Source organism: Danio rerio, chromosome 16 (assembly GCF_049306965.1).
Source record: "Danio rerio strain Tuebingen ecotype United States chromosome 16, GRCz12tu, whole genome shotgun sequence".
Taxonomy (NCBI): Eukaryota; Metazoa; Chordata; class Actinopteri; order Cypriniformes; family Danionidae; genus Danio; species Danio rerio.
This window is the reverse complement of record NC_133191.1, coordinates 6895709-6967797: the sequence shown is the minus strand read 5'-3', so window position 1 is coordinate 6967797 and position 72089 is coordinate 6895709. Positions and strand designations below refer to the sequence as shown.

General features: G+C 38.2%; 1 protein-coding gene across 4 annotated transcripts; it reads right to left on the bottom strand.

Moving 5' to 3' along the window:
* Positions 1-28214: 28214 nt before the first annotated feature.
* Positions 28215-43387, bottom strand: sall3a (spalt-like transcription factor 3a). Of its 4 annotated transcripts, XM_073925775.1 has the most exons (6): positions 42369-43387; positions 32428-34778; positions 31653-32307; positions 31200-31534; positions 30543-30686; positions 28215-29706 (listed from the first exon to the last, which is right to left on the bottom strand). In XM_073925775.1, the coding sequence occupies exons 1-6, from the start codon at positions 42448-42450 to the stop codon at positions 29275-29277; spliced, it is 3999 nt and encodes a 1332-aa protein (XP_073781876.1). In that variant the 5' UTR covers positions 42451-43387; the 3' UTR covers positions 28215-29274. The 4 variants fall into 4 exon arrangements, with proteins under 4 accessions (XP_073781876.1, XP_068074900.2, XP_073781877.1 ...); XM_068218799.2 differs by having other exon boundaries at positions 31653-34778; XM_073925776.1 differs by lacking the exon at positions 30543-30686.
* Positions 43388-72089: the final 28702 nt, after the last annotated feature.

Below are 72089 nucleotides of genomic sequence, written 5' to 3'. Positions count from 1 at the left end.
TCCATGTAAATGTAGTCAGAATGTCTTTAAAGTAAGTGAAAGATCCGGAAGGGCATCCTGCTGATTTGATTCAGAAGGGCACTTTTTGTCAGACGCTCACCGGTTTGACTTTCATTCATTCGCTGTCATTAGTTTAAAAAAGCACCCGGTCCATATTATTTGTATGTATTTTACTGGAACGCATTATCTCTATAGTTGCCTAATAGTTAGCTGTGGAGCTAACGTTAATCATATTATCCCCTCTAGTAAACGCATAAAAATCGTCATAATAATTTACTCGACTGCATGCCTCAATGTCTCGCGCCCCCTTTTTAGGCGCGCCCCACAGTTTGAAAACCCCTAATTTAAACAACTTAATTCTTACCTATAAAAGACTCAAAAGTACATTATGTTGTCCAACAGCCGCAATATTTGTCAAACTGTAGTGAGTTTTTTCATCTGCTGTCACTCTGTGGGCGGAGTAATACACAAGGGTAAAGTGGCTCTATGAGTGTTAGGGGAATATCGCTCAGCTATCAGACAATCAAATTCGAGAACCAGACAGAACTGTTGTACTGTATGACTTCAGATATTACAGCAAAGTTATACCCTGATAGATAGATAAATAGATAGATAGATAGATAGATAGATAGATAGATAGATAGATAGATAGATAGATAGATAGATAGATAGATAGATAGATAGATAGCAAACACAAAATAAAACAGGAGATGATTAACTTGAGTGAATAAGCAGGCTTCTCCTGATCTTATGATTAGCTCTCCTGATTAAATTGCTGGCTAATCTGCAGGATTACTGTAGAAAACAGTAGCTTTGCATAATGGATCAAATGAAACATCAGAGCGGCGTATTAAAACAGCATTATACATTGAATCTCTCAGCATTAAAACCACACAGCCGGTTACACAGTCAAAGCAAACCCCTCATCATCACACAGGCTGAGCATGGCACAAATAATTAATGGCGCTCCTTGTGAGAGGAGGTGTCCAGTATCGTTTCACCTGCTCAACATGCAACGGCTGAATTATACTACAGGAATAAAGCGTCTCTATCTTACATTTCTTCAAACGCGCACACACATAAAGCCTGAAACTGAGGCGCGTCAAAAGTGTCTGAACACCAAGACACCAGACAAGCTGATTGGGAATGGATTTCTGCTGATTTTCAGTTGCAGGTTAAAATCACGTCTACAGCAGCGATCTGTGCTACTGTCAATATTCCCATGAGCGTTTGGCTGAGGGTGTGGGTTAAAATTGATTCTAAGTGTTACATTATTTAGGCAGGTCTTTACAGTTTAAGAGAGTTTCTTTGGTTACATTAGAAATGCTTTGATAGCAAAACAAGGGAATATTATACCCCACCGGCCCCTGCGGACTGACCAATATCTCTCAGCCGTTAGACAGAGAGGGACCGGTAAACTGCGTGAAAACACAAAAAGTCTGATTCGGAGACAGCCAGAGTGGACACATGATATCGGTGTATGCATGCACACACTTGGTCATATTTCAGAAACACTTTAAAATAGTTGTCAAAGCAATAACCTACAAGATTCTAGACACATTTCAGCAAGACACATTTTAATAGTCGATAGATTTATGAAACATGCACATATTTTGTTTTTGCTGCTTGGTAAATGTCAACATTTACTTCATTTGATATACAGCACATGTCAATGACTCAAAATCATTATTTGTCACTAATATGGACATTCAAATATTTTCCTAATTTAAAGGGATAGTTCACAAAAACATTTCTTGTTAGTTACAGTGCATCTGGAAAGTATTGATAGCGCTTTACTTTTTCCACATTTGTTTATGTCACAGTCTTATTCCAAAATGGATTAAATTCATTTATTTTCTTAAAATTCTACACACAAAACCCCATAATGACAATGTGAAGTTGTTGCAAATTTATTACAAATAAAAAAACCCGGAAAATCACATTTACATGAGTTATCCACAGCCTTTGTTCAATACTTTGTTGATGCACCTTTGGCAGCGATTACAGCCTCAAGTCTTTTTGAAAAATCCTGCCTTTGGGAATTTTTGCCCATTCTTCTTTGCAGTTCCTCTCAAGCACTATCACATCCATTGTCAAATCACTCCAGAGATGTTCAATAGGATTTAGGTCTGGGCACTGGCTGGGCCACTCATGGACATTCACAGAGTTTTTGTAAAGCCACTCCATTGATATTTTTGCGGTGTGCTTGGGGTCATTGTCCGGCTGAAAGATGAACCTTCACCCCAGTCTGAGGTCTGGAGCACTCTGAAGCAGGTTTTCATTCAGGATGTCTCTGTACATTGCTGCATTCATCTTTCCCTCTATCCTGACTAGTCTTCCAGTTCCTGAAAAACATCCCCACAGCATGCTGCACAAATAGTTGTCCTTTCTCCACAAAACACTGGAGCTCAGACAGAGTGACCATCAGGTAATTGTTCACCTCCCTGACTAAGGCCCTTCTGCCCTAATCACTCAGCTTCGATGGTCGGCCAGCTCTAGGAAGAGTCCTGGTGGTTCCAAACATCTTCCACTTTCGAATTATGGAGGCCACTGTGCTCATCTTTCAGAGAAGCAGAAATGTTTCTGTAAACTTCCCCAGCCTTGTGCCTAGAGACAATGCTGTCTCTGAGGTCTACAGACAATTCCCTTGGTTGCTTGGTTTGTGCTTTGACATGCACTGTCAACCCTGGGGCCTTATATAGACAGGTGTATGCCTTTTCAAATCATGTCCAATCAACTGAATTGACCACAGGTGAACTCCAATTAGGCTGCTGAAACATCTCGAGAATGATCAGTGGAAACAGAATGTACCTGAGCTCAATTTAGAGCTTCACGGAAAAGGCTGTGAATACTCATGTACATGTGATCAAAAAAAAAAAAGTGCAGAATCTTTTTTCACATTGTCATTATGGGGTATTGTGAGTAGAATTTTGAGAAAATAAATTAATTTAATCCATTTTGGAATAAAGCTGTAACATAAAAAATGTGGAAGAAGTGAAGCGCTATCAATACTTTCTGGATGCACTGTAATTTACTCACCCTTAAATTATCCGAGATGAAGGTGACTTCTTTTTGTCAGCAGAACATTAAAAAAGATTTTTTGCTGAATTCAGGGTCTTTGATGATCCATATAATGGAAGTGAATGGTGATAGGTTTTTAGAATAAAAATAAACACAAGCAAGCAAGTCCAAATCATTCCCTGTGTCTCCTGATGAAGTCTTTTTAAGCAAAAAACACTTGGTCCTTACAAAAAATTGAACATTATTTACAATATAATTAGCTTTAATAGACAGCCTGGGGCGATGCAGTGGCGCAGTAGGTAGTGCTGTCGCATCACAGCAAGAAGGTCGCTGGTTCGAGCTTCGGCTCAGTTGGCGTTTCTGTGTGCAGTTTGCATGTTCTCCCTGCGTTCGCGTGGGTTTCCTCCGGGTGCTCCGGTTTCCCCCACAGTCCAAAGACATGCGGTACAGGTGAATTGGGTAGGCTAAATTGTCTGTAGTGTATGAGTGTGTGTGTGAATGTGTGTGTGAATGTTTTCCAGAGATGGGTTGCGGCTGGAAGGGCATCTGCTGCGTAAAAACTTGCTGGATAAGTTGGCGGTTCATTCCGCTGTGGCGACCCCGGATTAATAAAGGGACTAAGCCGACAAGAAAATGAATGAATGAATGAATAGACAGCCTGGTCAAACAAGACTTATTTGTTTGTTTATTTTTATCCTAAAAAATAACTACCACCATTTACTGCCATTATAGGAATCACCAAGGACCACAGATTGCACTAAATACCTTCTTTAATTTTCTACTGCAGAAACAATCTCAATTTTTTCATTCATTCATTTTCCTTTGGCTTCGTCCCTTAATTATCAGGGGTCGTCACAGCCGAATGAACCGCCAACTATTCCAGCTTGACTTTGACAAAAAAAAACTGTCTAATGTCCTGTTGTGTTTGTGTCAGTAGCTAGAAGGTACCTTCTTATCATGTACCATGCATCTCAATCAGCAAGTAGTCAGGGCACTACAACATCAGGGTGTCAGCCTTTTCTAGGGAGCCTCAAGTTATTCCGGCCCCCTGAAAATTGCCACAATGTGAAAATCAGGGCACATCGACGCTCTCCATGTGCCCTTAATAGAAGTTGTCAAGTGCAAAACATGCATCACGTGAACCAAATCATCAAACATAACGTCAAACAAGAGACAAACAAGAGGAATCTGTTATTTATTACTATATATTCAAGCTGAGCTAATATAGGGGTGGTCCAGAACGTAATTTTAAGGCTTGGCTGTGTTTATAAGGCGCTAAGTCATAATCATGCCAAATCTCATGATTGGTTAACGCTGCACAAATGTCCGCTAAAGTTCAGATTTTCCAACTCGAGTGATTTACACGATACACATTTTAAACGTGTCAATCGTGCAAAATGCTTAACTCTTGCCGCAGGATGTCTATTTGTGTCTTTGCATTGACTTAACATGTATATCACTCACGCTTGACGGTTCATCTGAGTCTGGTGTAAACGCTGCATTAGACTCTTGATGTCAGCATGAGCGCTGTTTTCTTCTCTCTGATTGGCCAAAATGGCTGGGATCACATCAAACACGGACAACATGAATGAGGCAAATTCTGCACATTCTTGGCAAATGAATGACATATTCCTCATTGCATCTGCATTATGCAATTTACTCGTGAAATATACTCTCAGTTTGGTGTGAACTCATAAAAGTGTCATTATCGCCACCTGTTGGTTTGGCATGCCCATAACATAGCAGTACATTTTTGTCATTTCATCTTGATGTGGATTTTTTTACATAAAAATACCAGTGTACACTTGGACATGGCCTAAACGAAGGAGTTTTGTTTTGATTTTTGTTTATGTTTGTGCTGTAGTCATCCATGAGGGGCAGTCAATTATCTTTTTGAAATATTAAAGTGTGATATTAAAGTTGAAACTCCATTTTCAAGAGTTCACACTTAGCTGATGATTGGTGATAAGCTAGTTTGGCATGCTGTCCCGGGGGAAGCCCCGAGCTCATGAGAGCCTCGAGCCCGGGGCTCCCTCCCGTAGCAGGGTGAGAGGGGAGTTTGAGCTCGGGTAGATCTCGAGAACCCCGACCCCCCCCCCCTCCTGCTGCATGAGGGTTGCTAAGGTGATGCGTTGCTGACAGAATTGAATCGAATTTGGAGCTAATTTGGTTTAGTCAATTTACTTAAGTGTCATGTTTTTGGGAGTGTGGGAGGAAACCGGAGGACCCGGGGAAAACCCACGCAAGCACGGGGAGAACATGAACTCCACACGAAAATGCTGACCGTTTGGGTAGATGCCTGAACCGGAGGCATTTTACTGTGAGGCTGCAGTGCTAGCCACTGGGCCGCCGTGTTGCCCTGTAGACAAAGGAATAGGTGAAGGGGTGGAAGGGGGTATTCTTCAAGACGAAGATGACTAAAGGTAAGGTGTTTGGTTATTTATACTTGGTTAGGAGTAGTCTGATTGGTGGTTCGTACATTAGCTTGACTCGGGGCCAGCCGTGTCAATCATAAGCAGGTGATCCTCTCGAAATTAGTTTATGAATAAACTTCACTTAGGGTGAGAAAAGACCTTTCAAATATTTGTTGTTCTCCATAGGTTTAAATTACCACACTTTTTACTATCTGCTTTGAATGATCATCTGTGAACTTTTTATTTAGATAAATATGGTACAAAGGGGACTGGTCTAGTCATAAGCTGTCATGCTTATAAAGGCGCAATATTTTCCCGTTTTTTATGTTTAAATACACATTTTTTTCAAAGGGTATTAAAGAAGCTTTATGGTTGTTTCCATCTTAGTGTGTAATTTGTTGTGAATGCTTTATAATAGCATCAATACACTCATCATTGTGCTACTGTATTTTGCAAGGACATGGCCAGAGAAACCCAAAACCCGTGCCTTGCATCCCGAGACCAAGGTTGTCACTAAATGATGTGTTGAAATTTTAATTCTCTGATCACATTAAGTGCTTTGAGAAGACAAAATCTGAACAGAGGATCTTGGCAGTGTCATCTTTTTTTCTCAATGGAGATAGACAGCGGACCTGTAAGCTCTTTGCTGTTCTGGTGTCTTGTGTCACTCTGCACATTTAGATGATGTAGACTGATGAATCATTTCCTCAGATTATTTTGTGCACCACCAAACCTGTTTTTCGAGACACTCTCAGCATCCTCAGTAAGAGGATATCATGAAATAAAGATGATTTACTCAGATTATTACTCAAGATTATTATCAAATATTTTATCTTATATCTTATCTTATCTTACATCTTATATTTTAAATCTTTTAAATTACAATTGTGTTGTGTAAAACCCTTTTTTGGTGCATAACTTACACAGATTTCCAAAGTTAGGACCCAGAATCAACTTTCTTTCTTTCTTTCTTTCTTTCTTTCTTTTTATACAGTTGAAGTCAGAATTATTAGCCTCCCTGAATTATAAGACCCCCTGTTTATTTTATCCCCCTGAATTTTTGTTTAACTGAGATTTTTTCAACACATTTCTAAACATAATAGTTTTAATAACTCATTTCTAATAACTGATTTATTTTATCTTTGTCATGATGACAGTAAATAATATTTGACTAGATATTTTTCAAGACACTTCTATACAGTTTAAAGTGACATTTAAAGGCTAAACTAGGTTGATAAGGTGAATTAGGCAAGTTATTGTCTATAGATGGTTTGTTCTGCAGACTAACGAAAAAATGTATATGGCTTAAAGGGGCTAAAAATTTTGATCTTTAAATGGAGTTTAAAAAATTAAAAACTGCTTTTATTCTAGCCGAAATAAAACAAATAAGACTTTCTCCAGAAGAAAAAATATTATCAGACATACTGTGAAAATATCCTTGCTCTGTTAAACATCATTTAAAAAATATTTAAAAAAGAAAAAAAATTAAAAGGGGGGCTAATAATTCTGACTTCAACTGTATATCTAATTGCTATTTAATCTACTTTTTCGTCTCAACTCAGTCTTTATCTCTGTGTCTTCTATAGCACCAGCATCCAATGAGCTTGCTGATCAACATTTGACCAGTGTCTGCTGTAATAACTTGCTGTGTATTTTACCTCCACCTTGTCGTCACCCAACCTCTTTTAGCTTGTGTATATTTTCCCTAGTGTTGTGGGTTGAATTGTTCATGTGGCCTGACGGTTCTGAATTTTAATTAAACCAATGGTTTAAACCGCAAATTAGAAAAAGCTGGGACGGTATGAAAAACAAATATAAAAGCAGTGATTTACAAATTTACTTTAGCTTGTATTTGACAATATGGACATATTGTCTGTTTAGTAACAAAGACTGACATGCTTGTGTTTAAGAGATTGTATACTTGGCCGGTACAAGACTCAGGAGGTTTTAGGAATCAGAATGAATGAATCTAAGAGAATATGCAATCATAATTTAAAGTAATGTTAAAAAGAAATAAAATAAACTTTATGATCGGAGTCAGATAAAACGAGGATAAACATATTAACATATTAAACCTCATTTTAAAATTGGAGTCAGTTAAATTGAATCAACTTTGAGCACCGGAAAGACCGAACATGCAGTGAACCTTCATCCACCAGTAATGTGCATCTTGTAATATAAATATCGGTTTTCAATGGAGGTGTAAAGTAACAGTGTGTCTGCCTCGTAAAACAGGAAGACTGGGCCCGACTTTGGAGGTTAAATTTGAAAGGGATCTATTGTCTGTGATTAATTTTGAAATTTCTTGAAATTTCAGTTTAGAGGGAACATAAAGGACTACAATGTGACAGAAACTCACTTAAGTATTGAGTAGCTAAAATCTTCTGAGATTTAAAGGTTATTAGCAAGTTTTGAGAAGGTGGATCTTCCAGACAGTGAGGAGTAAAGCAGATAGGTGCAGTTCCTATCCAGAGGTATCCAAAAACTCTTCTTTTAGCTGTAGAAAAAAATATTTAAGGAAAGTAACATTTTAATAATTCAAGTCATACACAATATTGTTAAAAGTTATGGGACAGCTCTTCAAATTTAATTCAGGCGTTCCAATCACTTCTAAGGTAACAGGTAAATAAAACCAAAGACCTAAGCAAGCAAAATGTTCTACAAACATTTTTTGCTCTCAAGAGCTCAGTGAATTCAGTCAGAATCACTTTTATAAAATACATCAATAGTATCTGGATGCAGCCTTTATGATGCAAGCTGAGACTGCATCACTCAGCGGTGCAATGTCAGACACAATGCACTCAAATGGAGCTAGTGATGAGGGGTGGGGTTAGGTGAGCCCATTAAAAAGCATTGGATGCAGCCCAGATTGCACTGCACCAGGTCTGCATCCAGATCCCTCTCAATTACATACATACATATACTAGACATATATTGTATAATGTATACACTCATTCCACACAGACTGATATATTTCAAATGTTTATTTCTTTTAATTTGGATGATTCTGATGACTAAGGATTTTTAAGGGTTGCTTGTATTGCCAAATGTATGTCTCACTGAAAAGTTAAAGGAGATCCCAATAAGGACGCAGCTAAAGAAGTCTGCCTCGTCACCACAGTCAACTGCTTACTGATCATTTACTGTTGTTGGAAGCAACAAAGTAAATTAATATTCTTTCTTTAGACTATTTCAAATCTCATTTTTAGAGATATTAATGGCAGCAGGGGGAACAAAGCATCTACCAATACTTGTGCTGGACTATCTGTGCTAAGGTTGTAATCAGGAGATGGAGGAACAAACACTTCTTCATGAGGCAAAATGAGTTGAGCTGCATAGCAGATGCTGTTTAAGGATCAGTAAATCCATATAGGAGATGAGCTGTAGATGTAGAGCCAGAACAAGTCAATGTATGCAAACTGCCTCAAGCGCGGCAATAATTTTCTCTAAAGACCAGTGTGCCCATGGGAGATCTTTTGATTACAAACAGGAGCTTCAACGCAAGGAGGAGGTTGAAATAGATTCATTAGAAATCTCAAAATCTACGAATGGTCTCAGGGACATCGTGGATGAAAACTGGTTCGAGAAGCAGAACTTCAGCTACTTCACTTACGGACAGCGACAGAAAATGTTCAGATGGACTTTGGGGATGCAACAATACAGTTAGCTTACGGTTTAATACATACCTCGGTTTTTAACACGGTTTTCGGTTCAGTTCTGATGGCTTGACAGTGTTTTTTTGATTATTTATTAAATAACTGTGGTTATTTATTAGTAAATTATTATTAGACAATAGGAACAGAAAGAGGTTAAGGAGAATAAAATAAAAACAGTTTATTGCAATACTCCTTTATTTTACTTCAAAGCCAATTCAAGAGTTCACACTTAGCTTATGATTGATTATAAGCTTGTTTGGCATGCTGTCCCGGGAGAGAGCCCTGAGCTCAAGGGATCCTCAAGCCCAGGGCTCCCTCCCGATCGTAGAGCGAGAGGGGAGCTTAAGCTTAGGTAGATCTCAATCTCCTCGGCTGCAGTAGCTAAGGAAACACTTGAGGAGGTAGGGAGTAAACTAGTGCTTGAAAGTACCATCTTTGGATGGTGGGAAGAAACCGGAGGACCCGGGGGAAACCCACGCGGACACGGGAAGAACACACAAACTCCGCACAGAAACTCCCACCAGCCGGGCGAGGACCAGAGCTGGTGGGGTTCTAGCTGTGGGGCAACAGTGCTAATCACTGGGCCGCCGTGCCGCCCGATTTAAGGAAAGGAGGAGAAGGGGGGAAAAGTGTGGGGTTTCTTCTATACGAAGATAACTATGGACTGAAACTGTGGTTATTTATAATCGAAGGGGAATCATATGATTGGTAGATCGCGATTAGTAAATGCGAGATCAGCCGTGATAAATCATAAGCATGTGATCCTCTCGAAATTTGTTTATAAATAAACTTAATGAAAAGTAAACTAGTGCCTAGTGTGTTGTAAAATAAAAAAAATAATAACACTGAAATCTCACAGCTGCTGGTAGCTCATGTACAAACTGGGAAACACATAAATTCCTAAATTTTCTGCATTGAAGGCCTGTTTCGTATATAATAACTTACTGCTATTGACTGAGAGGCATGTTCTCAGCTCTCAGTTTTTGAATGAGAGTTAATACAAGGCAGGATTTGCCAGGAAACTGAGATTTAATAATGGATCTATTCCAACTCTCCACTTTCTAGCTTTACCTCAAGAAGAATTAAGTGTCACACTAACAGTAGATATAATGAATCTCCATTAAGTGAAGTTTATTTACGAACAAATTTCGATAGGATCAAATGCTTAGATTGTTCTCAGCTTTTCAAGCATCAGCTCATGACCAATTATCCAATCAGTTGATTCCTACCTCACTATAAATTATCTCAATATCTTCGTCTTGAAAAACCTCAAACCCTGCCAAAACCATCAGCATTACTCGACAAACTACCTATCATGGAAAACACCATCACCAACAACAACTACAACAGCAAAAATCTTTGTGCTAATGGATGTCTTCAGTGGAGTGCTTACAACACTGTTTTCTTATTTCACAAAAGTAAAGGAGTAAAGTGAAGAGTAAAAGTAAAGTAAAGAGTAAGTGAAGAGGCTGAATGGAGGAGACTTGTTCTTTATCCTTCCACTGCATATTGTCTGTTTAACTGTTTTCTCGCTAGTGAAGCGTTCAGTTTTTCCACTTACAAAGTCTGCCATGTAAATAGCAAATGCGCCATGGCGCGACACAACTCACTCTTAAAGGGAATGGGAGATGAGACTCTGATTGGTTTAATGCACGTTATGCTCAAAAAACATCCATAAAAGAATAAGCACAACCCCGTTAGACCGTACGCAAGGCGCAAACAGTGTTTTTTGGTCCTTAAAATAGCAATAGTGGATTCAGGCTCCGTTTACACTAGTACGTTTTAGTTTCAAAACGGCATTTTAGAATGAAAACGATCTGCGTCCAAACTGGTGTTTCACCCAGCATTTCTAAACAGCTCTCCGTCTACACCAAACCACTGAAAACGCACATCACGTGACCACACATACACACACACACTCTGGCATGCGCTGCAGGATATCTAGCCAGATAAGAGCTGTGCTCATCAGAGTGTTCATCAAGGATCTACGCGGTGGATCCAATCTCACTATATTTGTTACACTATATTTAATTCATTTTGTTGTTTATATCTAACAACATATTCCCCGACTTTGGTTTTTTGAATCTATTACTTGTTCTCAGGTCGGCTAACGTGTTTTGGCTGAGCGCAGAGATAAGTTAATAATTAATGTAACCACGTACATTCTGTAAATTGACTGATTGTTTGCCTTTATTTCCTATAATGTATAAACTTATTGTACGTTAGACTTTTATAATGGCCATTATTGATTATTATCAAAATTGGATGAGAGCTTTTCTTTTTCTGGACGGCTTTTCTAAATCTTCGCTTCGATTTAGGGAAGAAGGAGGAGGAAGGGGGCTGGGTCAGCCGATTGGGCAGCGGCCCAATCAATCGTTCAGTCATTCTGTCAGTCAATCGGACAGACGGTCGCTCGACAGCAGCCTGTGGCGGCTCTAGCGTGCGCTCTTGAGAGGCGTTCGAGACGTGAAAAAGCACGCACATCAGCCACTCGCGAAAACAAAAAGTACACAAATACGTACCTCCCAGACGTATTTCGCGGTCTCCAGAAACGTCAGCGGGACTACATTTTCAGAATGAGCCTGGGTTGGTATTTTGGGGTCACCAAAAATTGTTTTAGGGTGCTTTTACACCTGTGAATGGATTCAGTTGTTCCGAAACAGAGATTACAATTGTTACATTGTTGCTCTTTGCTCTTGGAGCGGTTCACTTTCACACTGCAAAGTTTCTAATCGGACCAAAAGAGCTAAAACAAGTCACGTGCAAGTAAACTCTCCTCATATTGGTCAGAGTGTCAGGGTTTATTTTGCAGCGTCCCGCTCAGCTGTCAGGAGAGGTGGTGGTTTGGTGGTGATTGACAGGGTGCGCGCGCGTGACATGTCTGAGGAGAGATGCAGTGGGGAGGGGTGAGAAGGGTGCGCGACGTAGCCTATTTGAGGACCGGGAGGGAGACGCGAGATTACTGGGAGATCATCACTCATTTGCGGGCATCCGGAGACTCACGAAACTTCCCGCCATACTCATAATTCTCTCTTCATATAGCCGTAAGCCTATTACATATCCATAAAACACTGTGATATAACCGCGCTCGGATCGGATCGCTTTCTCACTGCAATCGAATCGCTCCAGGGTTCGTTTCAATCAAGCCGAGACCACCTCATTCAAGCGATCTCAGAGCGATTACTTTGGCGCGGAACAGAGCGCGATTGCCCTGTTCATATATGCCAAACGAACCGCGCTAACTGGGCAAAAGAGACACGTTACGAAACAAAAGTGTAGGTGTGAAAGCACCCTTACATCTAGTAAAAAGATACATAATAGTTGTCCTTTAACGTTTAGTTAATTAGTTTGAAACACATTACAGAAGGTTCTATTATTTTTATGGCACCAGAGATCATGTATTATCGAATGATACATTAATCAAACATGACGTGTTATATGCTAGCATTGTATTGTATTATCTAATTATAAATACAAAGGGATCCATCAGCTGATTGCATTAATTAAATATTCATAGATTAAATAAATATGTAAATAATTTATTTATAATACTGTGAAATTGTAACGTTCTGTGCCTTTGCAAGTGTACGTAAATATTTGTACTAGAATCACGCTTTACATAAAATACAAATGAATACTCATGAGATGATGTTGAGAACATATGCATTTCTGCAGACAATAGAAAATCTGACAGCATAATCCTGCCTTGAGCATTAACACAGGAAATCCCAATTGATCTGTCCACCAAAACCACTAGCTGACATAGGACAGCTGTGTATGTGTGTGTGTGTGTGTGTGTGTGTGTGTGGCTGGGGAATACAAACATAAATCTTTTTTCAACAATCTATTTTCCATCATAGCTATTCACAGGGGACGTCTCAAAGTGCTCTTTAGCTTTTCTGTCAATGGCTGTCCCCATCCATCAGTTTCATAGAGAATTATTCCCTAGATCGATGGGATCACCAGCGCTCAGCACTATTATGGTTGGTAGGAAGTATGTGTGTGCGCGCATGTGTGTGTGTGTTTTAAGCTGTCACACACTCATCACAGCTGATTTACATTTAATTATACATGACACTGCAGTATGTTCGTAGTCAAGCATATGATTTGCATTACATAATGCATAGTAAAGCTTGATAATTAGAGGTGTAATTCCACTTTTTAGATGATTTTAATTATGATAATTAAATAATAACATTAAATTAAATGTCCATCATGATGTGATGATTTTAATGCAGAATATTAATCTACGCAAGGAGGGCAACTCTTCATTTTTAAGTCATCGTCAGCACACGTTAACGGACTACCATTGATTAAAATAAGAAATCAACGACTAATGATCCAGTCTGAATGTATAACCTTAACTAGGTCATTTCAGAATATTTAATGTCCATTACACAGCAGTGACAAGGACATTCAGGACAGATAATGCAGCTATGAAGAGAAGCTGAATGCGTAATTGTTCTCAATGAAAGATTTATGAATGAAATTGGGAAGGAGCGTTGAGTGGGCCCGAGATCAAATTCATAAATCAATTGACAATACATTTACATTACACCTGTGTTAAATGGACAGGCGTTCTTTAGGAGCGAGCATTTAATTTGCAGCAGAGCGAAGTAAATTAAGTAGGCATAATTATGCCTATCTTCTCACTTAAGCATTGTTTCACATGAATTTTTTAGCAAGGCAACCATTAGCTACAAACTAATGCCAGAGACACCTAAGCAAACTGAATTATTCAATCTGTCAGTGAATATCCCATTACCTTCTACTTATGAATACTTGATTTTATTTTGTATAATTGACCAGGCTTGTTTGTCAGACAGGGTTCGATCTATTTATCAGTACTTTTTCTTTTCTTTTTTTCATGGTTGCATGAAATCTCTTCCACAAAATTGGGCTTTCAGGTTTTGTCCAGAGCTTTCTGCCTTCATTTTGAACAGTATATCTACACTGTAGAAAATACAGGGTTCCACACAATTTATTCATGTTGTCCCAACATAAATTGATTGAGTTAACTTAACACTTTTAACAAATGTATGTGAATTGAACATAAAAAATGAAGTTGTCCCAATGAATTCTCAAGAATTGTGTCGTTTTAGCTCATTTCAATTAAGAGGTTTGAACAAGTAAAAGTTTTATTGCTTTATATATTTTTTAAACAAGATTTACTTTGGAAAATGTTTGACTCAATAGTGTGTTTGTGTTATTTATATATACTGCACATCCATATGTTATACATGTAATTTGTAAATATTTTCTCACGTAATATTTATATTGAAATTAGATGAACATAGTTGAAGTCAGAATTATTAGCCCCTCTTTGAATTTTTTTTTCTTTTTTAAAGGGTGTTAAAGGGTTGACAGTTATATATGTGTCCCACGCTGCTAAAAACACTATAAGGACACATATATCTCACTAAAAAGTGAAAATTGGTTGTTTTTGCGTTATTTCGAGCAAATTCATACTTCCGGTTTGAAACAAATTTTTGAAGCTGCGTCACGGCCATGAGATCTTAGCATTTATTGCATCGTGTAGACTGGACGTCTGTACCTGGGAGTACTTTATTACATCTCTGAGTGTGCTGCATTCATTCATGTAAGACTTGGTTCAAACCAATCAGCGCGCTCTATTGTGTATGCGCTGCAACTTAATTAAAATGCATGCTAGCTTCCAAGAAAGTTTGTACCTCAAACAGTGTTCAGACAGCAGAGAGACGACACTGCCAAAAGAAGTGGGAAAAAAATAAGAATTGTTTGGAGATATGGGTCGTCAGTGTTGCTTTTATAATGTGCTGCAACGAAGGTTTTGTTTTCATTTTCCAGCTATGAGAGCGCAGCTGGACTCACGTGTGGATCAGTGCACGCGACACGCAGCAGAAATACGTTTGTACGGAACATTTTTTACTCAATGAAATGGTGAAATCCGGATTTGCTGCTCGTTTCATTCAGATGGCAAAGTTATAGTTCGTATTGTCAGCAGTACTCTTTCAGTGTTTAAAGACAGGCCTTAGACAAAATGATTTCTAAGTTACTTAGTTAACGTTAATATCACTACAATATTATGGACTGAAAGATCTGCTGTAAATGCTGCTCTTCGAATGTAAACGTGAACACTGCAAGCAAACTATTGCCGACCGTTGTGTTCAATTTTCACAGCATTTTGTGGCAGGATAGTCTACACACACACGGCTTTCTGTGCTACCGAGTGCATCTGAGTTACTGAGAAATGCAGAGGTTTTTTTCTCTTATACGAGGTGCGATATCAAACATTCCACCATCATTAAACTCAGTCACTGTCTTTCTCCCCTGCGTGTGTGTTTGTTTTTCCTCGGTGAAAATCAGCACGTGCCCAATTGGAAACTCCAATTTTTATTCAAATCCTTCCCCTTTTCCCTCCCCTAGAGATGTAAAAACACCCTGCTGAAACGAGGGGTTTCATGGCCCTTTAAATATTTCCTAAATGATGTTTAAGAGAGCAAGGATATTTTCACAGTATGTCTGATAATATTTTTTCTTCTGGAAAAAGTTTTATTTGTTTTATTTCGGCTAGAATAAAAGCAGTTTTGAATAAAAAAAAAAAAAAAACATTTTAGGGACAAAATTATTAGCCCCTTTAAACATTTTTTTTCCCGATAGTCTACAGAACAAACCACCGTTATACAATAACTTGCCTAATTACATCCTCGCCTGTGTGAACAGCGCTTTTTTGAATTTACCAGTAAAGTCGTTCCGGAAATTTTCCGCATATTAACCGGTATCATTGTGTGAAAGGGGCTTAAGGCACTTGGCCTGTGGCTTCAAGCCGACGCACGCCTCCCACCAGTAATTTAAATAAATGTTAAATTATGCAAAACAGTTTACTGTTGGATGTGTTGTATGGTTTATGTAGCATTGTATTTCTTATTTCTCCTTGCACAAAAGATGGACACCTAAAAAAAAAAAAACTTTATATTAAATCGTTCATACAGGACATCAAAAATCATACTTCACACATAGAGTCTAGTCACTGACATTTGCTATAGATTAATGAAAGCGACTTCCAAAGTGTTTATTTCTCCTAATACCTCTGAAAGAAGAGTTTGCACTCAGGAGATATTTGATCGGAATGAGGGAAACTGATGGAGCAACTGATTAATTGGAATTTAATCCATCAGTCACCAGAGCATCAGCCACATCATTTACATTCCAAACAATCAGCTGATGGACCAATAGGACAAGGGGTATTAATACGCAACAGTCAATATGATACCACAGAGCTGTCACGTACCTTATTGACAAGCACAATGGCTCTTTTAATCCTGGCTTGATCAAATTGCATAAATTGTAGGATTTCCGCAAGATTCAGTACGGCTTTTGAATGTTTCATCTGAGAAATGAGGGTGGGTGTTGGGGTTGATGTAGGCTAGAGATGTAGTTTTTTTGTCACTTGTGTGAATGATATTGCACAGGTTGCTTGTGTTTAAGAATGCAGCGCTGAAGAACTAAACGCACAGATATCATTTTACTACCCAACTCAGCATGAGACCAACTCAAATATCAAAAGGTGATGAAATGCACTCTAAAAACAAAATACTGGGTTGTTATTATCCAATGTTAAAAGCCACCTATGATGAAAATCTTCTTTTGTAAGCTGTTTGGACAGTACTGTGTGTGTCCATAGTCATATTGGAGTGATATAAACACAACAAGTCTGTTTTTTTAAATTTCCTGACGTTAAAATAGGACCCAAACCCCAGTAATTTTCATGCCCACCGCAACGTGACGTAGGAGTGTGGTTTTTCCTGCCCACCAAACTGATTGACAGACCCATGTTTCTATAATAACATGTATACACATGTCCACAGAACATTTTTTTGCAATGAAACTTGGATTCAAATAATTGTAATAACTCTCTGTGATTTTTATAAATGTTTTTATAATAGAGCATGTTTGTTATAAAGACAGTAAAATCGCTTTGTAATTCTTAATCACCAGGGCCGCATGATGTCACTAAATGCTAATATGTGTGTGTACTGCAAATGGCATTTGTGTGTGACTCATCATTTCAGAAAGGCTTGAATAAACTCCACCACAAATTTATCAAATAAATTAACTGGGTATTTTTCACTAATGAGCTGTATTTCAGCTTCATCCATGTCTGTCTCTGTCACTGACTGCTGTTTATCTCATGTAATGCAGGAAAAGCAGATACACGTGGGAATGATGGGCGAGGAGAAGCACCTCAATTGCAGTTAAAGCCACAGGCTACAAAAACAGCTACACTGTACTCAGATATCATATTCTAGAAGCCATTACAGAATATCTGATGTATAATTTCGATCTGAAACTTGACAGACACATTCTGGAGACACCAAAGGCTTATCTTACATCTTTTAAAAGAGGTCAAATAAGTGCCCTTTAAATCAAATATATACAAACACAACATTGGGTTGATTTTTTCAGTCAAATTTAAATCCCACTTTTTAACCCAATGGTTGGGTTTGTCCATATTTGACCCAAAGTTGGGTTACAACAACCCAGAATTTCTAAAGATGTCTATTTTCAGCTTTCTAAAAATGTTCACAACTCTCTTTTAAATTACTTTATTTTAAGCTTTATATATATATATATATATATATATATATATATATATATATATATATATATATATATATATATGTATATATCTATATATATATATACATATATATATATATATATATATATATATACATAAATATATATATATATATATATATATATATATATATATATATATATATATATGTATATATCTATATATATATATATATATATATATATATATATGTATATATATATATATATATATGTATATATATATATATATATATATATATATATATATATATATATATATATATATATATATATATATATATATGTATATATATATATATATATATGTATGAGCAATATCATACTTGTAGCAGTGCGATAAGGCAGTATATCGACACTGGTGGGCGGCGTGCGATGTAGTCCCCCCACCAGTGCCGATATACAGCCATATCGCACTGCTACGAGTGTGATATTGCGTTTATACAACAGTTAGACGGCATAATTGTGTATACAAAAACAAAATCAAACATGGAGAGTCTCAAAAACCCTTTTGTGTGAGGAACTGCTTTCTTCCGCATTGGATTCAAATCATAAGCTGACAGTTAAACAGCTGTTAAAAGAGTTAAAAGCATCTTTTAAACTTTAGATCTGTAGTGTCTGCTTTTTGCTGGCTGTATGTGTGCGGAGTAATACACAAAGGGTAAAGAGGCTGTAGGACACAGGTGTCAAACTCAGTTCCAAAAGGGCCGCAGCTCTGCACAGTTTAGTTCCAGCCCTAATTAAACACACCTGATCAAACTAATTGAGTCCTTCAGGCTTGTTTGAAACCAACAGGTAAGTGTGTTGGAGCAGGGTTGGAACTAAACTGTGCAGGGCGTCGGCCCTTTTGGAACTGAGTTTGACACCCCTGCTGTAGGAGTTCTGATATTGCAGAATATCGCACGGCTTTCAGCCAATCAGATTTGAGAACCAGACAGAACTGTTGTATAAATAAATAAATAAACAAATAAATAAATATATATATATATATATATATATATATATATATATATATATATATATATATATATATATATATATATAGAACAAACATTGGCTCATACAAAAGACAACATAACAGAAAACAAAAAAGAAAAGAGACAAAAAAAAGACACAACATAGTTACAAAACATTTTTGTAAACTTTTCTGTTTAACAGAACTCAAACAGGTTTGTGACATGTAAAATTTAAGTAAATGATGACTGAATTTTCAGTTTTATGTGAACTGTCCCTTTAAATAAAAAGAAATGTCTTTTTTTATAGGTTTAAATGCATCTATTGTGACCAAGTGACCTAATTTAACCAACATACATAAATATTGAAGGAGTTGTAAAGTTTGTTTGTTAGGGAGGTCTAAGGAGTAAATGTATATTCTGAAATTGGGATTAAACGGATTAATGGGATCTGTTCAGCATATCAGCAGTGTGCTCTTTTACCTCTCAACTCCACCACTCTTTTCTCCAATAGCGTTCCATCACTGTAATGAAGTTTGTCTTGACGTATGAGGGTTGATCTAGGCGACAGTATGTAATATCGCCCTTCACGGATCACATATCTGAGACATTTAATAGGCTGCTTATCATGTAGCCCTAGGTTAATCATTTATCAGTACTCATCAGATCACTCTGATGGATTATTCTCAATAAAGGCGCCTTGCTGAGCTCATTCACTACCGCTTATTACCCCAAATTACACCACATCGAAACATTCTTCTTACAGTGTGTCATCCACGTCTGCAGCATCACATGTTGAGATGCCGTCAAAAGCGAGTCCGGTCAGATGCCTGAATTAAAATAACTGTTGAGCTTTTGAAAGTGAGATTAAGGCTGTTCACTATGGCTGTTGACAGCTACATATACCCAATGGAAGACTTTAGTACAACCATTTGTCACCCTCTAAAGCAATATGCCTGTGAGTGTCAGCTTTTCCAAACAGCCACCTAAAAACCCCAGAGAGGCTCACTGCTAGCTAGCCAAACGCTACAGTGTGCTGATATGTCTGCAGGAGTGTTTTCTTATAGCTAACTAGCAAATTCGCTTTTGGGATCTTTACCTGTGTAATAGTACGAAGGTTAAAATTGCAATGTCTGGTTTGCGTTTCCTCTGGCTAATTATACAGGAAAAATAATAAAGGTCTAATGAAAGCACAAAGTAAATTTTCCATTGACAGTTTTTAAATATGGGACAATAAAATTGCTGTAATGCGGTGGCCCCAATCTGCCTCTCAATGTGCCCATGTGAACTAGATCAGCTACTGCCGACTAAAGAGAGTGGCATTGATTCTCCAAAGCTGTGCTCAGATTACCTGCTTCATGCCAACACAGAGTTGCATCAATAGTCAACACTCAATTCTGCAGTGCAGCCATCGAAACCAACATACGAAGAGGCAGACAAGATAGACACCTTTTTCATACATTAAATAAATAATTAAGTGAAATAATAATAAAACCATCCAGCCTGTTTTCATGAATATTAAATTTTAGTGAAAATTTTAAAACAAAAACAAACAAAAAAACAACAACATATATAGCCAATCTCCAGGTTGATTGGCTGAGACGATGTAAAGTCAGATGAGATAGAAAACGTGCGTAACTCAACGTTCTCCTCACTACAGTAGACAAAAGATGCAGCTAGATCAATAAGTATAGAAGCCCTGAAATTACAATAAAATTTATTTAAAATTCATAAAATATAAAATTCAGAAATTATCGTACATTATAGGATTTTTTTTCATTATTGACATTGTACAGAGGTCAAAATTATCGTACAAATACGGCAATTATAGTACATCTGGCAACTCTGCATTGAACTTTAGAATAGAGATCTGCGCGGGACTAAATTTTGAATCCTGCTCCCGCCCACACCCGCCAGGTTTTAGCCCGAACCCGACCACTCCCGCTTATATTAAGAATTTATTGTCCCGCTGCCCGACCCGCCCCGTTTTCTGGCCGCTGCGCCCGATCCCGCTAAAGAGCGGGGGAGAACAAAACCGAAAATCCCCCAGCTATACAGTCCAGACAGCCAAGCTGTCTGTATAAACACACACACACACAGCACCAAGCACACACACAGACCAATCTCTCTCTCTCATACGTGCGCGCGCGCACTAACACACACACAAGTACCAAGCAGACACACAGGCGTTTGCTGTTATATCAACTCAAAGGCTTGTAATACCATGTATCAAGTACCAATGTAATACCAAAAGGTTTTATATAAAGGTATATAAATACAGAGTCGCGCCAGCTCCGGGCCGCAGCGCACATTACTCTCGGGCCGATTCCGGCGCGGATGCGGCAGCGTCGGCTCGCTTACGGCTGCCGCATCTGGCCCGAATCAGGCAGTGAGTCCACAAGCATCCAGAGTCCGGCAGCCGGAGCCGGGCTGAGTGGTAAGTCTCCGGCAGGCGAGAATCTAGCCGGAACTGGCCCGAGTGTATTTTGCTATCTGGGAAAGCTCTCTCTCTCTCTCTCATTCGCGCGCGCGCACCAAGCACACACACAGGCAAAGCTCTCTCTCTCTCTATCTCTCTCTTATTCGCATAGCAATATCCGCAAACAGCCCGCTCCTGTCCCAAATTAAACCTGTTACCGACCGCTCCCGCGATTTATTCGGAAATTTATTCCCGCGCGCAGAAATCTGGTCGGGTCCTGCGGTGCCCGCGGGACAGTCGCGGGAATGCAGACCTCTACTTTAGAACTGTGCAAACCAACACATATCAGTGAACAGTGAGCATGTACATTTATTAATATTAAAGAGGTTTAATATGTATTGATTAGAAACTTTACTATTCTGTTGGAGTGCAGTGAGTGCACTATTCTGTGCTTCTGAATGGCTGTACTTAAGTTTCTGTTGTGTTTTGTTTGTTGCAAACAGCCAAAATGCTTATCACTGCAAATCTCTTCCCGTACTGTGTTGTTAGGACACAGGATTACAATGTAACCTGCTTGCCTAAGGTTTACGTTGGTAATTTTATATTATTTGCTAATAATAACCACCTCATGTGGAACTCTGAATTAGCGTCTCATTTCGGAGTCTGCTACTGTCCACCGAAGGTCACTTTTCGGTCGCGGATGCACATTATGAGCGCCTTCCTGACTGAATAAAATAAATACACTGTTTTCCACCAAGGCAACCCAGGGAGCTTAAATGTAATTGGCTAAATTGCCATTGGGCGGGTTAAATGACCAAAACAAAGACAGCGGTTCTTGCACCAAAGAGATATTTTCAAAGTAGAATCCAACATTGTTTTGACATAAACAAGAATGTTCAAGCATGTTTCTTAAATATCTGCAAACATATTATGGTATTTTGTATGCTTTAGAAAACTCAAAAACTTACATAGAGCACCTTTTAGTACACTTATATGTATTTATCTGTTATAAATCTTCCGTTTATTTAACCACAATTCATTCTAAAGCCTCAAGACATGCAGATTAGGTAAACTAAACAATCTTAATTTTACAATTTAAGACTGACTTGTCTATTAAGTGGTTCTGTCACTGATGTAGCATAAATGTGTGGTAATGAACGGGGGAAACCTAGAAATTAAATAAATAAATGTATCTTTGTTTCTTTTGTTATTTCTGTTTTTGGTTATGATATTTTAAGGAAGATATCCAGTGCTTGTGTCTGAGAAATATCAGAAAGAAAGCCAAAAAAGCTCAAATGTTTGCAATCTATTTGATACACGTCATAATTAATTCCCCTGTGTGCATTATAAAATAAACCCATGACATGTAAGATCCATGGATCAGGCCTAGATTAAGTTGCACTGGCTTGAAATTCAAAGCCTGCTAGAAGCAAGGCACAGCCATTTAAGGTAGCCAGATTGCATGAGTGATAAAAGGTTTTTTAACATGTTTTTGTTAAGTTTCCGCTCGGAATTCTTCACACATAATTTATTACAACTTGTCAAATTTGTTGTTTTTATCATTTGAATATAAAAAAAACAGTTTTGGTGTGTGTCCCTTTAAATGTAAATGAGTTGCAGCTTTCTAGAAGAGTATGAAGCCTTATTCTAAAACCAGAGAAACAACAAAACAAGCAATTTTTGCTCACATCCCAAATGACAGAAACAACCGGTGAGCAGTTATTTTTTTTGTTCAAAACACTGTCAGACAATAATAGAGAGGCTTCTAGACGGTACAAGGCTTTACGGGTAGTAAATATATTTATATTTATTTTAAGATCCATGGATCAGGCCTAGATTGAGTTGCACTGGCTTGAAATTTAAAGCCAGCTCGAAACAAGGTACAGCCAGCAAGCTTTATTGGGGGGTCACCACAGCAGAATTTTACACCCCAGATGCCCTTCCATCGACAACCCAGCACTGAGAGTATACCCTCACTGCTGGGAAACACCCTCACACTCTCCCATACACACACTACAGTCAATTTAGCTTATCCAATTCACCAATACTGCATATCTTTGGACTGTGGGGGAAACCGGAGTGCCCGTAGGCACGCTGAGAACATGGGAACTTCATCCAGAAATGCCTCCTGGTCCAGCTAGGAGTTACACTTTGATTTATTATGGGTCACGTTTCTGTTTATCATGTAATTGTATTATTATAAACTATGCACCTCTTAAGATTAATCCCTGTATAACTGCCAAACTTTGCACAGCGTCTTTTTTGCTACCTGTACAGAAAGTCTTCAATCGAGGGGAGCAAAATGTATCCACCTTGTCTTCAGTGACTGATAATAGGTGCCCTTTAATAAATGAAACCAGCATAACCAATTCCGGTATTTCAAAGGAATTATTTTTTATTTCCACAGGATTGAGGGACCCATGAATTATATCAGACCAATGGCTAAATAGACCAAGCAACAGAATCAGGGGTATAATTGTTTGGAAGATAGACCTAGAGTAGCCAGACGGAAGCCACTCCCTGCCTGAAATTTGCCAAAAGGCTTCTGAAGGACTCTCAGACCATAAGAAACAAAATTCTCTGGTCCGATTTGACTAAAATTGAACTCTTTAAAGTGAATGGCAGGCATTATGTTTGGAGAAAACCTGGCACCGCTCATCACCAGGCTAATACCATCCCTACAGTGAAGCATGGTGGTGGCTGTATCATGCTCTGGGGATGTTTTGCAGCAGCAGGTACTCATTCATTAATCCTGAATTAAAACCTGCTTCAGAGTGCTCTTGACCTCAGACTGTGGCGACGATTCATCTTCCAGTAGAACAATGACCCAAAGCACACCGCCAAAATATCAATAGAGTGGCTTCACAACAACTCAGTGAATGTCCTTGAGTGGCCCAGCCAGAGCCCAGACCTACATGCTATTGAACATCTCTGGAGAGATCTGAAAATGGCTGTACATCGTCGCTTCCCATCCAACCTGATAGAGCTTGAGAGGTGTACCAAGACAGGTGTGCCAAGCTTGTGGCGTCATATTCAAAAAGACTTGAGGCTGTAATTGCTGCCAAAGGTGCATCAACAAAGTATCTAGCAAAAGCTGTGAATACTGATGTACATGTGATTTTTCAGGCTTATTCATTTTTTTTAAATATAAATTTGCAATAGAATTTTGAGAAAAATAAATTAATTTAATCCATTTTGGAATAAGGCTGTAACATAAACAAATTTGGAAAAAGTGAAGTGCTATGAATACTTTCCGGATGCACTGTACAATATCAGTATTTTAGTGACTAATATCCATACGTATATTAAGGGTGCAATTTATGTTTGATTAAAAAAAATGTATGCATAAAAACTTTATAAATACAGAGGATGCTATTATTTCAAAAAGGTATCACTTTAATTATGATCATTCTTCAAATTCTCCATACACAAAATTATCATGAATGACAATAACTTTAGGTAACTTAATATGTGAGGCAATAATTGCCAAATGACACAAATAGCGTGAACTAGCAGGTCGGTTTTGATACACTGAATAAATAAATACTGATAATAATAATAATAATTCTACAAATAATAAGTGAAAAAATAAATAAGTGAAAAAGCTTTCAAATTTGTCATTGGGTTTTCCGTTATTTGGCCTGTAGGTGGAGCACAGAACTGCCAAACGTCTTCAGCAATGAGGTCTTTAGTCTGAGCAGAGCAAAAAAAGAGCATCAGAAAATGAACATTACACAGCTGTCAGGAGTCATATTGTGGTATTTCTTAATTATCTGTATTTTTAGGGTCAGCTGTGTGGAACTGTGTGTAGCACGTGCACTGAAAACAATTTAAGATCAGACAGAGATTAAGTATGCTATGCTAATTGTTGTGCTACAGCATTTGTCATGTGAAAGCTATAATGGCTAACAAAATCAATGCTACGTGTTGTAGTGTATCTGTTGTTTATACTCCTAATTAGAGATTTGAAGAAATTATTTTATTAAATAACTTAAAATAATTACTTATTACTTATTTTTTATAAGAAATTACTATTTAAAATGCCTACTTTGAAAAGCTTAAAACAGACTATCGAGAGGTTTAATACTGCACAAATAAATGTATGTATCCGAAGTTGTCATTTTAGCTTTTAAATTGTATGTATGTATTTAGATATAGGTTGAGCATTTGCAGGATGATGTTGAATTACCCAATGTGCTGTTATGGAAAGTAAACAGAAACTAATTTAGTTTTATAGAGCAGTCACATTTATGTGTAATGTAGAATACATAATCAACTAGCCTATATATTTTTAAAAATGTCGTTAAATAATTGTTTACCAAGGACAGATAGAAAAACACATAAAGTAAATAAGATGAATCAGAGAAATATGACATACACTCACCGGCCACTTTATTAGGTACACCTGTTCAACTGCTTGTTAACACAAGTTTCTAGTCAGTCAATCTCATGGCAGCAACTCAATGCATTTAGACATGTAGACATGGCCAAGACGATCTGCTGCAGTTCAAACCGAGCATCAGAATGGGGAAGAAAGGTGATTTAAGTGACTTTGAACGTGGCATGGTTGTTGGTGTCAGACGGGCTGGTCTGAGTAATTCAGAAACTGCTGATCTACTTGGATTTTCACGCACAACCATCTCTAAGGTTTACAGAGAATGGTCTGAAAAAGAGAAAATATCCATTGAGCGGCAGTTCTGTGGGCGCAAATGCCTTGTTGATGCCAGGGGTCAGAGGAGAATGGCCAGACTGGTTCCTGCTGATAGAAAGGCAACAGTAACTCAAATAACCATTTGCTTTACATTTTACATTTACATTTAGTCATTTAGCAGACGCTTTTATCCAAAGCGACATTTTTTGCTACGACCGAGGTCTGCAGAAGAGCATCTCTGAATGTACAACACGTCCAGCCTTGAGGCAGATGGGCTACAGCAGCAGAAGACCACACTGGGTGCCACTCCTGTCAGATAAGAACAGGAAACTGAGGCTGCAATTCCCACAGGCTCACCAAAATTGGGCAATAGAAGATTGAAAAAAGTTGCCTGGTCTGATGAGTCTCGATTTCTGCTGCATCATTTGAATGGTAAGGTCAAAATTTGAAGTCAACAACATGGATTCATCCATGTGTGTGTGTTGTGTGTGACCAGGGGTGAAGCTAGAAAGGTGGAGTTAGGACGATTCTAACAGGGCCCATGCAACACCCCCCCATAAAAAAATTGTCATAGGTACCAAACAAGCTAGCAGTGCCCCTGTGTGTGCTTATATACATGCGAGGGTGACAGTGTGTGTGTTTAGTGTGTCTGAGCATGTGTGTGAGTTTGCATTTGTGTCTGTCTGTGTGTAAATGTTAGGGTCAACTTATGTGCATTTCCATGTGGGTGTGACTGTGTGTGGACAGTCTCAGAAATAATAAAGGTACAAAGGCTATCACTGGGGCTGTACCTTTTCAAAACGTACACTTTTGTAACTTATAGGTGCACATTGGTACTTTAAAGGAACATTTTTGGGTATACTTTTGTACTTTTAATGTACTATGAAGTACACATTGTACTTTTTAGGTGTCGATATGTACCTTTAAGTGGACCTCACTTTAAGCTGTATAGAAGTGTCTTAAAAAATATGTAGTCAAATATTATTTACTGTCATCATGGAAAAGATAAAATAAATCAGTTATTAGAAATGAGTAATTAAAACTATTATGTTTAGAAATGTGTTGAACAAAATCTTCTCTCCGTTAAACAGAAATCGGGGGAAAAATAAACAAGGCAGCTAATAATTCAGACGGGCTAATAAATCTGACTTTAACTGTAGGTGTACTGTAAGAAAAGGTACCTCCTCAGTGACAGCTTTCGTAACTTCTTCAGAGAGTGTATGTGTATGTGTGTCTCTGTGTGTGTGTCCCTGAGTTTTTAGAACCTATTTAATTTTATCCGGTGATATATGATCAACAGACTGTGGTAAATAACAGTGTAAAACTGTACTCATGCTACATACAGCCAGACATAAAGACAGTACATCCAGCACTGCAGCTAAAACCCACATCCAGTAATTCAAATCATTTGAGTTAAAAAGGCACCCTTTCACAAAGTGCTTTTAAATCTTCAGCATATTAAATTATATGATTGAATTTCATAAAATTACCCCATTCCCAGGCTAAAACAAAAGTCTTTATATTTTTAGTCAACCCTGTAAAATTAAGATTGAACATTTTTATTTGATAATTGTAAGTGATAAGCACAAGAATGTCTGGAATGCAATATTCATAAAAACAAGACAAAAACGGGGAAATAAGCTGCAGAGTGACCTGCAGACAGTGAGCATTCATCTTCATTCTCAAGGAAAGATTGGGAGATATCGTTGGTCATGGAATTTATATATGGAGTAATAAAAATACATTTGATTAACATTTAATTATACTACTACTACTAATAATAATATTCATTCATTCATTTTCCGTTGGCTTAGTCCCTTTATTCATCAGGGGTCAGTCCACAGTGGAATGAACCACCAACTTATCCAGCATATGTTTTACACAGTGCAACCCAGTACTAGGAAACACACATACACTCTTACATTCACACACATACACTACGGCCAATTTAGGTATCCAATTCACCTATGCCACATGTCTTTGGACTCTGGGGGAAACTGGAGCACCCGGAGGAAACCCACACAAAAACGGGGAGAACAGTGCTACCCACTGTGCCAACGTGTTGCCAGGGCACTGGCCAATCGGTGCTTTTTAAAATACTATTGGTTGGGTTAAGAGAAGAGGGTGGGTGGGGTTGTTGGTCAGTCAGTCTGTCGAGAGCGGCCTCTGGTGGATTTATGTGAGAACAGCAGGCGTAAATGGCATTCGCGAGAGAAATTTGAGATCTGTAAAAACGTACACGGCGGCCTCTGGTGGTTTCGTGAACACAAAATCTGCAAAAAAAAGTAGCTCCTGGGACATATTTGACACTCTCTAGAAATATATATCGGGGTACGTAATCACCTATTGCATATTTAGAGTGCAGAATTTTTTAAAATCAAATTTTAATGACAGAACTATTTTATTGATTTGTTATCCCAGTTTCATTTCCCGTAGACGAAATTAGGTTGATAGAAAAGCAACGGTCATGATGACAGTATAGACAGCATTAAACAGACAGGATCTGTTGTCATTTTATTTGAGCTTGATAAGACAGAACGTCTTGAGATTTGGGAGCAGAAAGCTCATATTCCTGTGCTACATCCAGAACTCACATTTACAAACCCCAAAAAAGCGAACAGGAAATAAAGTTATAGATGGCTCAGTCCCACATAATTACAATCTCACAAACAAGACCATTCCTCTAAAAAGTGCATTCACAAACATAACAAATTGACATTTCTTTTGTGTGTTACAAAATATGCATACCAGTCGTGTCTGTACTCAGTAGGTTTGCTGTTGTTTAACACAAACTCTTTTGTAAAACTCTTTTTATTTCTTTACAAAGGATAAAAAAGAGGCTTGTGAGCGTAGCAGCTCTAGATATCGTAGCCGTCCCACTGTGTAGCGTAGCTGTTACACATTTACAGGCTAGATGTCTAGAAAACAAAAACAAAACACCTCAGTATGATTGCATTGATGATATTTTTTTGTCTCATTATATATTTAAAATTCAAATTTGGAAATTAAATTAAATAGAAACTCAGGCAATTAAATATATTTCAATACCCGCTGTTAAGTTATCATAAATATTAAGACACGGCACATTAATATAAGACCACGGCTGGAGAATGAATGTAAAGATTAAAATAGATACAACCATTTTGTCTGGTCAAGTGTCTAGTATGAAAAAGCTGATTAAAATACCCAATTTAATGTCCCCCCATGTACCACAAAGCAACCATATGTCTATCCGCATAGAAATAGCTTTTCTTTTTTTTTTTTTTCTTCCTGCGCCAGAGCATCGTAATACTTAAAAATCAAACGGATAGAAACCAGTAAGTACCATGCAAACCTTTCAAGACAAATGTTTCACACAAAGTCTCCTTGTATGAATGAATGTATAGTAGGGACTGAAGAACACTAAAGACTAGAGCTCCAAATCTAGACAGCATATCAGACTTCATTTGTACAGTATAATACACAACTCAAACGGGATTAAGTTTCACCTTCCACATCACAATCAATTTGGGAGTCTGTATCGTTTTCCGAAAGTGAATCGTCAATTAATCCCAACTTCTTTTTCCTCTTCCCTGAATCTGGAGAAGGGATGTCCGGTTCCCATTTCCAGGTTGGTCTTCTCAAGTCCAGTCACTGGAGGGCTGCTTCCAGTGCGAGACCTTTCTATGCCTCCTGACATTCCTCCTACAGCAGGAATGCCACCACCACTCAGACTAATGGGAATTGAAGGAATGCCTCCGTTCTGAATGACAGAGATCTCATTGTTTTTCATTGCCAGTCCACTGGTGATGGCTACAGCATACTGATTCCAGAAGCCTGGGTCTACATTAATTGCTCGTGCGGCGAGATCCTTCTGAAACATCTCGCTGAATTTGATGGCATCTCCCCCTAGAAGAGCCATTGGGTTTTCCACTGAGAGTCGTCTACCCCGACGGGCTGGAGCATTGTTCCACATGTGGGTTCCCATGTGGACCTGAAGGGAGAATGGTGGTTTATTTTATACAAGTCAAACACACAAAGGAAATCTAACATTGTTAACACTTTTGAAGAGGGTTTTCATTTGTAAACATTTACAATCATGACTGAGATTTCATGCATGCTTATGATGACTGTCGTCAAGTGGCATTCACTCAGTTTTGTCATTTTAAATGCAAAGGTGACATTGTTCAGACATCTCAAGCCCCCCGGCAGTTCCGGAAGTCTCCCGCATATGCATATTAACTCCCTGATGCCCGCAAATGAGTGATAATGCCCCGAATATGGAGGCATCAACAACTCGCAGCACCCACCAACCCACCTCCCCTCCCCTGCTCCTCAAATACATCTCATGCAACCACCCCTCTACATACACGTCATGCTCCCAATTGACCACCAACCAATCCCACCCCCTACTCTTCTGATATGTCACGGGACACCAAAACACCCCCACACCCCCACCGCACTCTACCAATATGTCACACAACCCTCTGCTGGTCTACGTCCCAAAAATCCTTGACTTCGCCAGCCCCGGAACTTACTTTGCCCAACTTGGGATGTCTGCACTGTTTGAGATGTCTGTTATGACAACTTGACATTATCAAAGACTGTCATAAATCTGTCATAAACATGATTGTCATGAGGCTATTATGGTGTCATGAATTCATTCATTCATTTTCTTGTCGGCTTAGTCGCTTTATTAATCTGGGAATCGCCACAGCGACTAATCCAGCATATGCTTTACGCAGCGGATGCCCTTCCAGCTGCAACCATCTCTGGGAAACATCCATACACACTCATTTACACTCATACACTACAGACAATTTAGCTTACCCAATTCACCTGTGTTGCATGTCTTTGGACTATGGGGGAAACTGGAGCACCTGGAGGAAATCCACGCGAATGCAGGGACAACATGCAAACTCCACACAGAAACACCAACTGACCCAACCGAGGCTCGAACCAGCGACCTTCTTCCTGTGAGGCGACAGCACTACCTACTGAGCCACCAATTTTAAAACTCCTTCGTTAATATTTTTTTTACTTTTTAACTACAGTGATACAAGTTAAAACTATGGTTATAATGTTATTAAATATTAAGTTGATAGATTATTTTTATTTTTAGACGTTTTTTAATGAGAATATACATGTTTATAATGAATTTTTGACAAGTTATGTTGCCTTGGTAATGGTCAAGTTGTCATGACAACGAAAATGGCAAGTTGTGATGTATAGACATCATAAGTATCTCAAACTATGTCAACTTTCCATTGAAAATGGCATAACTTAGCAAATGACATGCATAAAATCTCATTCTTATTCATGACATGTACCTTGTCATGAATACAAAGGTATCATGTCAGTCTTTACGAACACCCCCTTCAAGTAAAGTCTTATCAAAACTTTATTTTTAATTTTTTTATAAGTATTTCTGAGTTTTGAGTGTGCTTTGTGATATTAATCTGTATTAATACTAAACCAACACCATACCTTCAGATTTCCCTTTGTGGTGAAGGCTCTGCCACAGATGGAGCAGCCGAATGGTTTCTCGCCTGTATGAGTGCGCTCATGGATCTGAAGAGCACTGGCTGATGAAAAATTCTTCCCACAGGAGTGGCAGTTGTGTTGTTTGGGGGTCCGCCGAGGTGGGGGCGGTGCCAGCATTGGAGTGATGTTGGAGCTTATTGTTGTCTGAGCGGTTGCAGTAGGTACCTGCGGACCAACTGGTAAGTGGGGCCCCTCACACAAGGCCGGCGGTTTACTGTGTCCATTCTCAAATTTCACTGTGCTTGATTCTGAGCTTATATTGCTGGGAGTGCTTAAACCTAAAAGAGGGAAAACATTTCATTTATTTGATTTGATTCATTTTGGTGATCACATCAAATCACAGTTTCTGTCATTTTTGATCTTGTGTTCAACATAAATTTATTAAAGAAATACTACCTCTGTCTCTTCCCAGGAACAGCAAACTGAAGGGATTCTCATCTTTGACAAATGACCTGGTGGGCTGTGTGGCAGTGAGATCTAATGCGCCCGTGTTTTCCGATCCAGGAGAATGGATGTCCAACTGTTCAGACTTCACCATTGCATGCGCCGAGGTTGAGGTCAAAGCCTCATCTTTGCTGCTGCTATTTGCCTGAGGAGACTTAGAGCGATGACTCTCGGACTGACTGTAGGTAGGCGATAAAGCCAGCATAGAGCCAGACGATTCAGACTGTGCTGGACTCCCTACACTGTGGTTCTCCAAATCTACTAGAGTGGAAGATAAGTCATTCTTGAGCATGTCTCCATTTACCCCATCTACTCCACTCCCGTTTTCTGTAGGCTTTACGCTGAAAGAGTGGGTAATGTTAACAGCTGGGTCACTAAGCTTCATCTCATTCTCAAAAGCACCAATGCTTGAGATAAGAGAAGTTGGGGGTGAAGTGCTAGGAGACATCTCTGAGTATAGATGGAGCTGTTTTTGCAGGTCCATGTTCTCGTCTTTTAGACCTGTTTCATCTTCCAGTGCTTGGTCCATCTCATCAATTAGCTCATCGTCGTAGTTGCTCATGGCATCTAAGCTCTTTTCATCAAAGGACAGATCTGCGTCTGTGTCCTGAAAAGTATCAGGCAGAGGTGTGTTAGGAATCTGTCCACCCATATGCATGCGAATGTGTTGCTGCAGAACTACGGCATTGGTAAACTTTTTCTGGCATATGGGACAAGAGTGCTGTACCCGGAGAGGGGGCTTTGATCTGTGAACCCCAAAGTGTGTCTTCAGGTTACCCTTGGTTGTGAAAGCACGGCCACATATTTTACATTTAAAGGGTCTTTCTCCTGTGTGGATGCGATAATGCATCTTCAGGGCACTCTGACAACTTAGGACACGATGGCAGATGACACACTGGTTGGGATCTGTCATCTTCTTGTCAATATTCTCCACCAGTTGCTGTAGTTTTGAGGTCTCTGATGTTTGCATAGAGTCCAGGAGGCCACCAAAAGGAAATTTGGGCTTGAATTGATTTAACGATATTTGTAGAGAGGGATGAGAGACTGCAGATGAGGAATTCACTGGATCTGTGAGCTGTGTTCTGGTGCTACATGTGGTTGTAACTATGGTTGTAGAGATCACTTGAGATATGGACGTGGTTGATATGCTTGTTTCACCAGGCCTGGTGGTGGAGTTGGCTGGTAGATGAAGTGCTTCAGGTTTGAGAACTGGAGGGGTGTTACTTGCCAAATTAGGTTGTGGTGAACTGGAAATTTGTGCAATACTGGTCTCAGTAATTAGGTGATTAGGAGACAAAGATGTACACTCGCTTGATGGTGGCGATGGCCTTTGAGGTGACCTATTTAAAGGGGAAAAACTAGTTGAATCTCCATAGCTTCCTATAATGCTGGGTATAGTAGGAGGGAGTTGCAGTGCTACTGATGTTGGGATAGTGGGCAAAATAGGTTTGCTGTCCAGCCATGTTGTAACAGGTTTTTCTGGGGGCAACGACATGCCGTAAGGTATACCTGAGCTTGTTGGAACATTGTCCAGATACTCGGGCACTGGATATGGGTTCATTTGGATATGCGGATACTTTTCTTTGTGTCTTTGAAAATGAACCTTCAAGTTGCCCTTGGTTGAGAAGCGATTACCACAAATGTTGCATTTGAAAGGCCTTTCGCCAGTATGGGAACGCAGGTGAATTTGCAGCGCACTGTCACTTCCAAACACCTTGGCACAAAATCTGCACTTGTGTTTAAAAAACGGATCTTCTGAGCTGGGTTTGGTGTCAAACACAGATACATTTGGAGGCTTTCCTTTGCGGTGCTTCATAAGGGCGGAGAGGGGATCAAGAGCATTGGTTGTTGCTGCAATACTGGCTAGAGGATTAGGGAAGATAACACTGTTGGATGAGCTGTGAGGTACAAGTGGAAGGCTGGAGGGGGATGTAAGCAATCTTCCATGAGTCAGCGTTAGAGGACTAGGTGTGTTTCTTGGAAGTGAAATACCACAATTTATTTCTCCCCCAGTTCCTGTGCTACTGCTAGTGCAGCTACTGCTGCTAATTGACACTGAGCATGGTGGCATTTGTGGGGAAACACCATTACTGGTTGTTGGGTATAAAGAATTTATTGCAATATTGCTTTTCATCCCAGAACTTGCTAGTTGGCCACCCGCCGGAGAACCACTGGTACAGGCTACATCCAGAGCTGAAGATACTGCCACTGAAGCCTGCACATTTAAACTGTTAGGGCCCTTCATATGAAGCTGATTTATAGGAGGTGTAATGAAGCCACGCAGATGAAGCTGCCCAGGCATTGCAGGTATGCTAGAGGATGAGGGTACTTGTAAGGCAGCATTTATGCTGTGGTCTACTTTATGACTGACAGCGGTCTGTGTGGGAGCCTGATTGTTTATTAGTGCCACCTGGCTCCGAATCTGCTCGATCAATTTAAGTTGACGCAGCTGTTGTTGCTGCAAGGCCATAAGTTGATCCAGAATCATTGGGATAGCCATAGTTGACACTTCACTAGCTAGTGCTCCCCGGGCACCCTGAGAGAACTGAGCCACAGCCACACGGGTCCCATGCAGTGTTTCCAGTGTGACATTAGTGCTGGGTATAGAGTATCCTGCCCCAGAAGACTGCTTGTGATCCTCAAGTGGAGGTAGGCTTATGTCTGGCTCAGCCAGTGTAACTGGATCATCCGGATCGATGGGCTTCTCGGGAGAAAGTTCCACTTCCATGGGCTCATCTTCTTTCTCCAGTACAGCGCCTGATTCCAGCATCATCTCTGCTCCTTCATCACCTTCGGTGGGCATGTGGCTTACCTCTACTGCATCCTCGCTGTTTGCTGGATCGCTTACACAGCTGGGCACAGGTGATGGCTCAGGTAGGTAGTCCTGTGCCGGATCTGATGTCACTTCATTGTCACTGATAATTAACACGAGTGGATTCTTGGTACAGGTCTTCAGATGTTCACAGAAATCAGACCACTTAAAAAATTCCGCACAACACTTTTCACACACATGGGTCTCTTCGCTCCCGCTGCGGCTCTCATTTCCGCTGTCTGAATCATCCACTCCTTCACCTGAGACTGAGAGGGAAGATAAAGACGAAAGTGAAGTGCAATAAATTATAAAATGAATACATTAAACATTTATTTTAGCACAACTTAAAGAAATATCACCCGTTTGATAATTCTACTCTTCCCGTATAGCCTGTTGAATAATACCTGTCTATATATATTCTTTGAAAGGATTAGGGTCTATCATTTATTTTAATTACATTTTAAAAATGGATTCAATGAAACAAATTTATTTCCAAAGTTTTTATAAAAGTCCAGGACAATTTATCTTTAAAAATCAGATTCCCTACTGCGGACATGACACGTCACATTTCAGTGTCTTCATTAGTATTGTCAGATGTGCAATTAATGTCAAAATATCAGTACAACATGCATACATGTATTTATGACTAACTACAGTTGTTAGAGCAACCACATGCTCTGTACATTATGTATCATGTCCAGTCCTAAAAAATCTGTTCTAATGACATATTTTGCTTGTATGTTGTGTACGTGCTACTATAATTCTCTGGTCTTAGTGTACTGCAAAGTTTGGGTTGGGTTATGTTGATAAAATACATAAACAATTTATGAACTGCATTATCATTCATTTATTTTATTTTCGGCTTAGTCTCTTTATTAATCAGGGGTCGACACAGCGGAATGAACCACCAACGATATGTTTTACTCAGACGATGCTCTTCCAGCCACAATCCAACATTGGGAAACACCCATACACTTTTGCATTCAAACACATACACTATGGCCAATTTAGCTTACTCAATTCACCTATAGCGGATGTTTTTGGATTGTGGGGGAAAGGGAGCGCCCGGAGGAAACCCACACGAACATTGGGAGAACATGCAAACTCCACACAAAAATGCCAACTGACCCAACTGGCTCGAACCAGTGACCTTCTTGCTGTGAGGCGACTGTGCTATCCATTGCATTAGTTGTGTTAAACGTAATAAGAAAAACTAAATGGCTTTTTCACCTTTTTATTTCCTTTTTCTACAGCCAGATAGTAGATAGACATATTTAGTGTATGTCCAACCACAATAAGGATACATATTTAAAAAAAAAAATCTTATTCTCATCCAACAGACTATATATTTTATTATAATTAGCAACAGATTGATATAGACTATATACTGAATTTACACAGCAATTTTGTTTTACAATGTAACTTTTTTACATATGGTAAATGGGTATACTAGACAGTTGAAGTCAGTATTATTAGCCCCCCTATGAATTTTTTTTCTTTTTTTGAATATTTCCCAAATTATGTTTAACAGAGCAAGGAAATTTTCACAGTATGTCTGATAATATTTTTTTATTCTGGAGAAAGTCTTATTTGTTTTATTTCGGCTAGAATAAAAGCAGTTTTTAATTTTTTAAACCCAATTTTAAGGACAAAATTATTAGCCCCTTTAAGCTATATTTTGTTTCAGTAGTCTACAGAACAAACCATCGTTATACAATAACTTGCCTAATTATCCTAACCTGCCTATAGTTAACCTAATTAAGCCTTTAAATGTCACTTTAAGCTGTATAGAAATGTTTCGAAAATTATCTAGTCAAATATTATTTACTGTCATCATGGCAAAGATAAGTAAGTTGTTAGAAATTAGTTATTTACACTATTATATTAAGAAATGTGTTGAAAAAAATTTCTCTCCAATAAACAGAAATTGGGGAAAAAATAAACAGGGGAGCTAATAATTCTGACCCCAACTGTATACCTGTATTATTTTATTAAGTAAAGCATGTATAGCTTTCAAAATTAAAGTCAAATATAGCACAGTAATCAAAACATAATATTGAGTAAAAACCCCAAGTTCACAAATGCATAAAATAATAATAATAATAATACACACATTTTTAAACTATTTGGGATGTTTTTCTACTTCAGTCAAATCATCTTTTATTCCATAGCGCTTTATGCAAAGCAGATTATCTCCATGCAGTTTTACAGTGATAAAGAGGCGAAGAAGTTTTATCATTGTGTAACAATGTTCAGTAAATCAACTACTTCCGAAATGCCTTTTTTAAAATATATTAAAGATTCAGTAAATTTTATTTGAACGCTGAGCTAAATTGACTGAGATAGCTTAAATAATTTCATAAAGTCTAGCATACACTACTGTATTTAGTACACAAGCTCACTATTGCTTTAAGCGAAATGTATGAGTTTATCAGTTTAAGCTTGTTTAGTGTTAATGAAAACATGCCTTCTGTGTATCCAGTAAAGAATGAAATGTTGAACAAATAGAATCAATGAGAATAATGAAACATGTATGCAAGAGGCTTTATAGCGTAATAAAGCTTTTTTTTCTGACAACTGATTTTTTTCACTGCCTGCTGATATTCAACTAAAATATTAATCATTTTTATTAGTGTGCTCTGATTTCATATTTAATGATGCCATGATGTTAACTGGTATTTTGTTTTATGGATTGGAATTAAAAGTTTGATCAAGCCAGCACATTTTGCTAAATATCTGTATAATATCATCATGCATTATCTACAGAGCATCACTAATTGTTGAGTGCTGAGGAAAATAAATTAAATTAAAATTAAACTCCAAAAAAAAAGAGAGAGTGGGATGAGGTGGCTGAGATAATTCTACATGTTGTAGCACACACATACACACTACTGTATCTATTATACCAGCTACTATTACTTTATTTAAAATGTAAGATTTTTTAATATTAAGCTTGTTTTATTTTAAAAAATTAATAATGTTTGCAAACATTTATTTTATAAAAAGATAAAAGTAAACATGCATGAGAATGACGGAACATGAATGAGAGACATCGAGTAGTTACAGCACAATAAGAGTTTTTCACAACTGAGGTTTTGTCACTGCCTGCAAATGTGTTGCCAAAAGTTTATCATTTTATATTCATATTTATCGCAATAAACCAAATTAAACAACATCATGATAAACACTCTGGAGTAAAAAAAACAGCATATTTAGCTAGATATCCCTGGCATATGCATATTGAACTCCAAAAAAAAGAGAGATGGGATGAGGTGGTGAGATAAGTCTACATGATGTTGCACACACATACACACTACTGCATTCATTATACCAGCTAGTATTAGTTTATTTAAAATGTATGAATTTTTAATATTAAGCTTGTTTAATTTTAAATAATAAATCATGTGCGCAAACATTTATGTAAAAAAAGATAAAAGAAAAAATGCATGAGAATGATGGAACATGAGTGAGAGACATCGAGTAGTTACAGCACAGTGAGAGTTTTTGTCACTGCCTGCAGATGTGTAGCCAAAAATTAATCAATTTATATTCATATTCTTTCATTTTCTTTTCGGCTTAGTCCCTTTATTAATCCGAGGTCGCCACAGCGGAATGAACCGCCAACTTATCCAGCACGTTTTTATGCAGCAGATGCCCTTTCAGCCGCAACCCATCTCTGGGAAACATCCACACACACACACACTCATACACCACGGACAATTTAGCCTAACCAATTCACCTGCACCGCATGACTTTGGACTATGGGGGAAACAGGAGCACCCGGAGGAAACCCACGCAAACACAGAAAAAACATGCAAACACCAACTGACCCAGCCGAGGCTCGAACCAGCGACTTTCTTTCTGTGAGACGACAGCACTATCTACTGTGCCACTGCATCGCCTTTACATTTATATATAACGCAATAAGCCAAATTAAACAACACCATGATAAGCACTTTTAAGTGGTGGACTGGAATTAAAAACCAGCATATTTAGCTAGATATTCCTGGCATATGCATATTGAACTCCAAAAAAAGAGAGATGGGATGAGTTGGCTGAGATAATTCTACATGATGTAGCACACACATACACACTACTGCATTCACTATACCACCTAGTATTACTTTATTTAAAATGTATGTCTTTATAATATTAAGCTTGTTCAATATTAATGAAAAAAGTCATGTTTGCAAACATTTATTTAAAAAAAAAAGGATGCATGAGAATGACGGAACATGTATGAGAGACATCGGGTAGTTACAGCACAATAAGAGTTTTTCTCGACTGAGGTTTTGTCACTGCCTGCAGATGTGTAGCCAAAATTTAATCGTTTTGTATTCATATTTAACGCAATAAACCAAATTAAACAACACTCTTGAGTGGTGGACTGGAATTAAAAAAGATGGATCAAACCAGCATATTCAGCTGAATATCTCTGCCATATGCATTACATCCAGATCTCAACTAAACTTTAGGGAATTAAGGAAAATTAAATAAAGGAATAAAAAAGTGTGTGTGTATACCCCCTCACAAATCTATTTTTTAAATACATATTTTTATTAGGAAGCTATACAATATTATATTAGTGCATATACATTAGATTAGTCAGTACTGAAGCCAAATCTGGAGCTTATCTAACAAAATAACTTACGATAATAGTCCCAAAACTAGTACATCCAAATGTATATGTCATAGAAAAATATTCATTCATTTTCTTTTCGGCTTTGTCCTTTTATTAATCTGGGGTCCCCACAGCGGAATGAACCACCAGAAAAAATATTAAGTACAACTTAATAAAAAAAAAAATATATATATATATATATATATATATATATATATATATATATATATATATATATATATTGTTGAAATTTTGTAGGTCGTAATTTTTTTTGTGCAATTATTTGGCTTGAATTTAATTGTATTATCTTTGAATATCTAAATATGTTTGGTGGCTAAAATTTTATTGTAATAAATCTATCTGTTTAATAAATCTGTTTTGTTTAAATGCACCTAAATACACTGCCTATGTTCACTGAGAAATGGATAAAAATATTGATTTTGAAAACGAGGTGTAGTTTTAATATTAAGCTTGTTTTATTTTAAAAAATAAATAATGTTTGCAAACATGAGAGACATCGAGTAGTTACGTTATGGATAAAAATATTCATTTTCAAAACGAGGTGTAGTTAATTTTGCTGAGCACTGTATATATATGCACACATACACATACAGGCATACATAGACACGCACACACACACACACACACACACTACAAGTAAAATCCAGTTGCTTGATGTAACACTTAATATTTCAACATTAGACAAAACTGACAAAATTATAAACCGACTGATCAAAGCTCAAAAACACAGTGTATTCAAATGTTATTAATTATCACACCTTAAATAAGAAGGATAAATTAATTGTTAAATATTACAGTAAATGGTAATCATATTTGTTATTTTTTTTATATTTGTTTGTAAAATATAAAAGCATGATAATAACCATTTAGAATGAACACAAAACATTACAATTAACTTTTAGTTCGAGAAAACAGCAGTGAGATGATCATAATTAATACTTCATTGGGCATGTGTAACCCTTTTTTTTATGCCAAAGGAACATCTGTACAAATTGCATTCAAAGCTTGACATCTATTGGCCACCCATGATGGTGCCATACAGCCAAAGGTTAAGTGCATGCAGTATCAAAGCACTTTAAAGCAGCCCTCCTCAGGGACAAATAGAGTGGTGGACAGAACTGACTGGGTGGGGGGGGACAATGACTGTTTCTTGTTGGCACACCACTGAGTTCCCACACAAAAGAGTTTGTTCAAGAGTCAGGCAAACAAAAGAGAATGAAAATGAGCGTTTAAATACTCGTGCAGAGAGAAACAGAGGATGTGACAAAAGAAAAAAAAAAGTTACTCGAGCAATCTTAGCAGTTGTATACATTACACTAAGACGTGTAGAATGGAGATGGTGCATGGACATTTAGACCTTAGACCATATGGTTAAATTCTCACAGCATGAGCGATCATGTCATTAGATTACTGTAATGGGGAAACAATCAATACTTCTGTTGCTATTCAAATGTGGTAGAATCCAGATCATACATCAACAGGGTACTGCCAGAAACATGAGTCAATATAATAATGCTCAGTGCGCCAAGGAGTCAAATGTGTTACGGCTTTAATTGTTATTAAATTTTTAATTTTCATTTCTTGCTAACTCTCTCTGTTTATATGGTATTTTTGAATTAATGTGATCAATGTGTAAGATGGAGGACTGACTAATATGCACTTACTTTATAAGATGTCTGAATTTTATCAAGACTACATACAGTATTTAACTGACTGATTATTTAATATTTGATTTAATAGTTCATATGTAATGCTGCTGTGAATGCCAGACATATTGTTAATCACTTGTTTATTACTTAAACTAAGTCTTGGAGTTCTTCAGTCCTGAGGTGTTTTAATTTTTAAATGAATTTCATTAAAGTTTCACAAATTAAAAACCCTTAGGACCGACAATATGGTGACTTCTGAACCATGGTGTGAGAGATTTTACAGAAAATAATAAATGCATTACAATAATCTAAAATGAATCATTTAAAAAGTATGTCAAATTTTTTACATATCTCAAAAGACTCATGGCTAATTAATGCTTTTTCACATTATGTTGTAGTAAAATGGCAATAATTTACTCTTAAATTATATATTATAGAAACTACAGAAAAAATGTTGCGATAAGAATGTGAGTGATTGAGCATGAATTACAGATGCGACGAAGGTTTTTCCTTTCACTGAGCTATAAACATTGAAAAACATTGCGTGAACTATTACTATTAATAATAATAATAATAATAATAATAATAATAATAATAATAATAATAATAATCTCATCATTGTTGTTGCGAAAATAAACATTTTTCGAGGAGATTTGGGAAACGGGTTTTGTAGAAAAACATAAGCCCGAACTGTTTTATTTCTGCAATATCATGAATTAACGGAGTTCGTGTCACTGCATGCAAATGTATTGGCATTGGTATGTCTTTCACGATAATAAGTTATGCTACATTATGCATCTACCAACAATTATTAATATTCAAAACTAGGATGTAAAAACATATACATTTATATAAATGCACAGGTTTAAAAACATATTTTTCTATAATATTTGCCTGACATATTTCTGTCTTTCTTTCTTTCTTTCTTTCTTTCTTTCTTTCTTTCTTTATTTTGCTGTGCCAGTGATTAAAAGAAGAACTAAGTTTATAATAAACTAAGTTTAAAATAAGTTAAATAGAAGAAAAAATTAAAATGACAAAGAAAATTCATTATTTTAAGCCGAAAGTCAGCCGTTTGTCTTTAACATGTTTTTGCCACGCAATTCTTTAAAAAGTTTGGGGTTTCAGTGTAACATGCAGTCAAAGCAATAAAATGATTAATTAAAATTAAGATTTATAGACGAATATGTCACTTTTAACTAAATTCGCGTCAATTGCAAATTGATGCATTATATTTGTTATAATCTATTAGCTAATAAAGAGTCCCATAAGAATAGCAAGATCCACCGTTTGCTATAAGAAAAGTACCACAAACACTTTCAATGTGACCACTTTAACATCATAATACCCTTAATTTTTGACTCTGATCTAATTATAAAGCATTTTAAGGCGGAGTAAAAAATAAACGCAAAGCAAATCCGGCAAACTACATTTTAAGCTTTTATTTGTTGATCAAAAATGTAATAATTTTCTACCACTGGCTCACAGTTACACTTATTTGCGCTCATTTAATAAAGCAGCACGAAGATATAAGAGAGCCCAGAAACAAACACTGGAAGACTCACCGTGTTCAGGAAGCAGCTCCAGAAGTGTCGGGTCCTCGTCCGATCTCAGCTGCTGTGGCTTCGCTTGCTTCCGACGGGACATTCTTCAGCTGCGATATCTTCCTCATTCACAAACATCAGCAGAGATCCGCTGAAAAAAAATCTTCTCAAAAAGTCAAGCTGTAAAATAGCGCAGATGATCTTCTGTTATGTGGATGTATCATTATGATAGTGAATGATACTTTGAATTGGCAGAGCTCCAGTGGGCACACTGATATGGAAATGAGGGACGGACTCCGCAATTTACTACTTCACCTTCAAACATCACCATCCACCCAAAATCACCTCTAACGCCCAGAGGAGGAGGAGGGTCAATTGTTTTCTTTTCTCTGTGGGGTTTTTCCTCTGTACTTCATTTTAGCATGATTTTACTCTGAACTTCGGACGGTTTATGTATATTCCCAACAGTTAGTGGAGTGAGAGGAAAGTGAGTTGTACGGGCTGCTCCGGTTCAGAATAACTTTTCTTCTTTGTAAAGGTTCGTTTCGTCCATTAGTTGATACAATGAACGATTAACACAGTCATCTCTGAGCAAAAAAGAAAAAGAAAAGCACACTTCGTCCTCGGATGTTACCAATTTTTCCAGTGTCAGCAAACTGAAGTTTACTACGGTAAGCCTGAAGTAAGGTAGCCTAGATGTCTTTTAATTAACAATACTTTGCTTCACCAATTTAAATGTAAGATAAAGTGTTCGAATCATGAAAAGTTCATCAGTTTAAATGTGTCCCGTCGTATATCACTCCTTTCAGGATTCTGCGGTGGTTTTTGTCTTCCTCAAGCCCGTTTAAGGACTCTCGCTCCAGGCCTACAAATCAGCTCGAATCGTTAAAAGAAGGTTCGCGAAACAAACCGGCGTTTCATCTGAGGTTTTCAGGTGTGCATTCGGCTGGGTGATGATGCGGCAGCCGCAGAAGTTTGATAGTTCTCGGTGATGGCGCTGGAGAGGTGTGTGTCCGTGTGTGAGACTGTGTGTCGAGTGTGAGGGATTTGCCGAAGGTTTGAACTGAGCCCATTGCGGGGAGCGACCGCTAGGATGTAGCAGGACACACCAATTCACCTCAGCCCGTCATCTGATGCTCTGACTGCTTGAAATTGACCTGATAAAATTACTCAGTGTATCTTATTAGGAGAATTACATTTGGTCTATGAATATGCGCATGGAAAACATGCGATAACGATTTAAATTCTTTAAAAAATCAATTAGACAAAAGAAGAACACATGTTCATTTGTATGAGGATTATAATTAGTTTACAATTTAGTTTTTCCTTCATTATTGATATAGGAACTTTATTTGTTGACCCTTTTATTTATGGTTTGACCCTTTTATTTATGGTAGGCTATATGCATATAATTGTTACAGTGTGTGTGTGTGTGTGTGTGTGTGTGTGTTGTGTTATGACGTAGGACTACGCATCGGACAAAAAGTTTCTTTTAGAGCAGGTTTATCACACTTTTTTTTCTTCTAACCTTTCACCTTTCCAAAAGTTGTGTTCAAAAACATTCAATCTTCTATTAATACATGCAGAAGACAAAATCAACCGCTGATAATTGCAGGAGTGTAGCTCAGGTCCTGTATCGATCGGCGTGTCCTGCTATAGAGAGATAAGAACCCTCACTCTTTACTGCAATATCATTTCTTTTGACCTATCTGCTCGCTACAGACTTATGATGAATAGCCGAAGCAGCTAAAGTCTTTTATCACGAGAGTATCCCCTTGATATAAAATTGATTCTTTATAACTAACTTGACACACAGAAACCAAAACGCCCACTTTGCTATTCTCAACAATATCAATATCTTACTGCAGGTCTTCTCTTTATGTATAGGACTATGATGATGAAAGTAGACAAAATCTTCATTAAATCTTTATTTAGTCACCATAAATAATAATTTTTAATAATTTTTTTTCCAAAACAAGAAAAAATACTTATCAGATATCATGTTTAACGTGTTACACATTTTCTATATAGATGTAAAACAGCGTTTGAGGCAGCAGAAATTACCTTAAAAATGTGTGAGCAGTGTGAAAGTCAGGGAGGCGAGGGGATTGAATGGGGAGGGTGTGCTCTCAGTATTCAGCGGTCTAGACGAACAGCAAATGTGCTTTAGCCTAACGAATCCGCTTAAAGCTCTACGAACTGTTCGTAAAGGCAGGCAAAGCACCGATACGGTGTTGTTTATTGTATTCGTTGATTCTTCAGCGATGGATGTGATGAGCTCAGAAGTCAAAGAGAACAGAAGGCAAATCTGAACCGCGACTTGAATCACAGCGACACTTGCCAGGTAAAATGTGGCTACTGAGTTTTATTTGAGATGATTTTTACTTGTGTCTATATATATATATATATATATATATATATATATATATATATATATATATATATATATATATATATATATATATATATATATATATATATATATATATATATCATATAAAGTGATTACATTGTCTGTATTTTCTCTAACAGAAGGAGTTACTTTGGCCCACAGACATTTTCTGGTCTGTATGTCAAATGCAAACCAGTAAAGCAGTAATGCCATTTTCGGTTCTTGTTTTTCCAGTAAAGCCATGTTGAGAAACAGTGAAAGTTATTGAAATTAGGAGATACAAAATCTACATGTATGAAGAGGGTGTATAGGATGACATGGGGGTTTGTTTTACATTGTGGAAAAATATAATGCATTTATTTAGTATATACTCATCTGCTTATTTGTAATATTAGTTAGATCTGGACACACACACACACACACACACACACACACACACACACACACACACACACACACACACACATTTAACAGGAGTATTATTTAATAAAAAACAACATTACTATTGTTAATAAGAGCTGCTTTCCTCCCCCCAACAGAAAAGCCCCACAATAAAAGGTAATAAGTAAAAGTGCATAATATAAATGTCTAAGTTCAGTCACAAGCACAGATTTTAAAGAACACATGCTGTCAGGTTTGGAGAGCAACTTGCATTAGTAACAAGGCTTGTACAGAGACTCAACTGCTGTTTGTTCTGTATTTGCTTTATCAGTATTATTTGAAGACATTTGCTAAAATGTTTCTGAAAATTCAGTAAGAAATCTTAAATTACAGTCTGACCTAAAATACACTCGTCACCGGGTAATATGCATTAATTTGTTTATCTTAAAAATTAAGATAAAAGAGAAGATAACAGTAAAATGCGATTAGACTGATAGTTCCTAACCTAATTGATGCAAATAGAATTGAGCAGTTGAATATCAGCGTTATTGAATTAGCTGTTTGAGTGTAAATGGTTCGGCTTGTTGTGAAACGGTTTGTGTGTGTGTGTGTGTGTGTTTGGGGGGGGGGGGGGGGTGTTTATGTGTGCAATGTTTAGAGAGATCAGAGACATGCGAGCATGGTTTGAGGGTACAGGTTAGTTCAGTGTCTGCAGCAAAAGGAAATTACACTGAATGCTGTGTAGCACTACATGCACACAGGGATGTTTTGTCTCAAAATACTGCTGCTTTGTGAAATCTGGTAGGATTATCTATAATCTACCATAAACACACACATACACACACAGGTTTGTACAGCTAACTTGCCCTGGAATAGATTTATATTGTTTTTATACTGACCTAACAATAGATTTAGTGTTTCGCTACACAGTAAACACAAAATTTTTTGCCTTTTTAAAAATTCTTAAACAATATTTTTTTTGTAAATGATTTTAATGTTGGAGACTGCTGGCCAGCGCACACACAAGTGGAAGTTATACTGTCTTTATCTGCATAACTGTGTTATCACTTCAATAAAGTTTCTCTAAGATATCAATTCTCTTTTTGATTATACTCTCTTGATTTTTTTAAAATTTTATTTCTTTGTTGTTGTTTTTGTTTTTACCAGTACAAAAAGTCATGTTACAGGAAAAAAGTCAGTATACTCCTTATATAACCTAATGTATTCCTCAAAAACAAAAACAACCAAGCAAGTCTTTAATGTAGTAACATTTTTATCATTCATTCTTGGCAAAGAAAAGTCAAAATATTAAGGAAATTGTGTAAACATTTAATAATAATTAACAGTAATTTAAAAATATTAAATGCAACGTGTGCAAGTGAACTTCAATATTTATATAAATATGAATACAAATGTCTGTGTGGGTGTCTGAAAGAGAGAGAGAGAGAGAGAGTGTGAAAGAAATTTCAATACTTATATTCACGTCTTTAATTACTATGAGTTTTTTAGCTTTATCTTAGTTCAGTTTGGGCTTAATATGCATCATTGCATGTTTTCAATTCCTGTTGAGGGGTTTAACTGTGAAATAAAAGATTTTGCATTAAATAACCTTCACAGTTTGATAATAAATATACCAACTTAGTAATTTAATTTATTAATAAAACATACTAATGCCTCTTATTAAAATGTGGTAATTTAAATACATGTGAAAATGACTAATAACTTTTTCAGTGAAGTCAGTGTTAGCTACTAATGTGTAAGAGGAATTTAATAATAATAATAATAATAATAATTATTATTATTATTAAAAAGCATGGTGGCACAGTGGGTAGCACAATCGCCCTACGGCAAGAAGGTCACTGGTTCGAGCCTCGGCTGGTTTAGTTGCCGTTTCTGTGTGGAGTTTGCATGTTCTCCCCCCGTGTTGCGTGGGTTTCCTCCGGGTGCTCTAGTCCAAAAACATGTGGTATAAGTGAATTGGGTAAGCTAAAATTGTCCTAAGTGTATGAGTGTGAATGAGTTTGTGTGGACTTTTTCCAGTGATGGGTTGCAACTGGAAGGGGATCCGCTGCGTAGAACATATGCTGGATAAGTTGGTGGTTCATTACGCTGTGGCAATGTAAGAACTCATTAAGCTGCATTCCTCCTCCTGACCTGAAGGAGGTGCTCCTGTCTCCTTGCACAACATGATCCAAGTTTCATGCTTCCTCCTGAACAGTGGATGGCACCACTTTCTCACCATCTGCTGTGTGCCACCACTCAAGCTTGATTTGCAACACCTGTGTCTTGCCCTATATAAGTGTGTGTGTTACAAGCTACTGTGTTCAGTCTTGAGCCAGTACCACCCGGTGTTCTCCAGATTGTCTAGAGAAAGCTAAGTCACATTCTACTGTTGTGTTTTTTGACCCTTGTGTCTAATTTGTTTTGCCTGTTTACTAGAAGCTCGGCTTCAGTTATTTCTGTTGTACTTTTGAATTCTATTTTTCTAGTAAAGATCATCTGTTTATTTTTTCTGAAACCAAAGCCTCAAGTTCCCTTATTTTTCTTCTGCTCTTGGGTTCATCTAGTGAGGAGTTAGCTCAACTGGGAAAAGCCCCAGCTTTATGTCCAGGAGACCCGGGTTCAATCCTCACCTAAACCAACACCTTACAGCAAGACTGAACCATGGAAGTGAACCCAGCAGGAGAAGCCTCACCACCTTCCAATGTTGATCGTATTCTGTCTGCTTTGTCTGATCAAGCAACCACCATCCAGAACCATGAGCAGATTCTTGGTGAGATCCTCCAGTTACTAAATCCTCAACGTTTAACTTCTCAAGGAAGCCAACCAGTAGCCATTCCTCCAACAGTTTTTGTTGCTTCATCTGAGCCCAAGTTACCAGCACCAGAGAGATTTGATGGAGACCCAGAGAGGTGTCGAGGGTTTGTCACACAGTGCACGCTGGCCTTTCAATTGCAACCCAGCAGCTTTCCCACAGAGAACAGTAAGGTAGCATATATCATCACTCTACTTACTGGCAAAGCCTTGAACTGGGCCACATCTTTATGGGACCAGAAATCTCCCCTTACCAGCAACAGTACCAGTTTTATTGCGGAGATGAAGAAGGTCTTCCAACATCCAGCCAGTAAAGGAGATGTGAGTTATCGCCTACTTCAACTCTCTCAGGGTGAGAGGAGTGTGGCAGAATTTTCTATCGAGTTCAGAACCCTGGCCTCAGAGAGTGGATGGGACCAGCGAGCACTAAAAGCCACTTTTCACCGTGCCCTGTCCTCTGAATTAAAGGATGAACTGGCCTTTAGGGATCCTGCACCAGATCTTGAGTCCCTTATTGATGTTGCCATCCGTGTTGACCATCGCCTAAGAGAACGACAACTGGAACGAGGTAGAGAGACCAGGTTATTTGACCCTGATGTACATTCTAGCACCATCACTCAGCCCCTTCTGTCCAATGATCTTGATGAACCAATGCAATTGGGGAGAACTAGATTGACCCAGACCGAACGGGATCGGCGAATGAAAGACAGATGCTGCCTCTACTGTGGAAAGCCAGGCCATTTCCGCTCCACTTGCCCTGAACTGAAGGGAAAAGCCAGCTCTCGTCCAGGAAGAGGGGGTCCCGGGCGAGAGTAGATACTTCCCCCTGTGCCATCACTTCCGGAGTATCCGTTCAAGCCACTATCACCCAAGGTAACCAGCTTCACCATCTTAGTGCCTTCATTGACTCTGGAGCTGCTGGTAATTTTATGGATATCAATGTGGCCAGTGAGCTGGGTATTAGAACCATAATCCTCCAGAGACCCCTCACCATTACAGCCCTAGATGGCAGACCTCTTGGTTCAGGACAGGTTAGTCACTGCACTACATCCCTCCAGTTAAAAATAGGTGCACACCGAGAAGACATACAGTTCTTTTTGATCCATTCACCAGAACACCCCTTAGTGCTTGGTTTCCCTTGGCTATTCCACCACAACCCTTTTATAGACTGGTCCAAGTGTGTGGTAAAGAGTTGGGGTACTAACTGCTGTGTTTCTGATTTTTCTTTTTGCCATCCTCTCGAGCCACTGGAGACATTTCTTGGACCTCAGCCCGATCCCTCCAGATCACCCTCAACCCACACTATATCCATACCTACCACAGAAGTGCGGGTAATACCCAAGCTCAAGCCATTAACTTTCGAGTCTCCAGCCCCCTTGCCAGAGCCACCTAAGGTTCCTCCTCCATGTTTGTCTCGAGTTCCCCAAGAATACATGGATCTCAGTGAAGTCTTTAGTAAGTCTCAGGCTACTTCATTACCCCCGCATCGTCCATATGATTGTTCTATTGAACTTGTACCTGGAGCAAGTCCACCTCGAGGTAGATTGTACTCCCTCTCCATTCCTGAAAGAACTGCCATGGAGAAATACTTGAACGAGGCTCTAGACAGTGGATTCATTCGCCCTTCAACCTCACCTGCAGGAGCAGGCTTCTTTTTTGTTTCCAAGAAGGATGGGAGTCTTCGACCCTGTATTGATTATAGAGGTTTGAATCACATCACCATTAAGAATCGTTACCCATTACCCCTAATGAACACTGCTTTTGAGATACTGCAGGGCGCCACTATCTTTACAAAGTTGGACCTCAGAAATGCTTACCATCTGGTCAGGATCAAAGAAGGAGATGAGTGGAAGACCGCTTTTAACACCCCTACAGGCCACTATGAATATCAGGTAATGCCCTTTGGCCTTGTAAATGCCCCAGCCGTCTTCCAGGCATTCATTAATGATGTCCTCAGGGAGATGTTGAACAGATTTGTTTTTGTTTACTTGGATGACATACTTATTTTTTCAAGTAGCTATGAAGAGCATGTACAACATGTCCGGCAGGTTCTCTCCCAGTTGTTGAGACACAGACTGTTCGTTAAGCTGGAGAAGAGCGAATTCCATGTCTCCAAAGTGTCATTTCTTGGGTTCATTGTATCCAAATGTAGCCTTCAGATGGATCCTGGCAAGATTAAGGCAGTACTGGATTGGCCACAACCATGTTCAGTTAAAGAGGTACAACGATTTTTGGGGTTTGCCAATTTTTATCGGAGATTTATTAGAGGCTTCAGCTCCATTGCAGAACCCCTCACTGCCCTCACCAAGAAGACTGCCAAGTCATTTGTGTGGACTGAGATGGCCAACAAGGCCTTCAACAGACTGAAGAGTCTCTTCACATCTGCCCCCATTTTAGCTCTTCCAGATCCAGAGCTTCCTTTTGTAGTGGAGGTTGATGCTTCTGACATAGGCATAGGAGCGGTCCTCTCTCAGAGAAGTAAGACTGATAACAAGCTTCACCCATGTGCTTATCTTTCTCACAGGCTTACACCTGCACAGAGGAACTATGACATTGGGAACCGTGAGCTTTTGGCAGTCAAGGTGGCATTAGAAGAATGGAGACACTGGTTGGAGGGGGCCAAACATCCATTTCTCATCTGGACCGACCACAAGAACCTCACCTACATTAGAGAGGCAAAGAGGTTAAACTCCAGGCAAGCTCGCTGGGCCCTTTTCTTTAATCGTTTTGATTTTACTCTCTCTTATCGCCCAGGCTCAAAGAACTCAAAGCCAGATGCACTGTCAAGACAGTTTGGTTCTCTAGACAGTGAGACCACACCAGAACTAATAATACCTACCTCGAGAGTGGTCGGCGCAATCCAGTGGGGAATTGAAGAGACGGTCAGGAGAGCACAGCCACAGACAGTGCCAGGTAATTGTCCTCCAGGGTGTCTCTTTGTACCTAATCATTTACGCTCTGAAGTGTTGCAGTGGGCTCATGCTTCCCTCCAATCGGGGCACCCTGGGACTACTAGAACCCACAAGCTCATCCAGAGGAAATTTTGGTGGCCAAGACTGCAGAAGGATGTCCGCAACTTTGTTGCTGCTTGCTCTGTTTGTGCACAAAACAAGGAACCAAGAACCCGACCTCAAGGCCTGCTGCACCCACTACCTATACCTAAACATCCATGGACACATATATCATTGGACTTCGTTACAGGCCTACCAGAGTCCAAAGGTAATACAGTCATTCTAGTGGTGGTAGACAGATTTTCTAAGGCATGTCATCTACTCCCTTTGCCCAAACTCCCAACAGCTAGTCAGACAGCAGAGCTTCTCATGCAGAATGTGTTTAGGATCCATGGCTTTCCGCAGGACATGGTCTCCGATCGGGGGCCACAGTTCACGTCCAGGTTCTGGAAGGCATTTGGCCGGCTCATTGGATCCTCCATTAGTCTCTCATCTGGCTTTCACCCCCAATCCAATGGTCAGACAGAGAGGGTAAACCAAGAGATTGAAAGGTCTTTGAGATGCTTGGTTTCAGACAATCAAACCACTTGGAGCTCCCGGTTGGTCTGGGCTGAGTTTGCACATAACACCCTTTACCACTCTTCCCTAGGAATGTCTCCTTTTGAGTGCCAGTATGGTTTCCCACCCCTTATGTTTCCAGGACAGGAACCAGAAGTCAGTGTCCCTGCTGCTACACAACTGGTCCGCCGATGCAGACTATCATGGCAGAGAGCTCGAGTAGCCTTACTTAAAGCTACCGAACAGCAGCGGAGACAGGCAAATAAGCGCCGAAGGCCAGGGCCCACACTTCGCCCAGGTCAGAGAGTGTGGCTTTCAACCAGGGATCTTCCTCTTCGGGTAGAGTCTCGCAAACTAGCCCCACGCTATATTGGTCCATTTAAGATCCTCCGAAAGATAAATCCTGTATCCTACCGGCTACTCCTGCCCAGGTCCATGAGGATTCACCCCACCTTTCATGTGTCCAAATTAAAACCTGTTGTATGTTCCTCTTTCTCCCCACCCAGCAAGCCCATACCAAGACCCCGGATCATTGAGGGTAGACCGGCTTACACAGTACGCAGGCTTCTGGATTCTCGACTGGTCCGTGGGAAGGTGCAGTACCTTGTCGACTGGGAGGGCTATGGCCCAGAGGAGCGATCATGGGTGCCAGCTAAGGATATACTGGACCCAGTGCTTATCACTGACTTCAATCGTGCCCAAAGAAGCTCCAGAGGAACGTCAGGAGCCGTTCTTAGAGGAGAGGCTCCTGTAAGAACTCATTAAGCTGCATTCCTCCTCCTGACCTGAAGGAGGTGCTCCTGTCTCCTTGCACAACATGATCCAAGTTTCATGCTTCCTCCTGAACAGTGGATGGCACCACTTTCTCACCATCTGCTGTGTGCCACCACTCAAGCTTGATTTGCAACACCTGTGTCTTGCCCTATATAAGTGTGTGTGTTACAAGCTACTGTGTTCAGTCTTGAGCCAGTACCACCCGGTGTTCTCCAGATTGTCTAGAGAAAGCTAAGTCACATTCTACTGTTGTGTTTTTTGACCCTTGTGTCTAATTTGTTTTGCCTGTTTACTAGAAGCTCGGCTTCAGTTATTTCTGTTGTACTTTTGAATTCTATTTTTCTAGTAAAGATCATCTGTTTATTTTTTCTGAAACCAAAGCCTCAAGTTCCCTTATTTTTCTTCTGCTCTTGGGTTCATCTAGTGAGGAGTTAGCTCAACTGGGAAAAGCCCCAGCTTTATGTCCAGGAGACCCGGGTTCAATCCTCACCTAAACCAACACCTTACAGGCAATCCCAGATTAATAAAGGTACTAAGCTGATAACAAAATAGATGAAACAATTATTATTATTAATATTATTAATATTTCTAATGTGTTTTAAGGCATTATGAAACATCAAACATGTCACATCACAGAGACACAGAATACTTGAGAAAAGTGTGATATATAATCATAGAAAGTAATTTATAAAACAATAGTAATTGAATGAAGAATCTGCTGTGGCCTCTAAACACATTAACCTATATTTGATGTGAACTGCAAACAATGAATGAATGTGTGTCACCTACAAGAGTGGGTCACGATCTCCCTTATATAAAGCTCAAGTTTTCTACACTTTCAAGTTTTAGGAGGACACGCCAGCCTTAAAAATCTTCTTAGTCTTTTAAATATTGTTATGCACTGTTATTTCCCAGTGATGGGTTGCAGCTGGAAGGGCATCGGCTGCGTAAAACATATTCTGGATAAGTTGGCAGTTCATTCCGCTGCTGACCCCTGATTATATGAGGGACTAGGCCGAAAAGAAAATGAATGAATGAATGAATTATACACTGTTAGACCACTCTTAGTTATAATATAGTTATAGATAGTTATGTGATCCGATTTTAAATGGTTTATATATTATGTATATATATATATATATATATATATATATATATATATATATATATATATATATATATATATATATATATATATATATATATATATATATATATATAATATAAACCATTTAAAATCGGATAATCACATAACTATATATATATATATATATATATATATATATATATATATATATATATATATATATATATATATATATATATATATATATATATGTATGTATTTTCATTTATTTATGAATCATAAAGCTTTTTTTACTTTAGGGATTTATAGTGTTTTCTGCTACTAAGTAGTTCTTCATAATTATTTGCCTTTTACTTTCTTGCTGAGTGTCGATGTAACATAATTTGGTCACACTATATTTTGATGATCCGTTAGTTGAATTTAAGTTACATTGCATCTACATGCCAACTAATTCTCATTAGATTATAAGTAGGCTGTTAGGGTTGGGGTTAAGGTTAGTGTAAGTTGACATGTACTTGAAAGTTTCTTATAGTCAGTTAAATGTCTGTTGAAGGAGCAGTATCAACAGATATTAAGCAGACAGTCTACTAATACTTAAAAGGACCATTAAAATAAAGTGTTACCCATAATTTCATTCTGCATTGGATCTACTGTGATGTTCTAAATGATCAAATATATGAAACTGAAACTATATGTAGGGTGAATAGGCGTCTCTTCATATGGTTGTAGTAACATTGTAGCTAAGAAAACTGCTGTGCAGAGAGAAAACAATAGAAAAACATTCATTCATTTTCTTTAGCTTAGTCCCTTTATTCATCAGGGGTTACCACAGTGGAATGAACCACCAACTTATCCAGCATACGTTTTACACTGCGGATACACACTCATTCACTGACATACACTACAGCCAATTTAGTTGTGGGGGAAACCGGAGTACCCAAAGGAAACCCACGCAAACACAAGGAGAACATGCAAACTCCACACAGAAATGCCAACTGACCCAGCTGGGAATCAAACCAGCATCCTTCTTGCTTTGAGGTGACCACTGAGCCACCGTGTCACCCTGAAAAAAAGGCATCCAGTCTAATAAAAGGTTATTTCAATATTTCTATTAAAAACAGACTTCTGAATCAGGAATTTTACAAAGAAACAACAAAAAGCAGTATTTTCCAATTTTAGTGCTTTTTGAAAAATGTTTGCGTCTTATTTATATGTAATATTATCTAACATCCATTCGGATTATGTAACAATTTAAATGCAATGATTTAAAAATATGATTTAATGAAACAGTTAATGCTAAACAATGTAGTGTCTGTATATTTTCAGTAGTTCTGCATGGTTTAAGAAATGAGGAGTTAAGATGCAAAAGCCTCTAAATGCTGTCTGAAATTTTCTCCTAAAATTAGCATTTTTCTCAGCCTTCTACATTTGTCTTCACTTTAAAGCCATTGAAAAGAACATAACTATCACTATAAAAGTAAAATTACTGAGCCAACACTCAAAAGTTTGAGAAAAATTCTCATTTTAGAAGAAAATATCAAATAGCATTTAGGTTTTTGCATCTAAATTCTTCAAATACTGAGGAATAACAGATAAAAATGATTTAATACGAATGTATTTTTTGTAGGCATATTTATTAACTCCAGGTTTATAATTACATATTTCCCTGTAACTGTGTGTGTAATGTGTCAAAACAACATCTTTGTCTTCAGTATTTTATTTTAATGATCCCGTTGTGTGATGAATTAATAATAAAAAAGCATAACAGGAATCAGTCCAAGGCACTCGGAAAATGTGGAAAATTTAAAAAGCCTTAACTCACATGGCTAAATCTTAAAAAACGGACACATTTCGACAAGGGTCTGCCTTCATCAAGGTAACAGTGATCAGGTGCGGCCAGAGTCCCTTTTGAGTACTACGGTCACATGACTCATAAATATCTCAACAACACTCAAATAATTTAACTATAAGTCGACTATCATCATTAATTTGGCATGGATTGAGGGTGACATATAACCATACACAGACACACACACTTGTATATATGAGAAAAAATATATAGAACTAATAAACAAGGATGTACAGAAAAATATGCTTAAACATGCCATGTACATGCATACTTCCAACACACATATATACATGTGCACATACAATTGAAGTCAGAATTATTAGCCCCCTTTGAATTTATTTCTTCTTTTTAAAATATTTTCCAAATGATGTTTAACAGAGCAAGGAAATTTCCACAGTGTGTCTGATAATATCTTTTCTTCTGGAGAAAGTTTTTTGTTTTATTTTGGCTAGAATAAAAGCAGTTTTTAATTTTTTAAACACCATTTTAGGAACAAAATTATTAGCCCCTTCTGGCTATATTTTTTCTTGACTGTCTACCGAACAAACCATCATTATACAATAACTTGCCTAATTACCCTAACCTGCCTAGTTAACCTAATTAGCCTAGTTAAGCCTTTAAATGTCACTTTAAGCTGTATAGAAGTGTCTTGAAAAAAAATATCTAGTCAAATATTATTTACTGTCATCATGGCAAAGATAAAATAAATCAGTTATTAGAGATGAGTTATTAAAATTATTATGTTTAGAAATGTGCAAAAAGAATGTTCTCTCCATTAAACAGAAATTGGGGAAAAAATAAACAAGCGGTTTAATAATTCAGGGGGGCTAATAATTCTGACTTCAACTGTACATATATATACACATACACATATATAATCATGTACACATAAGAATATACAAACACATTAAACAATATATGATGATATATGATGATTTTTTTAAAAAAAGAAGAAAAGTCACCATTTAAACTTGGAAATCTGGTTGCTTTTATTGTATAGATCCAAAAAGATTTTCGATTTTGTTTGTTTTTCTGGATTAATAAAAAAGTATATTTTTATATATACAGTTGAAGTCAGAATTATTAGCCATATTATTAAATTTGAATACTTTTATATTTATTCCCCAATTTCACATTTATAATATTTTTTAATATTTTATAATATTTTAAGCTACTATTCAGCTTAAAGTTCGATTTGAAGACTTAACTAGGTTCATTTTGGGGTTAACAAGTCAAGTCATTGTATAAAAATGGTTTGTTCTGTAGCTACCAAAATATTGCTTACGGGAGCTAATAATATTGACCTTAAAATGGCTTTAAAAAAATGAAAACTGCTTTTATTCTAGTCGAAATAAAAAAAACAAGACTTTCTCCAGAAGAAATAATATTATAGGAAATACTGTGAAATATTCCTTGCTCTGTTAATCATCATTTAGGAAATATTTGGGCATGAAAGCATTATGCATGATAATTATAAAGAACTAACTACATTTAGTTGATGTCAAATACCTATTTCTGCGCATTGTGCCTTTTGTCTGTAGTCAGCCTAGCAATGCTTTGGCTGTCTAAATGCAATGTTATTTGTCATGCCAATAAAGCCCACTAAACCTGATAAGGGAAAGACAGAGAGAGGCTAAAAAGAAAGACAGAAAACGGCAAAGCCCCGTGAATGACAGGCAGCTGTGGAGATAGGGTTGTTAGTTTATGTAGGCAGCAGTCTGAGTTGACTTAAAAATTTTGATCACTTTAATTCAGTAAATCCAGCATGGGCTCTCTCCCTGTCCAGTGCTTTTATCAAGGTCTTGTGTGCCTGTATTGATTTTTTATTTTCTACCCAGGATAGAAGACAGAGAGGCCGTGAATGAGGAACTTTTCTCAGATTGCTGCTATTCTCCAGTTTATTGCATCCTGTCACTGGTAGTTTCAGCTGATGTCCAGTACAGCAGTCCTGCTCAGGCCAGTAAAATAGCTGCTTAACAATGAACAACGGAGGGGGGGGAAACAACGCAGAGTAAGACAGAGCACACAATATATTGCATTTTTTAAACTCACTACATTCTTTGCTCTGTGAAACTGTTAAATAACTGTGTTATTAAAAACAAACTTAAGTATTCTTTAATGATGCATTTTTCTGCACATTTAATGAAAGAAATCACCCAAACGGAATGAGATACACTTATTTTATTTTTTTTTTTTGCTGCTTGTTCAAACAACTTATTTAAAATAAGCTGAAACAACAGAGAACTTGAGTTTATTAGGGACAAATTAATTGTTTTAAGTTCAATCAACTTAAAAGTATACACACCATTAAGTTAACTTAATTGATTTGCGTTGCGATGAAGAGATTGTGTGAAACCAGGCCCGGATTGGCTAATCGGGAGGACCGGGAGAATTCCCGGTGGGCCGGTCCGTTTTTTGGCCGCGAGGGCCGGTGTCCGTAGCTCCAGAATCTTTTGCTCTCAGCAGTCACACTTTTTAAATGTATTTATTTACTTGACCACAGCCTTCTTATTCATTATTTTACCGCAACTCTTCTCTTTTCATCTATTTTAATGATTATAAAACTCAGTTGTGTCTCTGTTCTGAACACAGCTATTGGGTCCAGCGGTTAGCATGTTAGGTTAAGATGCCGCGGACCTGGGTTCGATCCTCATTAGAGTAACTTATTGTTTTCGTTTTTATTGTTAAGACATATAATACTGTTAGGGTTGTTGAACATTTGAAGTTCTAAAGCAGCTGTTTTTTTTCAAAAAAAGACGTGATAGTGTCATTAGAAACTGATTTGGAAATGACCTTATTTTAATATAGTCAGTCGTGAACTGAGGTGGGCCGGTCTGAGGCTTGAAACTCCAGGGCTGAAAAGGTGTCCCACTCCGGCCCTGTGTGAAACCCAGCATTTTATTCAAATGGAATTAAGACAGCATTTAAAATGTGACAGTTTTCTGGATTTATAAGGTGTGGGTTTGAGTAAAATGTCCAACATGGGCTCATTCTGAGAATGTAGCCCTATATACATTTTTAGAGATCGCGAATTATGTAGCCAGAACTACGTATGGCTGCATTTCATCTTTAAAACGAACGCTACAGTGTGGTTTGACACCGTTCCTTTTCACGCTTACCAGCTAACCACTTACCTCCATATGGACTGCTTTTCTGCTGTTACCTGTTTACCCAGTGGCTCGTCACGTGTTGACCATGATGAGGAGGTTTGAGTCCGGCGAAAAACGATTTCAGCTTTTTAAAGCTGTTGTTTTTTTTAGAGAAGTGAGTGGGCGCTGGTTAATCGGTGCTTTTGAAAACACTATCGGTTGCATTTACGGAAGGAAGAGGGTTGGGTTGGTCAGTCAGTCAGACGACAGCGGCCTCTGGTGGATTTACGTGATAAGAGCAGGCACGAATGGTACTTGCTAGAGAAATTTAAGATCTCAAAAAGTGTACACAGTGACCTCTGGTGATTTAACAAAAACTGCAAATATACGTTGCTCCTGGGACATATTTCGCTATCTTCAGAAATGTATATAAGAGTACATAATCAGAATGAGCCTGGGTTGAAATTATAGTATTTGTTGTATTCTATAAAGGTCTGATAACATTTCTTCCCTTAAACTTCAAAGGGGGGAATGGGGGGGGGGGGGGGGGGGGGGTGGTGGTGAGATACCACGCAGAGATACCAGAAGCTCAAGCAGGGAGCCAGAGCTATAGGCAACACAATCTCACGGCAATTCGTAACTTTTTCATTTAGTGGCTAATTCGTATGAATTCGTATGATCTAATTCGTACAATATAGTATGATTTGCTCATCCCCCAATGACGGTTGGGGTTAGGGGTGGGGTTAGGTGCCACGCCTCCTTTTTAAAATCGTACAATTTTGTACGACTGAACTCGTACGAATTCGTAAGAATTAGCCACTATGGCAAAACGTAAAATACTTACGTTTTCTCGTAAGATCAGGCTGAAATTCCTGCTGGTTGCTGGGCCGCCGAGCCACCTATTTTGGATAAAGGTAGAAAAACGGGGGAGGAGGGGGGATTCTTCAAGACGAAGATAGTTGTAAGTGGAAAAGGAGGAGATATATATAGGAACTAGGGATCCTTGGTTGGAGGATCGTGATTAGCTAATATGAGCCAGCTGGTTTAATCATGAGCACGTACTCCTCTCGAAATTAGTTTAATAAATTAAACTTCACTTATTTAAATCACCCATCATAAGGATTTCATAGTGAATATAAACTGCATTTGGTCACAGTTAAGGAAAAAACCAAATCAACAAGCGGACACAACGCTAATCTTGTAGATGAAACTCATGTACTGTTCTGCTTGTATTCATTTTCCTAAATATTTAACAATGATCTTTAAAGTTGCACTCGAGTATTGAAATGTTTACAAGAATATTTCATTGTTTTCTGTTTATTTTATCTTTTTGATTAGAAACGTGTGATAGCAGAGAGAGAGGGAGAGCACTAGAGAGAGAGAGAGAGGAGAGAAAGGTTACCAACAGTCTGATAAAAGATGTCTCCAAAACACTAATTAAAATTGACTACCCCCACAAATGCAGCACAACATGTTATCTCTGGCTAATTCATTTAGAGCCACTATCTCAGTGTGAGCATTTACCTTTAATCGCTTGTGCTTTAGTGCTCAAAAATGCTCTCTGCTTTTATTTCATTTTCCACACTTTTCCCTCTCGTTGTCTCTTAGGGACCTCAAAATGACAATACTTTCTTGCAGCACTCTGTCTCTCTTCAAAAGAGAACGCTAATCGAATCAAATCAGCTAATGTTTTCATTCCTGAAGCGCTCTCCACGACACATCTACAAGATGTTTGGAAAAAAGCACACCGGCTCATATAAAGCGACGCTTCTAATCATAAGCACAATACACAAGCACCGGCTCCCACAGGGCAATTTGAGTGAAGCTTCATAACTGAATATAAGGTCTCTTGATCAGAACGGAAAAAGTAAGGAAAAGCAGCTGATGTGAGCTGTCAGCATTCGGAATGATTACTTATGAAGTATTCCAGCCTGATCTCACGAGAAAACGTAAGTATTTTACATTTTGCCAGTTTAGTGGCTAATTCGTACGAATTCGTACGATTTCAGTCGTACGAAATGATACAATTTTAAAAAGGAGGCGTGGCGCCTAACCCCACTCCTAACCCCAACCGTCATTGGGGGAAAAGCAAATCGTACTAAATTGTACGAATTAGATCGTACGAATTCATACGAATTAGCCACTAAATGAAAAAGTTACGAATTGCCGTGGGATTGTGTTGAGTATTCACAGGTGAGCAACAGCTAAAATCGGGATATTTGCTAAACATTCGTTCATTTTTCTTTCAGCTTTGTCTCTATTCAGGGGTCGCCATTGCAGAATGAACCGCCAACTCATCTGGCATATGTTTTACACAGCGGATGGCATTTCAGCTGTAACCCAGTAGTGGGAAACACTCATACACACTCATTCACTAACATACACTACGACCAATTTAGTTTATTCATTTCACCTATAGCGCATGTCTTTGGATTGTGGGGGAAACCGGAGCACCTGGAGGAAATTCATGCAAAAATAGGGGGAACATGCAAAACACCAATTGACCAGCGTCCACCTACCTCCCTAAACCCAACCAACAGTGTTTTCAAAAGCAATGCAGAAAAAGAAAAGCTCTCGCGGCAGCTTGATATTTACCACATTTTCAGATTTTACCACATTCTCACCCTGTTAGTTACTTGTTTATTTTATTTTTGGCTTTTGTTATTGTCTTACGCATGGTTCAGGATTGGTAGAGCTACGCATCGATGAATTTGCTCTTCAGTGTTTGAACTCTCAGTAATGATTAAATCACACTGAACTGAGCTAAACTGAACTGAACTGAACTTAAACACTAAAACCTGAACCACACTGTTCCAGTTACTACGACCATTTATGTCAAGCTGCTTTGACACAATCTACATTGTAAAAGCGCTATACAAATAAAGCTGAATTGAATTGAATCTTACCTGCTTCCTGGAACTGACTCGAACCCTGTCGTCACAGTCAACTCCGGTCTCAGCAACAGCAACTCTTGCTGTATTTTTACTTTTGAAAATTCTGCATGATCTTCTTAAAAAAGAAGTTGCACATATTTACTTGTTCATTTAGCAGACACTTTTTTCCAAAGTGTTCTTACAATTGTGGAATTTTGTTAGCAGTTTAGTCAAAGAGTCTATGAAATGAAGCGGACAAAATAATACGTTTGGAACTTAAGATAGAGCAGTTAAAAGACATGGGCAACTTGAAATGTGAAAGTAAACAGTGAAAATGAATCATTTTTGGTAACACTTTATAATAACTGCACCCTGTTGATCATTTATTAAGCATTAGCAAGGAGTTTATTACAGCCTTTAATTGTTATTTCTAAGGCATTTATAAAGCATAAATAGTCCTCACCAGATTAGGTCACAAAACCGCATGAAGTTGTGTTAATAAAGCATTTATTAACATACAAAGTAACTATTGCTTAACACCTGAATCATAAGATATATAAATGTTCAACTGAATAGTTCATTCCTAATTTACTTTTACTTTTATTCTTAAGCTACTCTTAAATAACTGCTTTATAAATACTTAAAGGGTCATGACACCCTCCACTTTCGGAGAATTTTTTACCTCAGAATTTTTTTAAAAGATGCATCATAATGGGCGTGGAGCTCCATGAGCAAAGGGCAGGAGTGGGTGTGCCCAGCAGGGGAGAAGGAGGGGAGCGAACAACTGTTGTCAGTCGGCTCACAAAATGAGACACAAACCACGAGGAGACGCATGATTTTATAGTTTACAAAGTTAAAATGCAAAGAAATAAATAGTGATTAAATGCCCTGCTACATTTGTTGTTCGTACTTTCATATACAGATAACCACAATTTATATCATTATAAAGATAATCTTGTTCATATAAACACAATAAATGAGGACTTCTCCCTCAATCCCTGGGTCTGAATGCAGACTCAGTGCAGCAGGTCTCCTGCCCAGCCTATTTCAACCATTAGCCCTGTTGGTAATCTGGAGGATTTAGGCAAACACAGCAGCACGGCGATGTGTCTAAATGTGAACGAACTCCTGATAAAAGACAACGTCCGCCATTCTCCAATTGTCGTACTGCTCTCCCGACAAAAATGCTTGCTGGACACAAACAGCTTTGCTGTATCTGCCCTGAAAGGATCGTGGAAAAAAAACATGCAACAAACCCTGTGGATCATGGAAACAAACACATATGACCCTTCACGAACAGCTTAATACTGTGTGCCGTGGGTCCGTGTCTCACAGCTTGCTTGGCACTGGCAGATCTGTGACTGCGTCTTGCCTTCGGAAAGCACATGCTCTCATGAATAATTAAGCAGCCGGCTCTTCTCATAGGATAAGAAAACTCAGCTATGAATAATAATGAGAAACTTGCAGTTCTGCCGTCCGTCGCCGATTTTGATCCCGCCACAAAAATCATTTTAAACCCAGAAGCTGAAATTAGATGAAAAGCTCAAAATTATCCTTTATTTACATAATTATTATGTCTTAACTGATGCTCAACACACACAAATCTGTTAAAATCTCAAAAGAAAAGTACTCAAGGGTTTCGTGAACCTTTAAATATTACCTTATTAAAAAAAACACACCTCTAAAAGAGAGTTATGGGTGTATTCTACCAAAGACAACAGAACCATTGACAATGTATGAAAATTCAATTATTAAGCACATTATACTTGTGCCTTTAAGTCAAGAACACAGCATTTGTAGCTGTATTTATAAACTGCTTACTAATGTCTATTAATGCCGAGTTAATGCTTTACAAATGATTTATGAACTATTTGCTAATGCTTAATAAATGATGCATAGTGTGCAGTTATTATAGTATTACCTCATTTTGTTCTAAGTTGCTATAAGTCGTGCCTTTGCTATCCCAAAAATGTCTGTCTTTGGCAGTTGTGTAGAAGCTGTGATTGCATCAGCAGATCAGGTGGAGGTTGGCAGCTCATTCCTCTGAAGAGAGTGGCTTGGAAACATGTCACTGGTTTGCCCAAGCCACCTCTATATTACCACAGCCCAAAGTGTGGAAGTTTAAGGTAGTCATCTCCCAATTCTAACCTTCAATACAGCTAATTATATCCTCCTTATTTTAAATGTATGTTTTTTGTGCAACAAACAATCATCTTTTTATTAATTATCATAAGAATACAGCTGTCAGTCACTGAGCTCTTCTGTTTATGTTGTTTGCTGTCTTGTTTATGCAAATAAAAAAAAAATAAAAAAAGCATACAGCCATTATATTTTGGGTTCTAATGTCAAATGTGTATAAAAATAAGAAAAAGACAAGAAGAAGCTTGTTTAATGGAAAAGAAATAACTAAGACAAATTGAAATGTCAGAGACATGAGTCAACACTTGAAGTTTGTCACGGTTGCAGGATAGAAAAAAAGGAACTAGGACTCAATTGTAGTTAATTAACTGGGTATTTATTAACAAATTCAAAATGGCAAAATCCATGAAACGAAATTGGTCGTACTGTAGCCAGGGCTTGATTAAAATTGGTCGTACTGTAGCTGGATCTGGATGCTGCACCTCTGAAAATCTGAAATCTGATCCGACACCTCATTTTACGACTTCCCTCCTCATAAATACCCCTGCCCCGCCTCGCTCTTCATTTTCTTCTGCGACTCTCCAACCCCCTTCACTTTTGTCCGCTACACCCAGGGCCGGCGCATCCATAGAGGCGGCATAATAGTAAGGGTAGTGTCCTCCCGGTCTCAGAGTGTGTGCCAACACAGTGGCAGACGGTCGACCTGGGTCCATTCTCCCATCGCTCTGCGTTCTCTGGTCCGGTTCTCCTAGAGTGGTTTGCCAGCGCATCTTTTTGCCACGTCGTTTGCCACTCTGAAGGTCTCTCTTATTGCATACTCCCAGCCCTCTCTCAGGACCCAGGGAAGAAGGTGAGAGTAAATCTCTTGCCTCCTGCTCTTCCAGGGGATGCCATGGCTACCAGGTTGAGCCCTCCCACTCCGTGCTGCCCACCACTGGTACATCAACGTCTAGCCCGTCGCAATGGCTCATTTGCATGATCTGTCTTTACAAGATGCCTTTTAAAATGCTTACACAGAGGCGCATCCTTCGGTGCATCCGTCCTCAGGATTAGTTTGCAGCAATAGACCTGAAGGGTGTGCACTTTCACGTCTCCATTCTTCCATGTCACCGTCAAATTCTGCAGTATATTCGAATGTCGAGCTTTGCAGTACAAAGTTCTTTCCTTTAGGTGCATGGCACACACCGCGTGACTGTCACTGTGCTGTATCATCGTGCATTCAGCCCTTGGTCGGACCCTACGTGTCCAAGCATGATGTGTTTCGATGGATACTTCCAGCACGGGCTAGGGAGCTATGTGTTGCGGGCAGGCAACTGTGGGTCTGTGGAAAGGAACCCAGTTGCATTGGCATATCATAAAGATTTATAAGCTTATATATTTCAAGACAAATGAACCAGCCTAGTGGTCCCCGTTTGTCTAGTATATGATGCTTTTTTCAGTCCCGAGGTATGTGATGTCTTCTGTTTAAAATCAGTTCTGATAGAAAAGGTCTTATCGTGTATTTTACCATTAACAAAAATAATCTTTCTACAAAAAGGACATTTAACGTTAACCTCATTCCCATAAGGAATTTGTATGCATAACTGCATTACATAAGTTCATGCTTAAAGATCTTATGAAGTGCTTTGAAATGTGCTTTTTTAATTCAATGTTTGACATAACCTCAACTGTAAAAAGGGAGGGCGGGGCATAGAGTAGCCCCTTTAAAATTACAGCCAATAGTGTTTTGTTTAATCATAGCTCTGCCAATGAAAGTGGTTGAGTTTAAGAGTATCGCATGAAAAGTGTCTGGTAGGGGGCAGGGCATGTCAGATACTAGAAAGCTTTTGATTGGTCAGGATTTGATGAGAAACTGAAGTGACATGAAAAAAAAACGTTGGTCCATTTAGGTGGAAGTGACTAACTAAAGGCTTTACATGTTTAATTTTTTCTTTTTTGGTCCCACTTTATATTAAGTGGCCTTAACTAATAAGTACTTACACAGGAATTAATAGTTTGTTACAATGTACTTATTGTGTAAATACATTTATTTCCTGTGTACTTAAACTTGATTAAATACATGTATGTAATTACATCTGTAATTAACTTTTGTAATTACAATTGTAAATACACTGTTGACCATCCCTTACACCTTAACCCACCCTTATACCTACCCATGCCACCAAACCTGTCCATAACCCAACCTCTATCCCAACTCAAAAGCACCACAAGTGTTCCCAAATACATTATAATCACGGTAAGTACATTGTATTTATTTTTTATGTAAGTACATAGTAGTTAAGGACACTTAATATAAAGTGGGACCTTTTTTTTAAGCGCAAATTTTGTCAGTTTTGTACCACACTAGCTTATAGATGTCTTTGAAGTTTAACATACTGATCATAACATAAAAAAAACGTTATTTTAATTTCACCCGAGCTTTACATGCCCATGCAAAATAACTGTCTTTGCTGGATTAATAAGTGGAAAGAGGGGTGTATTTCACAACAATTCCTTGTTCAATAAACGTATTTGCCTTCTCTTCTGAGTTTAAAGTAAGAGCCACCACGCTCGTTGTTCATTCTAAAAGTCGATTTTACGCTTTCATGTCCAATCACCTTTCCAACTGCAAGACTACATTCCACTAAACAGCATTCAGTGCTGCCACTTTACTCCCATGCTGTCAGGTTAACTATTTAGGTCCCACTCCCTCCGTTATTCCAGCCGTAAAAGCCATCTACACAAAGGTATCCATCCTCCGAAAACGTAGGTATCGAATTCTTAAAATGCTAATTACAAATGCTAAGTGGTAAACAAAAGAAAAGCAGAAATCTTTGTGAGGCAACAATAAAGTAACAGATTTTTTTTTAAATAAAAGAAAAAACATGAATGTTAAGAGATAGTGAGAGAAAGAGGGATGCAAAAGTGCTGGGCTAATGCTGTCATGTCAATAGCATCACCAGCCCAATGCCATATCAAACATCTGATTATGTCCTGTTTGTAATACATTTATGAATAGAACAGTGTCCTCTTCGTCACAGCAGGGGTTAGAAATAAAACAAAGTATGACAAAAATATTTGTCTTAGAATGGGTTCCCTGCAGTGGAATTATACTAAGAGCTGTAATTTTTTCCCACAAAAAGTCACGTTTTATATAAAACGTGTTTATCAAACCAAACAATAACATTTCCCCTTCCACTCTAATGCTGTAAAATGTCTAAAGGCATTATGTTCATCTGGGAACTTCATGGCGTTGGCTTGGAGCTGTGCATATCAATTTGTACATATTTATTTTCTTACTAGTCTAACAAAATATTTTTCAGTCTTTCTGTGTTTTTTGAGACAATGAACTAGAGCCAACCAAATAAACAAATAAAGAGATAACGTCAAAAGTTTAAGCACACATGGAAATTGTTTTCTGTATTTTTTGTTGTAAAGTGTACTTCTATTATCTTTCTTTAAAATGATGTCCTTTAATATTTTGTAATCTAATGGAAACTGGCAATGAAAAAGACTGACAACAGTGAAACGGTTTACTTTGTTGATGCACCTTTGGCAGCAATTACAGCCTCAAGTCTTTTTGAATATGATCCCACAAGCTTGGCACACCTGTCTTTGGGATTTTTTTTTTTTTGGCCTTTCCTCTTGGCAGTACCTCTCAAGCTCTCCCAGGTTGGATGGGAAGCAATGGTGTGCAGCCCATTGTCAAATCGCTCCAGAGATGCTCAATCGGTTGTTAATCTAGGCTCTGGCTGGGCCAGTCAAGGACATTCACTGAGTTTTTGTGAAGCCAATCCATTGATATTTTGGTGGTGTGCTTTGGGGTCCTGCTGTCCTGCTGGAAGATGAACCGTTGCTCCAGACTGAGGTCAAGAGCACTCTGAAGCAGGTTTTCATTCAGGATGTCTCTGTACATTGCTGCATTCATCTTTCCCTCTATCCTGACTAGTCCTCCAGCTCCTGCTGCAGAAAAACATCCCCACAGGATGATGCTGCCTCCACGATTCTTCACTGTAGGAAAGGTATTAGCCTGGTGATAAGCGGTGACTGGTTTTCTCCAAATGTATGGCCTGGCATTCACTCCAAAGAGTTCCATTTTTAGTCTCATCAGAGAATTTTGTTTCTTATAGTCTGAGAGTCCTTTAAATGCCTTTTGGCAAATTCCAAATTCTACCATACAGGCCTGATTGGTGGATTGCTGCACAGATGGTTGTCCTTCTGTAAGGTTCTTCTCTCTCCACAGACGAACGCTGGAGCTCTGACAGAGTGACCCTCGGGTTATTGATCACCTCCCTGACTAAGGCCCTTCTCCCCTAATCACTCAGCTTAGATAGCCGGCCAGCTCTAGGAGAAGTCCTGGTGGTTCCAAACATCTTCCACTTACGGATGATGGAGGCCACTGTGCTTATTAAAACTTTAAAAGCAGCAGAAACGTTTCTGTAACCTTCCCCAGCCTTGTGCCTCGAGACAATCCTGTCTCGGATGTCTACAGACAATTCCTTTGTCTTCATGCTTGGTTTGTGCTTTGACATGCACTGTCAACCCTGGGGCCTTATATAGACAGGTGTATGCCTTTTTCAAATGATGTCCAATCAACTGGATTTACCACAGGTGAACTCCAATTAAGCTGCATTTAAGAACACGGACAGCATAAAGACCATCAGATGAAGTTGCCATGAACCTAGGTTTAATTAAAAGTTTATCTGATCTTTAGATCTGTAGTTGAACACTGTAAACATTTATACATGATTTTTTGATTTAATATAGTTCATACATTTGACAAACAAGCAGATGATCGCACTAGGAGTCCACATTACCAGTACTATATAGTATGACATTGTGCAGTTCCAGCGTCTTAAAAAAAGAATACCTTTGCTTATTAAGTTTTGTTTAATATACATTTGATAACATTTTTTAGAATGGAGGGGAGATGATTTGTGATTGTTCATTTCATTTAAGGTTTCTGTTCAGATGTTCAGTAGCTCTTTACCATGACACCTGATGTGTTTCCCCATGCAGTATAATGTTCTGTAACTCACACACAGACATTTATCAGTGAAATTCCTGAGGTGTGTGTGGATTTATGCATGGTGTCTGTAAATTTAAATAGATATAAACCTCTCACAACCATGGACATTTATAGAGACTTTTATAAGGGCATCTTTAAGGTGACATATCATGAAAAACTGAGTTATTCTGGTTTGCCCTTTTCTGCAAGCAGGAGAAAAAAAGTGCACCTCTGATTTTGAGCCAGTTTTGATGTAAGAAGGGGATCTTATTATATATGTTACGTTCAAATAAGGGTCAGAGAGGATCCAAGTGCAAGTGACCATGTTTATTAGTTTCTGTCAAATAAACCAAAAAGTGTCAGACTAGAGGGACGCAGAACACAGGGCAGTAACAGAACAGGGAAACCGGATCCAGATATTCTCCTCAGGGCCTGAGCACAGACACCACACACACATGAGCGAGTGTAACGAACTGACACAGACACACAAAAGCGTCGCCTAGATATAGGCACCATGATAAGCCTCAGCTGGCAAACTAATCAGACCAGCTGAGTGTCGTCATAGCACGTGAGCATAACAAATCCACATGGACAACCAAAACAAACTCACGTGATCAAACATACACTCCGGAGAAGCGCACAAACCTGCAACCGTGACAATATATTATTACACATATGTCTGAAATAGTTTATTCTGCGACCCAGGCTCATTCCGATTACATACCCCTAAATACAATTCTGGGGTGAGCAAAATACATCCCAGGAGCTATGTTTTTTGCAGTTTTTGTTTTTGCGAATCCACCAGAGGCCACTATATACACTTTTTGAGATCTCAAATTTCTCTCGCGAGTGCCGCGTCTGCTCTTCTTGTGTAAATTCACCAGAGGCCACTGTCGACTGACTGACTGACTGACCAACCGACCGATAACCCCACCCAACACCTTCCCACACCCAGTGTTTTAAAAAGCACTGATTGATCCACGGTCATCTAGTAAGTGAGAAATCGAACAGCTTCATTACCCCCCATAGCATTTGTTTTAAAGATGAAATGCAGCCATATGTAGCTAAGGCTACATAATTTGTGACCTCCATAAATGTATACATGGCTATGCTTTCAGAATCAGTCTATGTTGTTAATCTGATTAGTCTGTCATGACATTCCAAGGTATGTTTTTCTTAGATAACAACCACTGAACACAGACTTATCCGGGACCTTTGTATCATTTTGACTGTCTGTGATTACGTTCAAATCCATATTTATAAGTATCGACTTGTCTTTCATGCCATGGTTTATGACTGTTTTGATTATTTTTTGTCGTTTTGTGAATGAGTAATAGTTGGTATATGTTATTCAACCATTTTCGTTATTGTCAGCTTTTGCGTTTTTAAATGTTTGGAGCCATCTTGTGAATGAATAATGCGCAAGTTAGTGTATACTCCATCAGCTGTCTTTTGTTTCTGTCAGTTTTGCTTTTAATTAAAGATTTAAAAAACTATTTTGGCTCAGAACAATGTTTTGTGTCTAATTCTGGTTTTGTTTTGTGTCCAATAAGTGGGATAAAGTACATCCAGGATGGGTGTTTTTGCAGAATAAAGCACTTTCAATACTTTATCCCTAATTTAAAGCCCTTTAATCTTCCAGCCACAGTTGACTGCTTTATACTCACTGTTTCTGGGTCAGTAAATGGGTCAGTATCAATGCATGCTCTAACTTCATGCCAAGAACAAGTATATTGAGAATGTTACCATTGACCACTGACAGTATTTACAGAGCCCAGAACTCTATCATTAAATTTATACAGAAAATATCCACCACTAGCAAAATTCACAAATGCATATTCACTGCATAGGCTGACTTTTTATGAGAATTATATTAAATGTGTAGAGTTTAGGTAGAGTTAGATAGAGATTATTAGTGCTTATTCAGGTTTACTCCACAACAACTACATAAATGTTTCCATTAACCTTAAACGTCCTGGTTCAGTTTAGAAGTTGTAACATCTTTCTCTTAATTTTTGTTCTACCATAGTTCAAACATGTAAGGCTGTACTCCACTACTGGCAATCTCTGACATATTGGCTGCATGAGATTCGCTCACTTTTATTGTTTCTGTCAATATAGCAAATATAGGCTCCGCCTTCTTCTTTAGCTGGTTGCATTTAAAGAGACATGCCATTAATTCAATAATTTTCCTTCAGCTTATTCTCTGTTTCAGAGATTACCACAGTGGAATGAAGCGCCAACTATTTCGGCATATGTTTTCCGCAGCATATGCCCTTCCAGCCGCAACCCAGTACTGGAAAACACCCATACACTCTCGTATTTACACACTCATACACTATTGCCAATTTTGTTTACCCAGTTCACCTATAGTGCATGTCTTTAGACTGTGGAAGAAACCGAAGAATGTGGAGGAAACCAACACAGGGAGAACATGCAAAGTCCCCACAGAAATGCCAGCTGGAATTCGAACCAACAACCTTCTTGCTGTGAGGCGACAGAGTTAACTACTGAGCCACTGTCCCGCCTATGTTTCATTTTGCTCAAATTTAAATTTGACTCAAAGTACTCTACTTGTCTTACCAGTGTAATGATGATGTAGAGTGATGTGAACAAGGTTATAATATTGCTCATGTCAGATATAAGCATCATCATTACCATTACATCAGGTCAGTTTCCTTCTTAACAGCTGATTTAAGAAAAGAATGTTTTAAGCCTTTCTCCTTAAAGACTCCTGACAAAATAATGAAAATAATCAACAGCTACATCTAAATAAACAATTCATAAAGCTGGTAAATATTTGTAAGTCATTGTTTAATAAAATACAGTACTATCATTGCATGGAAACTTTACTGTTATTTTCTATAAGTTAAAATCAAACCAGGCTCATTTTAACAACAAAGCCCTATATACATTTCTGGAGAGCGCTAAATATGTCCAGGGGCTACGTTTATTGCAGTTTGTTTTCTCGATTCTACCAGAGAGTGCTGTGTACGCTTTTTGAGATCTAAAATTTCTCTCACGAGTGCCATTCTCGCTTGCTCTTCTCACGTAAATCCACCAGAGGCTGCTGTCGACTGACCAACTGACCAATAACCTCACCGACCACCTTCCCTAAACCCAACAGAGAGTGTTTTTAAAAGCAAAGATTCACCTGGGAGTCCTAAGAGGACATGCATTAAAATATTTTTTCTCCCTTTTGTCATGATCATGACATAATTATCTTGTGATCTTGACATAACAACTCATTTTCGACATAAAAAAGTTGATTTCTCGTGATTACAACTTAATTTTCTTGTAGTCTCGACATCGAGATTAAATTAAGTTGTGATTACAAGAAAACAACTTTTTGCTATGACGAGGTCACGATAAAATTAAGTCTTGATCACAAGAAAACAACTTTTTGCTGTAGAAGTCACAATAAAATTAAGTCATGATCACAAGAAAACAACTTTTTGCTATGACGAGATCACGATAAAAGTAAGTTGTGATCACAAGAAAACAATGTTTTGCGATGACGAGATCACGATAAAATTAAGTCGTGATCATGAGAAAACAACTTTTTGCTGTCGAAGTCACGATAAAATTAAGTTGTGATCACAAGAAAACAACTTTTTGCTATGACGAGATCACGATAAAATTAAGTCGTGATCACAAGAAAACAACTTTTTGCTATGACGAAGTCACGATAAAATTAAGTCGTGATCACAAGAAAACAACACTTTATGATGTCGAGATTATAATAAAATAAAGTCATGATCATGAGAAAACAACTTTTTGCTGTAGAAGTCACAATAAAATTAAGTCGTGATCACAAGAAAACAACTTTTTGCTATGACGAGATCACG

Bases quoted from the DNA above. Each gene is read 5' to 3' on its own strand.
- sall3a (XM_068218799.2), bottom strand. From the start codon at position 42,450: ATGTCCCGTCGGAAGCAAGCGAAGCCACAGCAGCTGAGATCGGACGAG. The intron at 34,779-42,368 runs GTGAGTCTTCCA...CTTCCCTCTCAG, and splicing joins GGAGCTGCTTCCTGAACACG to TCTCAGGTGAAGGAGTGGAT. The intron at 30,687-31,199 runs GTATGGTGTTGG...GTCGCCTCACAG, and splicing joins CCACAAAGGGAAATCTGAAG to GAAGAAGGTCGCTGGTTCGA.